Source organism: Trifolium pratense, linkage group LG1 (assembly GCF_020283565.1).
Source record: "Trifolium pratense cultivar HEN17-A07 linkage group LG1, ARS_RC_1.1, whole genome shotgun sequence".
NCBI classification, from domain to species: domain Eukaryota; kingdom Viridiplantae; phylum Streptophyta; class Magnoliopsida; order Fabales; family Fabaceae; genus Trifolium; species Trifolium pratense.
In genome coordinates, this window is record NC_060059.1 from 18,520,018 (window position 1) to 18,581,606 (window position 61,589).

At 33.4% G+C, this 61,589-nt stretch overlaps 6 protein-coding genes across 7 annotated transcripts in view; 4 read left to right on the forward strand and 2 right to left on the reverse strand.

Moving 5' to 3' along the window:
- LOC123902467 (TNF receptor-associated factor homolog 1a-like) overlaps nucleotides 1-8,394 on the forward strand; it is an 11,679-nt gene extending 3,285 nt beyond the window's left edge. Inside the window, exons 4-13 of the mRNA XM_045952194.1 lie at nucleotides 163-251; nucleotides 370-438; nucleotides 526-658; nucleotides 779-937; nucleotides 1,440-1,785; nucleotides 2,013-2,125; nucleotides 3,357-3,507; nucleotides 5,108-5,577; nucleotides 5,679-5,880; nucleotides 6,674-8,394. Coding sequence (XP_045808150.1) covers nucleotides 163-251; nucleotides 370-438; nucleotides 526-658; nucleotides 779-937; nucleotides 1,440-1,785; nucleotides 2,013-2,125; nucleotides 3,357-3,507; nucleotides 5,108-5,577; nucleotides 5,679-5,880; nucleotides 6,674-8,062 — 3,121 coding nt within the window. The 3' untranslated portion in view covers nucleotides 8,063-8,394. The remainder of the gene's footprint in view (nucleotides 1-162; nucleotides 252-369; nucleotides 439-525; nucleotides 659-778; nucleotides 938-1,439; nucleotides 1,786-2,012; nucleotides 2,126-3,356; nucleotides 3,508-5,107; nucleotides 5,578-5,678; nucleotides 5,881-6,673) is intronic.
- A 9,226-nt stretch (nucleotides 8,395-17,620) lies between these two features.
- LOC123902468 (protein unc-13 homolog) lies at nucleotides 17,621-21,720 on the reverse strand. The gene is made up of 4 exons (XM_045952195.1): nucleotides 21,150-21,720; nucleotides 19,319-20,656; nucleotides 19,030-19,216; nucleotides 17,621-18,906 (listed from the first exon to the last, which is right to left on the reverse strand). Exons 1-4 carry the CDS (start codon nucleotides 21,696-21,698, stop codon nucleotides 17,924-17,926), a joined length of 3,057 nt encoding a protein of 1,018 aa, XP_045808151.1. The 5' UTR covers nucleotides 21,699-21,720; the 3' UTR covers nucleotides 17,621-17,923.
- A 1,931-nt stretch (nucleotides 21,721-23,651) lies between these two features.
- On the forward strand, nucleotides 23,652-28,514 carry LOC123902469 (cellulose synthase-like protein G2). Its single transcript, XM_045952196.1, has 8 exons — nucleotides 23,652-24,672; nucleotides 24,744-24,851; nucleotides 25,128-25,250; nucleotides 25,561-25,773; nucleotides 25,887-25,986; nucleotides 26,123-26,292; nucleotides 26,621-26,968; nucleotides 27,744-28,514. Exons 1-8 carry the CDS (start codon nucleotides 24,055-24,057, stop codon nucleotides 28,293-28,295), a joined length of 2,232 nt encoding a protein of 743 aa, XP_045808152.1. The 5' UTR covers nucleotides 23,652-24,054; the 3' UTR covers nucleotides 28,296-28,514.
- A 2,734-nt stretch (nucleotides 28,515-31,248) lies between these two features.
- Nucleotides 31,249-36,128, forward strand: LOC123902470 (cellulose synthase-like protein G2). The gene is made up of 8 exons (XM_045952197.1): nucleotides 31,249-31,948; nucleotides 32,046-32,153; nucleotides 32,544-32,666; nucleotides 32,850-33,062; nucleotides 33,180-33,279; nucleotides 33,426-33,595; nucleotides 33,827-34,174; nucleotides 35,212-36,128. Exons 1-8 carry the CDS (start codon nucleotides 31,331-31,333, stop codon nucleotides 35,761-35,763), a joined length of 2,232 nt encoding a protein of 743 aa, XP_045808153.1. The 5' UTR covers nucleotides 31,249-31,330; the 3' UTR covers nucleotides 35,764-36,128.
- Nucleotides 36,129-41,782: 5,654 nt separating this feature from the next.
- Nucleotides 41,783-50,146, forward strand: LOC123902471. 2 transcript variants are annotated; one of them, XM_045952198.1, is made up of 24 exons: nucleotides 41,783-42,215; nucleotides 44,587-44,804; nucleotides 44,894-44,999; nucleotides 45,295-45,396; nucleotides 45,496-45,555; nucleotides 45,843-45,921; nucleotides 46,028-46,175; nucleotides 46,260-46,383; nucleotides 46,475-46,655; nucleotides 46,776-46,804; nucleotides 46,901-47,049; nucleotides 47,146-47,248; nucleotides 47,577-47,672; nucleotides 47,759-47,814; nucleotides 47,898-48,021; nucleotides 48,137-48,199; nucleotides 48,310-48,369; nucleotides 48,452-48,613; nucleotides 48,719-48,792; nucleotides 48,888-48,981; nucleotides 49,141-49,277; nucleotides 49,414-49,494; nucleotides 49,585-49,690; nucleotides 49,789-50,146. In XM_045952198.1, exons 1-24 carry the CDS (start codon nucleotides 42,042-42,044, stop codon nucleotides 49,849-49,851), a joined length of 2,589 nt encoding a protein of 862 aa, XP_045808154.1. In that variant the 5' UTR covers nucleotides 41,783-42,041; the 3' UTR covers nucleotides 49,852-50,146. The 2 variants fall into 2 exon arrangements, with proteins under 2 accessions (XP_045808154.1, XP_045808155.1); XM_045952199.1 differs by lacking the exons at nucleotides 49,585-49,690; nucleotides 49,789-50,146 and having other exon boundaries at nucleotides 41,865-42,215; nucleotides 49,217-49,277; nucleotides 49,414-49,469.
- Nucleotides 50,147-51,553: 1,407 nt separating this feature from the next.
- Nucleotides 51,554-55,149, reverse strand: LOC123902472 (heterogeneous nuclear ribonucleoprotein 1-like). The gene is made up of 2 exons (XM_045952200.1): nucleotides 54,682-55,149; nucleotides 51,554-53,106 (listed from the first exon to the last, which is right to left on the reverse strand). Exons 1-2 carry the CDS (start codon nucleotides 54,901-54,903, stop codon nucleotides 51,913-51,915), a joined length of 1,416 nt encoding a protein of 471 aa, XP_045808156.1. The 5' UTR covers nucleotides 54,904-55,149; the 3' UTR covers nucleotides 51,554-51,912.
- Nucleotides 55,150-61,589: the final 6,440 nt, after the last annotated feature.

Consider the following 61,589-nt stretch of genomic DNA (forward strand, 5'->3'; position numbering starts at 1 on the left):
TGTCATAGTTAGAAATGGTAGGGTAAGAGCAAGACAGAATGTACATATCACGGGAAAAGAGCTTTATGCGAACTGTGATTCTGTAGTATTAATTCTATCATAGCATCATTGACCAAATCATGCTTTGATTTGTTAACATAATCATTCTTTGGTTATTGACAGGTATATTTTAATTTATCCACAAGGTTGTGATGTTTGCAATCATCTCTCGCTGTTTCTGTGTGTAGCTAATCATGACAAACTTCTTCCAGGTAAAATCAATGATTTTTTTTTTCTTTCGGTTTTACGTTAATAATTGTTAATTTTACTTTCTAAATTTTGTTCCATAGTATTTGGCTTATTTTCCCATTTGTTATTGGGGTGATACAGGGTGGAGTCATTTTGCACAATTTACTATAGCCGTGGTCAATAAAGACCCAAAGAAATCAAAATATTCTGGTATGTTAGCTAATAATTGGCTTAATTATTGTAGATTTCAATATTTTCTATCATCATTGCTCATTTATTTGTTCTTGAGTTTGTCAGACACATTGCACCGATTTTGGAAGAAGGAGCATGACTGGGGATGGAAAAAGTTTATGGAGCTGTCAAAGGTGTATGACGGATTTGTTGACACTTCTGACAATTTAATAATAAAAGCTCAAGTTCAAGTCATCAGGTATTATATACTTAAATTTATGTTATTTAAGACTACCAAAGATTGACATGCCATCCATTGTATGGCCGTTTGATCAGATGGGATAGATTTGTTTGCATTTTAACTTGGTTGCTGATGCAGGGAAAAATCAGACAGGCCTTTCCGTTGCCTTGATTGTCATTATAGGAGAGAACTTGTTAGGGTATATTTGACAAATGTAGAACAAATATGTCGGCGTTTTGTGGAGGAAAGACGAAGCAAGCTTGGGAAGTTGATAGAGGATAAAGCTAGGTGGTCGAGGTATTTTGTGCTCTCCTTTAATTGCTATTATGCTCTGAAGTGTCACCTAATCAAAGGATCCTTAAGTTTTCTTTTTGATACTACCGTATTAATAATAGCACTCAATACATCTACCTGAAAATCTATTTCTGGGTTGACTAAATTCCTCTTCAATCCAGAGAGGTGAAAAGGTTGGGCAATTTGGGAAGAAAAGTTACAGAAGTGGGGGAGTGCCGTTGTTAAATCCAATTGTTCACCATGGTTTGATGTATTGTAACTACCGGCAGTTTATGCTTGGTTTTGTGCATATGTTTTCTAAAATTACACCCTTTTAGAAATTAAATGTGATTTGTTGTCATTTCTAAAATTATTGCAATGACACTGGTTCCCAATTTAATTATTAATATAGTATGTCAATTTCACATAAGCAAAACGAGTTTGCTTAAACTCTTGATTTTGACATCCTTGGTTGTTTTTGTCTGTTTCTATAAACTCATCAAACAGTAATTTGCAACATGTGCAGTTTCTTTGCTTTCTGGAGGGAAATTGACCAAACCTCTAGGCGCCGCATGTCTCGGGAGAAGACAGATGTAATTTTAAAAGTAGTTGTGAAACACTTTTTTATTGAGAAAGAAGTCACTTCTACTTTGGTAATGGATTCCTTGTTTAGTGGATTGAAGGCTCTTGAGGGCCATACTAGCAAGAAAGGTTGTGTAAAATTGTTGGATTCTGAAGAAATGCCAGCACCTATTGTTCGTGTTGAGAAAGATATGTTTGTGCTGGTTGATGATGTTTTACCGCTTCTTGAAAGGGCTTCTATAGAACCACTCCCTCCAAAAGATGACAAGGGTCCTCAAAATCGTACAAAGGTAAGATGAAGAGTAATGATTGTTAAAGAGTAGAACAAAGTCATTCCTATTTATCAAAATATGTGAAAAAATAATACCGAAAACTTGGCTACTGTATTCTGAATTGAGTATATTTAGATTGAGTGTTTTTTCAATGGCTTCATCAGCTGTCCATATATGCGACCTTTTGGGTTTATAGTTTTGAAATCCTTTTGAGTGCTAAGAACTTGTTTCTCGTGTTTTTGTAGGATGGAAACTCTGGGGAGGATTTCACTAAAGATTCTGTTGAGCGTGATGAAAGGCGTCTCACAGAATTAGGGCGCAGGACTTTGGAAATATTTGTCCTTGCACATATATTCAGGTAACATACACAATATTTTTGCAATTAGGTTCATTCTGCGTTTCTCAACTCAATTGCTTGTTTATACACACTCCCGAATTTTGTTTGGCTGAGTGCTGTTTGTTTGCTAAAATAACTTGGGATTAGACGCCACTAATTTAATCCATTGGTTTTTTTGTGGTTTTGACGGTTTCTAATTTGTAAGAGATTGTCAGTACATGGATAACTCCTATGCGATTTCAGGTGTTATTTGAAGAAATTGCATTGGCCATCCTTTTCAAATTGTTTGGCTGTTTCTTTTGGATTCCCATGCACTTTTGGAATCGTAAAAGTTTATCTGTTCGTATCTTTGAGTGCATGATCTTTCGTAGTCAATAACATCTTGTTTGCAGAAAATGACACGACACTCTAAAGTTTCAATACAAATCCTCGCTTACTTGCTTTAGCAGTAGCTTGAGGCCAATTGTTTCAGATGGTGTTGTAATTATAAATTTGGCTTCCCTGGTTGATTTATTCTCAAGAAAATGTAGTGCGTATAAGTATTTTATTATGAAAAAATATAGTTAATAGCATCTTGTTTGCAGAGGATGACACATCACTCTAAAGCTTCAGTATGAATCCTTGCTTAATTGCTATAGCAGTAGCTTGAGGCCAATTGTTTCAGATGTTGTAATTATGAATTTCAGCTCCCTGATGATTTATTCTCTAGAAAATGTAGTGCATATAAGTCTTTTATTATGAAAAACTAAATCTAGTATTCTAGTTTCGGAAATTCTCTACTGACATGCCCTCCTTTCTATGAGTTGTTGACTAAATAACATATAATGAGTGCCTAACTTGGTATCCTGACTTGGAGAGGGGATGCTTGTAGACAGTTGAGATACAGATCCTAGTTTGTCAAAATTAGGTGCTACCCAAGTGTTTAATATGGGGAGACTCTAAGGATCAACCCGGGATCATTCTAATCGCATTCCATGTAAAATAATATCTGGGTTTATGCTTACATACATTTTCAATGTATGATATACTTGCTGGAGGACTGATTTCCCCCACTGTGTGTCACATCTTCAATGGTTATGCATGAATATGAAGTAATCTTGTTACAAAGCATGTGGAATTTCATTTTTACAAGTGAAGGCGTACTTATTGTTCCACTACAACTGTACCACACATTCTTTTTATTTGTGCTTTTACATGTGTATTAAATACACAATGTAGTTAGAAATCGTAATTCATAATTTCATGGGTGCAGCAACAAAATTGAGGTTGCTTATCAGGAAGCTGTTGCTCTAAAGAGACAAGAAGAACTCATTCGTGAAGAAGAGGCATCATGGCAAGCTGAAAGTGATCAGAAAACAAAACGTGGAATCAATGAGAGGGAAAAGAAGTCAAAGAAAAAACAGGTCACTGATTCAAATTGCATTGCTCAGGAATCTTTATATATCTAAATATTGATTTCACATATGCTAATGCATTATCTTGTCACTAATTTTTTTTTATTAACTATTTGCACCCATGAATCTGAGATACTTGACATGATATGATATGATATGGGAAAATTTGAAAATTCAAGATATGATATTGCCAAAATACTTAAATTGAAGATTAAATTTAAAATAAAGTTTATAAATTCACAATATATAAACATAACTAAAAATGATAGCCCCTAATATGGACCCGAAAAATAAGTGTCCATGGGTGGACTGTGGACCTCAACAAATGACTTACTACAGTCAGTCATCCTGGCTTTTGAAAAAACAAAATCTGGTTTTTTGGAGTTTTCCGTATCTGTGTCATTCATACGTATCATGTGCCGTATCTGTGCCATTCAGCCGTATCCCAAACGTATCGCCCATATTTTTTAAACAAAATTAAAATTTAATTGTCGGATACTTCACTGATACTTTGGCAATTTTGGTGTATCGGGGCTTCTTAGCTTATCACAGACTGAAATGCAATTGTCTTCCATTGTTAATATTATGATTTTATAAATCAAAAGAGGCAATATTAAATCATTATCATAATTCTGATACAGAAGATTATGAAAGAAAAAAGTGTTATGAGATTTATTAAGATCCCACACCGGTTAGATTTATGGCCAAATTATCTTTATAAGGCTGGAACATCTTCACCTCTTAAACTAGCTTTTGGAGTTGAGTCAGACCTAAGTCTAATTCCAAAATGGTATCAGATCCTATTCTAGTTTGGGTGGGATGGGTAGCTCAACTGGTTAAGCTAGTTGAGCTAAGGGTTAAGGAGTTGGAGGTTCAGGGCTCAAGTCCTGGCAAGGAGAAAAACTAACATAACATTGTAGTATACTAACAATTTGCCATTGAAAAAAGAAAAGAAAAAAAATCCTATTCTAGTTTTGCTATTGGGCCGCGCTTGAGATATCCAGTCTTGGCCTTGAGTTGTGTTCAGATATCTGCTGTGCCACCAAATTTGTTCTTGCTTTAGATGTCCAATTTCGGGCATTTTTGGGTGTGTTAAAGATCTATGCTATTGGACCAACCATGTTAATCCATGCTTCAGATATCCTATTGTGATTGTGAGGAGTTTTGTTGAGATGCCACATCGACTAGATATATGGCCAAGCTAGTTGTTATACGGCTTGGCAAATCATCGCCTCTTGAGCTTACCTTTGAAGGTCGAGTCATGCCTTTCCCAAATTCTAAAGACCATAGAGAAATTATTGAGTAAATAGACTTGGTAAATGCAGCCAATTTATAACTCTTTCTTGACATGGTATGGAAGTAGTCAGCTAATTTACTATGGTTAGGGAGTTTGCATAATAATTCTGAACTTTTGGACAAATATATAATTATGGCTCAATTACTGAAATTCAAAGTTAATCAATAACCACGTTTCAATCCAATTGTTACTCCCAAGATTTTTTTGTTGACATCTCATTTTCCTATGGCATGTCATGTACACGAGGAAAAGAGAGTTGTCGGTTGATTCTCATTTTAATTGCTGACATATATTCCTTTCTTTTCACTACAGGCCAAACAAAAGCGGAACAATAAGAAAGTAAAGGATAAAAGGGAGGAGAGGACTATTATGGCTGTGCACGAGACAACCCAAGAAGACAATGCTGTTGATGAGAAAATGGATTCTAACGAGGAAGCTCAAACTCTGTCTGAAAAGCCTGATGCCATGGAAGATATTTCTGATGTGTCTGATTCTGTGGATGGAGTTGGTGAAATGCTTCAACCAGATTCAGAAGACAGAGATAGTAGTCCTGTTAATTGGGATACCGATGCATCAGAAGTTCATCCTCCAACTGAGGCTAGTAACAATGGCATAGGGGTTGTTTCATCCATACAAAATGGAATGTCTGATAAAAGGTGCAGCTCGGCAATAGACGATAGTTCTTCAACATGTTCTTCTGATTCATTGCCATCAGTAGTCATGATTGACCCCTACAAAGGAAACTCGTTTTCAAATTGTAAAGTCCAGAAGTCACCTTGCAGGCAAGTATTTAGCTTAATGCTCTCTTTTTCTGTTGTTGGTGTAAACTGGTATTAATGATTTGTCAGAAGTGTTAATTTGATTTGCCACTTTTTATCTGTAGAGGTAAGAGCAGAGGCAAAGCATCATGTGACACTGGTGGTTGGACGAATGAAATAGACAGTCAGCCCTCTGGTGCTGCAGCAGTTGCTGGGGCTATTAACAAAGAGTCTGGAAGTCGTAAGGTTGGAAAAAATGAGTCTGAGGGTGCTGTCGTCACCTTGAAGGATCGGTTAAAGTGGGCTGAGAAGCATGTTGTCAGAAAGGTTGTCTCATTTCTACTCTTGTTGGAAATACTTGTCAAATTGTTTAAAAATTGTTCTTCTCCAGAGCTTATCTGTTCATTTCTTACTGTGATTATTAGACGTCTTCTGTTTCTGTCTTTTTTATTTGTCCTTTTGTTTAATGTTGTATGGCCTTCTCATCGTTTAGAGGAGAGCTAGAGTCCCTAATAATTTTTTCAAGTTTCTTGCTGACCATTTATGAGGTGCGGAGTAGTTTGCTCTTTGACCAATTTTTCAAAAGATACTCAAATAAGGTCTTAAAAATGGAGGGATGACTGAAGAGCTTGTTTTCCCTTTTCACTAATCACCACTACTACTACTACTAGTATTCATCTTCAAGAAAGATGTGTTTTCCATCTTGGGACAAATCAACAATGATTTTTGTTTTTGATTTATTCCAGTCTTGTTATTCCAAGTGCCTAGACAGAAGTACAATGTTTTGCATGTCTCTCACTTTCAAACCATTCTTCTATACTGTGATGTTTAGATTCCCCTGCCACCCCAAAAGAAATCTTTTTAGCTGTTATGATGTCCGAATTCTTTGTTTTCTGATCATTGATTTTCTATTTGTAATAAGCTTGAGGGGAATCTTGAATCTTAAGTTTTTGACCTTATTTTTAGGTGAAGGCTCACAATTGTTTTTTTTTTGTAAAAAATAAAAATCAACAATCTTATTTATGAAGCTAAGTGGTTTTCAAATGTGTGTTTTATGTACAACTAAAACATTTATATACTTAATCTTATATTAAACCCCTGTATCTTTTCTAATTGATAGGACGAAGAGGTTCTTTCACTTCAAACCAAACCCAGCATCAAAGACAAAGTTGAGATAGAGAGACTAACTGACAACGGATGTCTGCAGAAAGCTGTGCCTTCTTCACCTATCAGTCCTCCTAGAAACATGTCTGTTCAAATGAAGTTAGAAAACAAGACAAGTGCTACATTAGATCCTTTCCATGTCACCAAAAAATCTTCAAATGGCTCCCAACAAACTGATAAAGATCCATCTTCCCCTTTTGCCTCTGCATCACAAGTTACAACTGCGTCCAAAACTGAGATCCAGAAGACTTCTCCTGCAAGATTAACTGAAAGATATGTAGCACGAGTGCCTACTATCACAAGACCTTCAAGTACTCCATTGGTTTCTGGTCCCAGGCCAACTGCTCCTGTGGTCTCAATGGTTCAAACAGCTCCCCCACTTGCACGTTCAGTAAGTGCAGCTGGCCGGTTGGGTCCTGATCCCTCACTTACCACTCATAGTTATGTTCCTCAATCCTACAGAAATGCTATCATGGGGAACATTGCGACCTCAACTACTGCCAGTCTGACCCATCCTAGCACCTCAAGTTCAGGAGTAAACCCATCTCCTAGCTATTCTCAACCATCTTCCTTGGTGTCATCATCAATGTTTTTATCCCAGAACTCTGATAGAATGGAAACTAATGGAGTCCAGTCTGGCGTTCCCTTTGGCAGGAGAACAAATGATGTTTTACAGAATGGTCCCCAGTGGATTGAAAGTTCTCAAAGAGAATCATTCAGAAGCATGCAGTATGATCAGCCCTCTGGTCTTAATGGTGATCAAAGCCACGACATTTACAGGCCACTACACAGTAGATCTATGGGCAACATGTTAACTGAGTTCCCAGCCTGCACATCCGGGCGTCAGAATCAAGCGTTGGTGGATGAGTTCCCCCACCTTGATATCATAAATGACCTGCTTGATGATGAACACAGCATTGGGAAGACGTCCAGGACAAGTTTGGGATTTGAGTCTTTGGGTAATGGGTTCCATTCTCTAAATCGACAATTCAGCTTTCCTGGAGACTTGGATGCAAATGATGATCTTGGATCCTCAACCAGTTCTTGCAGGCTCGAACGATCACAAAGTTACCATCATGATCATGGATTCCGAGGAGGCTATACCTCATCTCATGGACATTTTGAGTCACCGAGGGATTACATCCCACAAGTCAGTAGCGTGCCTTATGTCAATGGACAGGTTGACGGATTGATTCCAAACCAATGGCAGGTGGCTGGTTCTGATCTATTATATGCAGGCATGAGAAATACAGAGAATAATGGCTACCCATACTATACAGATTACTCAAATATGGCATGTGGTGTCAATGGTTATACTGTATCCAGGCCTTCGAATGGTCCTTAGAGGCAAGGCGTGGTCACAAATTAATGGTCGCCAAAAATGTAATGTATGTAATCTCTTCATTAAGCAAAAATATTTTGTAAAGATTGTTTTGAGTTATTTGCTGCCAGCTATTCTTTTTATACATATTTGGCATTTTAGGATTATGGTTGAATCGTGATGAGGTTTGAAGCCTTTTGTCACCACAACTCAAGTTTTTCCATGCATCCTCTCATTTCAGATGCTTTAGAATTTGTACTCAAGGTTGCAACCCTTGTCAGCTATGGATATTAATAAGACATTTGCAAATGCCCAGTGGTGGCTTTACATCAAATTATAGAAAGAATGGTTCAATATATTAAGTGGCTCTTTTAAGCACCAGTTAATTTATTTATTGTTATTTCGGGGAGGGAAAGGAACTATGACATGCACTCTTATGTAGAGGATTCCAATTCGGCTTCTTTAGATTACAAAGTTAAGCAGAAAAATGACTTTTCCGTTATTAGTATTTAAAAGTGTTATGAAAGAGAAAAATGAATTTGTAATAGCTCAAATTTTGAATAGATTTTAATTTGAAAAAAATTACAATATTAAATTTAATTATGGAATCCGGTGAGGAATCAAGATATTCTGTGTGCGCTATTATTAGAGGTAATCAAGATCTATTTAAGAGGTGATGACTTTCAACATGTAATTTTGTATGGCGGACAAAGCCTCCTAGTTAAACAATTCACCTCTTAAGGTGAATTAGTTAGTAGAGAGAAAAAATGTGGTTTGGTGACTGTCGGTTCATTTTGGGCGGGTCTCAGGCAGTAGCGGAGCCAGGGGTGGCCTGGCTGGGCCATGGCCCACCCCAAAAAATAGGAAATTACTATAGTGCCCATAGTGTTTTAATAAATTACAAGTTTATTATAAGAGAATTTTCACTTTTTAAGTTCATTGGAAAACCAATGTATTTGGACTATATTATAGTTCAGATGCATTAGCATTCCAATGTACCTAAAAAATAGAAATTCTCTTATAATTAGGACTAGAGGGAGTAGTTTTTGAGTGGCCCACCCGAATATATTTTTCTGGCTCCGCCACTGGTCTCAGGTAGATGCCCAACCTTATAGATCAACTTAGGTAGGCATGTTAGTTGTCATAAGCATACTCTTAGGCTTAAGGCCGAGGAGAAGGTGAGAGGAAGGTTCAAACACCAGGCTACACAACCCTAAACTCAAGACTCTATATTTTTAAAAGTTTGGTAAAAATCAATTTCATATTATATCTTTAAATAAGTAATTAAACATATCTTTAAATAAACTAACTCGATTTAATCGGTCTAACTAAACCATATCAACCCACGAAAACCAATTTAGGCCGCGTGAGTGAGTAGTATTAGTTTTAAAAATGATGGAACCCGTGAGTATATTTGAGTACCTATTTATCCTGAATTTTGGTAAGCAAGCGGTAGTTTAGGTTTAATTACTTAAAAGATTAACTAGTAAATCTTGGAACATTTTTGTGTGTTGATTTTTTAGCAAAGTATGAATGTTCTTCATTTTCTATAAGTTTGGTTTGTTAAGTAGTTTGATTAAAAGAGTGCTTCGACGCAATCAAAGTTGTATTTAAAAGGATTGAATTTATAAAGAAACTTTCAAAGTAAAATTGTAGAAAGCTGGTAAATGGAATTAAAGCAATGTTTAAAGGTTCAAAAACGAACTCCAACAACTTCATATGTAATGCGATGTCTCTATTATCAAACTGAGCTAGACTCACATGAATAATTATATACAGTATCTATTATCTATTTATTTGTTGCACATTTTATTCTTATATTAATAGATATTTCTCTCACATAGTATATTTATTTTTAAGATATTATATTGTATTTATTTTTTTGACGCATATTATTTATATTGTATTTATAAGTTAAAAAAATTTGACCTAATGATGTGCTTACGCAAAATTTTATTTAATGCATATCGTTGAATGATAACTACGAGTATATGTCTTAAAAAAAAAAAAAAACACTACGAGTATATGAGAGTATGATATATACAACACTTTGACAATAGCCAATTCTGTACAAACAACATTATAGATCATTATGGGAATTTTAATTGGACACTTTTTTTGCTTTTGTTGAAGATATGTATTTGGTAACACCGTCTTTCCATATTTGCAAGTTGTAGATAATAATCATGTAGTACTAGCTTCTTTATCCATTTTTAGGAATCCCAGTGTCTTTCAAAGTGAGTTACACATTTAATTTATCCATTTTTAGCAATTTTGGTTCACAATTATAATAATAATCCAAGGACAATTACGTAGATGATTCAGATTCTAATTATCATTCTAGATTAATTTAAGTACATGGACAGATTGTTTCAATAAAAAAAAAAAGTACATGGACAGATATGGATTGTGAACATATATGTATGGCTTGAGAAAAATATACAATCATACAACAAATAAAAACTTAAATATAGGAATAAACATAAAAACTGTTAACCATTAATGAGCTTTTCATTAACTTCATCAAATTGTTTTATTTTTTTTAACAACTAAAAAAATTATATTATTAAAGGACTTCATTCTAGCACAAAGAGAGATAAGAAAGAGAGGCTAAGGCTATGTTTGGATTGGTGGTAAAGGATGAAATGGAATGGAATGAAGTGGTAACTAACTAAGTTCCATTGTTTGGATTTGCAAAAAATGAATGGAGTGGAATGGAACACAATGGAACCCATTCCATCCCATACCATCCAATCTTCTAATTTTCTTTCCCCTCCAAATTGGGGTGTATGCAATGGAATGAATATTTATATAATATATCCAAACAATGGAATGATATCTTTACTCCATTCCGCTCCGTTCCACTCCATTCCATTATGTTCCATTCCGCTCCATTTCATTTTGTACCACCAATCCAAACATAGCCTAAGAGTTCACAAGGCAAAAACTCCCAAGCTACGACAACAAAGCGGCAAAAACAACAAATTTACTAACCCGTCTCCACCATAAAGATAAAGGATAATCAAAATTTAGATTTAACTTTAAACTACTACTACACTTGAATTTTAATTCGATCAACTAGTGACTTAATACTGTATTCTTTTGTGTTAAGAAATCCCACATCGCATCCTCATCTTACAAGCCGATTTTGTAAGGTTGAGTTAGACCTAAACTCAAATCTAAGACTTTGAATTAAGATAAGATTGTTTCGCGCCTTCCAAATAATTCAAACCGTAGCCAACCAAATAACCTTATTTATTTTGTTAATATTTTTTTTTTGGTTTAATTTTTATTTTCAATATATAATAATTACATATGAATAAAAGGTAGACGAACAACAAGCTGTGCTACTAAACCTTTCTATATAGCAAAACTCAATCTTCGGAAAACCACATTCATAGGCCTAGACTAGACGACACAACATTACTATGCATGACCTTTTCAACTTTTTTCAAAAGATTTACAGCCTCTGGTGCTAGAAAGCCAACAATATCCAATCCAAACAGTATACAAATATGTTGATTGTGGCCATTTTGCTTGAAGCAACGAGCTGCTCGTCCCACAGTAAAATCCCCGACGACCAGTCCCACAAGTGGGAAATTTTAGTCAAATCTACACAAACATGTTTCCCACCTACCTATCCATACACCGTAACATCCGCTGGACGAAGTGTCGATCTCCCTTCTTGTGGATCAATCAAAAAGTTCATTGGTACCTCTCATACCTAAAATTGTAAAAACTTGAGAATATAGTTAATTGATAACACATTCTGTACTGTACACCTAATCAACATAAAACAACACCCCACACTTGTTGGAAGAGATCACATTCAAAATAAATGTACCAAACTTTCATCAACATCACACCTATTAGAGCATGCAGAAACCTATTATATCATCAAATTGCTAAGCAAATTAACACTTATTCATATGATTTTGATTGAGTGGAAATATTTTTGTTGTTCTTCCTTTCCCATGTATGCACGTACATTGTTACATCTAATATACAACTACACAATCTAATGGTCTTGAGTCTTGACTAACAACAATCTAATGGTCTTGACTAACAAATATGATTCATCATTAGTGTCATGTTATCATCTTCGTTCATGCATGCCAATCTAATGCCACATCATTATTTTTGTAACAATTGATGACATTAGGGATGATTTCTTGTTTTTTTTTACAAAGCTATATAAGCAAAAGAAAAAAGCAAAAACAAAAAGAAAAAGGATGATTTCTTGTTTTGCAATGATTAAAACCCGTACAAGAAATCATTGCGAAACAAATATATATACGTAAACCATTTTATTTCATTAAATACAAGTGGAAAGCAAACCAAAGTGCATATCGTTTAATCCATTCCTAATTTGAACTTTTAACATCTTTATACTAATTACGCTTATTTCTTTTTAACTTAAATGATGAATTCGTCCACGTAAGTTCGTAAGTTCCTTCCTGTATTTTTTTTTTGTTTTAAAATAGTTCATGAATATGTAAATCTTTTTGTTTTAGTCTCTCCTAACGTTAAGTGTCGTTTCAAAAATGATGACATGACAAACAAAGCTGACGTGACAACGTGTGATGTGACAAACGAGGATGCCCAGTCATCCACTTAGAGGGACCAAATCCAAAAATAAAATTGCAGAGAGGGACAAAAACAAAAAAAACGAAATTAAACCCGAAAACATATTTTTCTTCTTTTTTCTCTAAACTCAGAAATTGATTCATATTTCTCTGAACTCATAAATTGCAAAACATGTTTTAATGGATGCGATTTGAGAGATTCAAAAGAAAAAAAGAATAAAAACAAGTCATTTTATTTTAAAGTTTGTGAATTTTTTGGTGACATATGCGGATATAATGAAACTCAAATTTTACAATATATAAAGTTGTTTGATTAAAAATTCATGTCAAATTTTGAAGACGGTGATTAGTAAATTAATATGGTCTTTTGATTAAATCAAAATAAATGGTGTATCAGGAAACTCAATTTTTTTTTTGGTAATAGGAAACTCAATTTTTTGTTAGTTATGGAATTTTAGGTTGGGGAGAAGAAAGAAGAAAAAAAATATCGTTTTAGTACATTCAACACAAATTTTTGGATTAAGAGAAATATGAGTCTATTTTTTGGTTTAGAGAAAAACGAAGAAAATTTTTTTTTTGGGTTTAATTTCGTTTTTTTGGTTTTGATTCTTCTCTGCAATTTTATTTTTGGATTTGGTCCCATTTTTTTTTTTTGATAATCGGATTTGGTCCTTTAAGTGGATGACTGAACATCATTATTGACACATCATCCTTGTTTGTCAGGTCACACATTGTCATGTCAGCCTCTGTTTGCCATGTAATCATTTTTGTAACGACACTTAACGTTATGGACTAAAACCAAATGAATTTGCACATTCAGAGACTATTTTAAAACAAAAAAATACCGAGATGAAAACGAAAAACTCGCGAGCGAACTTACAGGAGCGAATTGATCATTTAAACTTTTCTTTTTAGTCTAATTTTTTTAGTCTATTTTTTTCTTTGATTTTTTTTGTAAGTCTATTAAATAGATTAATTTTTATTGACTCATATTATATAATAATGAGGTATTAAAGCCCATTTACACATAGTCTAATTAAGATTCGTCAAAACTCCTCCATGCACTTTAATCGGCACTATATAGTAGCATAACTTATAGATTAAGATGATATAATATTGGAGATGATTCAGATTCTTAATTAATTTACATGCCACCTACCCCAGTTAAGTCTTATCCAATTGCTGCTTACAGCTATGCACCAAATGCAAAAATTGGTTACTTGGACAAATTAATTATGGTGAATTCTATCGTACATAAATTAAGGGTACATGCTCTATGCTGATATGACACCAATCAAATTTAACTATATATGTGTTCAAGTCAAATATAAATAATTTTTTACCAAAAAGTAATTTTGACTACTTTAATTTTCAAATAATTATATTTTAGGTTACTACTTTTCATTAATTATATTTTAGGTTACACATATTCTTATGATTTACTAAAATCACTTTTCACAAATCCTATTCATCTTTTCTTACAGATTCATTTTTTCTAATTTCCGTAAGATCAAATTTTTTCACTGGCGCTTCACATGTCGCCACCGCTTCACTTGTCGCCGTCGTTGCTTCACTTGTGATCCTTGAAGATCACCGCTTCCTTAGGTTCCGGAATTACTTCTCCATCATCAGCCTCTTCACAATTGTCCTTCAGAATTTTATTTCGGTTACGTTTATTCCAGAATCGGTTAATCTAAATAACATTGATTTTATTTTTTATTCTCGCGTATGTTTTAATCACTCTCTGTTGATAGGGCACCTACACATAATTTATGTGAGATTAGTTTATGATAAACTCATTTAATAAAATCGCATTTGCATGCTTGCGTGTGCTATTTAGTTTACGTTACAAATTAAGGCCATGCGCCCTTAAAAATTAAAATAGAACTTTTTCAGATCATTATAGGTAAATTTGATTTTTTTTTATACATTAAAAAAATGATATATATGAAGACCATATTATAAAATCAAATAGATCACTTTTTCAATATATCAAAATTTTAAATTCGTTTAAAATAGTAACAAGAAGGAGTATAGTTTTAGTCAAAAAAAAAAAGGAGTATAGTTAATGACTCCACTGACGGATTAGATTGTGCACAGTTTTATTTTTTTTTTAATACTAGAAGTTAATTAGTAAAATAAACTATAAGCTTTTTATGAAAATACCGTTATCAAACCGATCTTTTAACTTATAAATCTATGAAATATAAGTTATAAATTAATTTTTTTGTCTTGCCAAAGTTGCAGTAGGACCAATAAATTTAGCACATTCGACCATCTGATTCAATTTTCCAGCCAAAACGTAGACTTAATCAAAGAAGAACAAAGTAGTAAACTTTGTTCTTTGAGTTTAATTAATTTATAATTATCATTGATCCAAATTCTTTTCAAAAGTTCTATTCAATTAGGCTGCGTGATTAGAAGGAAGTGCTGAAAAAGAAAGTTAAAAACCATGCATTCAAGTCAAAAACTCATAGCTAGCATGAATTATATCATGTGACCAAATCAACATAAATTTGATACTTTTTCTTTCTTCCAAATATAGTAATAATTAATAATTAATTACTTAATTAATGATCACAAGTCAAAATTACATCGTTAATTATCAACCGTTAGTTGATTCAGTGATGATTGACGCTAGACTTAGTAGGGAGGACCATAGTTCGATCCCCACAACTACGATCGGGAGAGAATTGACACTACTTGATGACAGATCTGACCCCCCGAACCAAATTAGACAATCCCGTAAGCCATGAATTTGAGAAACTAATAATAAATAAATTACATCAATAAATAAAATACGGGCTCATAAGACAATGTTATTTTGTTGACTCGAGAGTCGAGACAAAATGTTAGGCATACCAATTTAATATATAAATAGCAGCAGCACCACCCCCCATATATTTTCAAAGACACATATTACACCATGAAAGTTCTCAATGTTATTTTGGCCTTAATTTTGCTTCTTACTATAGCTCATGTTGAACCAAACATAGCTACTAGGGTATTGAATACAAAAAACAAATATTTACAACTGAGGCTACAATCTCTTGACAAGGGTCCTGTTCCTCCTTCAGGGCCTTCCGGCTGCACCTTTATCCCCGGTAGTGGCGGTACAAACTGCCCCCCTGTGAATGAAATGAATGTTGCCGGAAACGTTCATCCGCGTCGAGCTTATTCCCGTCTTTTTGTTCCATTTGGTGTTGATATCAATCAATGAAGCTCTGTTTCAAGGTAAGACTGATCAGTTTGATGAACGGTTGTGTAGCAAAAGGATTAATTCATTTATATATATTTTTTCTTTTGGATATAGACAATATTTATGAATATAAGGAAATTGTAAGTATATACTTGTCATATTTTGATATATACATTTTGTTGTTTCAAAAAATAAATTGTAAATTTGGTTTTAAAAATTAAATTAATGATTCGTTATTTATATATAGTGTTGATTGAGTTCAATTAAACTAAGTTTAACTTTCTATTAAAAAGTTAGTTAGCAGGTTCTTGTTATTCTAGGGTCCGTTTGATCCGTAAAATATAAATACGAACAATATATGACAGTAGAAGAAAGAACAACACAAGATAAACGTTTAAGGTATTGAACAAATTTTGGTACGATGTTTGATGGACAAAAAATTATTTTGATATTTTAGACAACTTATGCGGAGGACAAAAAGTTGTCCCTCGGTTCAGTGGGGACCAGAATCTCTGTTTTTGTTCAGTCCATTGACCCTCATTTTGTCTAGTCCAGGAATAGTTTTAAAATCAAACGTAGTATATTTTAAATTGTCTTATTCAGTCCCTTATTTTTTAGCAGATCAATTCTCTAATTCATAGAAATTTGCTCCAATAAAATGGATGAATTATGAAATTAGTTAGTAATTATAGGACCCCATATTTCTTATGCTTTTTATTTTTTATTTAGAAGCAAATATCATATAATATAATAAGGCCTCAAATTTGTGAGTATTTGTTAAAATAGACATTGAATTATTTTATTATAAAAAAGATAAAAATAAAATAGACATTGAATTTTAGAAATTGACAAACTCATCCTTAAAAAATACTGTAAAGGTTAAATAGTACATTTTATTTAGAAAAGTGAAAGTTGAACAATTTATAAGTGAAATGACCCATAAACCTAATATCTTAAAATTTTGGGTAAAAGTACAATGTCAATTCACTTATAAAATTGTTCTTAAACTCAATATAATAATATAAATAATCCCCGGTTGCACCATCGTAACCCAACACGTGCACGCTAATGTAACACAATGAATAAACATGTGGTCCTCAGGTGCATCCAATATAAAGCCATGCACATAACTAGAAACTTCTGTGGCACGTTAATTGATACATTTTATATTTACCTATATCATCTTAGGAAGGTCTATTGAAATATGCAAAAGAGATTATGTTATGTATAATAGGTCGATCAATGGCAGATCAAATACATAAAACGTTTTACAATATTACAATTTTTTCCGCTTTAACATGACAACTTTAATTATATTATATTTGATTTTAAAACTGTTCTTAAGGCTGAACAAATTAGTATGGAAAATAATAATTAATAAATTTCCCCACCATGGTCAAGTTGATTTTTGACCCTTAGATCAAATAGAAAACACAATTCCACTTTTATTATAGCCTCTCACTTTTATTAATATGGAATTGATTTATATTTGAATACATTTTCTAAAATTGAGTTCAACAATAAATTTGAGTTCATTTCGTCAAAAAAATAAATAAATAAATTTGAGTTCATAAATTACACTTGAAGAGAAACAATTCTACTTGTGATTTGTGAATATCCCAAAATATGACGTGACTGAATCAATTCATCCCTGCACCTGATCATTTGATGTCCCAAAATATAAGTAAATATGAGTCAAAAAAACTTAATGTATTTGGTTAAAGATTTGGACCAAATACATTCATTTTTGTTGACTAATTTTTGCTTATATTTTGGGACGAAGGGAATACCTTTTTTTACTTGAATAAATACAATTCATCACTTTTCTGCATTCTCTACAAATCAAATGATAAAAACAAAACATTTTCTTTCTTTTTTCTCCATTCCCATGCCATAAAAAAAATGAACTTATGTCCTTTTTTCAAATACACATGTGCCCCCTCTCTCTCTCCCATGCCCATAAAAAATGAATCAATACAAAACAACCCTTTCCCACCCTCAAAGATGCACAACTTTTCCACTTCTTTCACTTGAAGTTCATAAGAATCACAACAAAATTGCATGCATTTTCCTTCTTTTTTAGTTACATTATTATTATTATTACCTCCTCTTAGGTAACTCATATGTTCTCTTCAAGAACTGATTTGCAGCATTATCATCTCTATAACACAATACTCTCAATATTGTATTAGGATCTGCCCTATTCCATTTGCATGTTGTAGGAGGCATTGGTAACTTTTGTCCATTTCCCATCACACCTATTCCACTTGATTCACATGTCACTATGCTGAAATCTTCTATCAATTGTTCTGTACTTTGTCCCATCAATGCAATCACTCCTTCCACCACTGCAGCTTCTCCATCTACGATATTTTCGGGTATGACCAAACCTTCTAAATTGTTGCTGTAAACTCTCTTCAATTGCTCAAACTCATCTTGTAGTGTATCATGATCATGTCTGTGAAACACCCTTGAAGTTCCACCAGCAAGTAAAACCATAAGGAATGCGTCGAATGAAGCCTTCATTACTTCTTTCATTGCCAATGGTTGAGCTTTATCTGTTAGAATTGTTGACATTTGTATTAGATTTTGTTTCATGATTTTCAACAGAGGCCTAATTTGACCTCTTGTTACGCCGCCAACATAGAGCTTGTCATAGAAGGCAGGACTCGAGTCGTGGAATACAAGACGGTATGCAGCGATTTCTGAGACGTGTTGACATGCTGCTAGAATAGAAAAGTTAACGTTTTCGAAATAAGAATTGTTGTTGGTTTGAGCCTTGCGGCTGTTTCTGAATCGAAGGCGGTTAGAAGGTACTATGCCGGGGTTCTTTGAGATAGTTTTCTCAAGAGAGTGCATGCTGGTGAAAAGATATTGTAAAGTGTTGAGACGAATGTAGAGGCGTTGTGTTCCGCGGCTAGTTAAAGGACGGGCGTTGTGACCTTCTTGTGTTCCGTTAACTTGATTCGTATCTTCATAACCAGTATTGCATTGAGCAGCTTTCTTCCACCATTTCATGAGTTTGGAGTCCCGGTTGCATCTTGTCAATGGTGGAAGTAAAGGAATGTAACTTTGTTTTGAACCTGAAAAGGAAAACGCCAATGTCAAAAGAAAAGATACGCACATTGCACACTTAACTTGTGTATTAAGGTAACGAGCCAATTTGTAATATATTATTAGTCCAACAAATGTTTTTTTTTTCTTACCGCATGCTGCAACAAATTTTATGTAGTCGAGGAAGAGGTTCTCCAATCCATCAACAAGGTCTTGAACTAAATCTTCTGTAATTGTAATTGGAACTTGGAAAAAGTCGTCCACAGTGGTCGCAGCCAATTTCATTAGCTCAGAAGCCGATTGTGCATACATTTCTGTTTTCGACTTTGCATTCCATGTCTACAATATAAATGAAAAAAAATAAATTGTAAACACAACTATAGTAATAAAAAAATATCAATTACTTTAACACATAAACAATATCATATATCCAAAACTTACTTCAGTCTCTTTTGCCCTTTGCAAACTCTCTTTTCCTTTATTGAGTGATTCATCTATCCATTTTCCAAGAAGACTTAATATGACAGAATCTATATCAAAAGGAGCCATCTCTCTCACAACAGTTTTTCCACCGTCATCGCAATCATCAGAGTCTTCAACCACTATTTGAACAATCAGCTTTTCTAGCTTAGCAGCCCTTTGCAATACTTGAACTGATTCAGGTGTTAATGTGGTCACTTCACTTACATACTGTCTCAGAACTTGGCCATAGCACGCGTGCAGCGTCATTGCAGCAATTGCACCTGCTGTTGAATGCCATTTCCTTAGTATTGGACTGAAATGTTGCCTTTCCTTCATCACCAAAACTTCAGTCTCTTGAGCTAATTGAATCAAAACTTCACTCAATGCTTTCTTTCTTTCTAATTCACTAGATTTTTCATTCATTGCCTCCAATACCTTTTCAAATGAATTTTTCATCGATGAACGAATATAGTTATCAACCCGATCACCAGATGAATCGACTATGGTAATGTCTCCTCTCTCGCCCTTTTCTCCATCAGTGATTGTAAGATCTTCTCCTGAAATCTTTGAGACCAACAACACGAGAGGAACAAGGTTTTCGATCTGAGAAACATTCCCTCTTTGGAAATATTCATGATAATTAAGCAACCTCTTCTCAATCCAACTTTGTATCGAACACAAAACCGAAGAAAGAATCTTAACATACAAAGATTCCTTCTCTCTCTTAGCATCATTTGCAACCTCATTTAACATAACAGATGTTGCAGAAAGAAGATCAGGTTCAATCTGTCCAGTAGCTATATACTGTTGAAACAAAACCCAAGTGAAACATATGTTATGAATAGGCAATGTAATCCCTAATGTTGACCATGTTTTCTTGATGAGTTCAAGAATCTCATCAACTTCATCAAGGACTAATGTTTCATCCCGGATATCGAAAATTGAATGAAGAAGAGCAGTATAGATGTGAAGATTGAAAGGGAATCCATCCGCCCAATGACAAACATCGGTTGGAGTACCATTGTCGCTCCTCCATGATAAGGAAACAACAGAGTTACAAAGAGTTCTCATTGTGTCTGAGTTTTTGCCAATGTCTATAGGTTTGGATTCGCCGCTGTTTATGATTTCCTTGAGGCGTAAGGCAAATGTGTTGTTTTTATCTAATGGGAGTGAAGGGTTTAGGAGAAGTCCTGCTTCAAGAACTTTGAGTTGTCTCTTTTGCCACATATGATATTCATTGGAATCACTGAATTCTGATGGCTTTAGATGTCTTATCAGTTCCAATGGTAAAATTATAGTTTCTGCTCTCCTTCCCACCTGCAAATAATTCATCAACTAGTCATTAGACAGAAAGACATGTAATTAAACCATCACTTAATGTTGGAAATGGATTACATGCGTTCGCAAATCTGGTGCAGTCATGTAGTCAAGAGCTTCTAGCCGTCCGATTAAGATTGGACGCTTTAGAAAATGCAAATTTAATTTTTATTGAATAATGTAAAAAATACTGTAATTAAATCAGAACTGTCCGATACTCCGATCTTAATCAGACGGTCTTTCACACATGACAGTATGACTCTATGGTCATTTTGACTATACGTTATCCGGGTCCCATTATGTTAGGGTCATTTTCTTTTTTGGTGATAATGTTAGGGTCATTTTCTTTCATCACATAATCTTTCATTTTTTATCACATCAAGAATTTATGATGAATTCATGTCTTGATTATCTTATGTTCCGATAACTAAAAATATAAAATTATATGACATGAACATATAAAGCATGAAAAATAGAAAGAAAAGAAACATACTTGACCAACAAGGGTTCTCATGAGAGTCTTGCGCAACTTATTATCATCATGTTCCGTCACCTTCATCTGCTGTCTCATTATCTCCGCGGCAGTCATAGGCCTCCGCGGCCTAGAAGGAGGAGGCACCGTATGCGATATAGGACTTGCACTTCCACCCACTGGAGACGAAGGCATTGAAGAAACAACACCACCACCAACTATTCTTCTCGACGTTGATCTCTTAATAAGCCTCAACCCAAGCGCTCTCTTCACCCTACTCGTCGGTTTCGTCACCACCTGATTCACCTTTCCACCATCTCCACTTCCACCATTGTTCTCGTGATTCGAATAAAACGTCAGCGCATGACGTCCACCAAACCCCGGCGATGATCGGCAGGACGTGAAGAATATCTCATAGGCTGTTTCCCTGATTTCATCAGCATTTAATCCTGCCAAATTTCCAAACGGCCATTCGAGGTTATCAGAAACCGTCCCATCAAGACGGTTTTTGAAGTCGAGACGTAACAATGACGCAGTAGGGTAAGTCCCGCGACGGCTATGCTGACCCATGCGCCGGTGGGTCAGATAACCGTTGATTCGTGGTGGTGGTGGTGACAATGTTTGATATTATTGGAATGATGCAAAAAATATGTCAGGGGGAAGAGAGTGAGGGAAAGAGAAATGCATAATGTTTGGTTTTAAAATGAATGGAGAGAATTGCATTTTTGTTTGTTAGTTAAGATTTGACAGCATTTTTCATGTGTGATTATGAGTTTGCCAACGTTGTTATTAGCTAAGAATACGAGAGATTAATGCTGTGCTTTACATCTAATGTTGTGGTTTACATCTAATGTTGTACTCTATGTCCTCCTTTGCTAAAACTTATGCTAGCGTTTTTTTGTATTCATGCATTGGTACATATTTAATAGTCTGATTAAAATTGAATGGTTAAAATTTTAAGAGTAGGGATCTGTATCGATTTCAGGAGCAAGTCTCAATTGACTTACTCCGCTTAATAGCTCGATATAGACATTATATTTCTTCAATCCAACCGTTGAATTCAAAGATCTCATTGAGTAGACAAACTTCATAAATTTTTATAAAAATTCAAAACCGTTTGATACTTTTTCAAATAACTTCAATTGAAAGTACGACAAACTTTTAAAAAAATCATTAAATTTCAATAGTCTGAATACATAACTACATTTTTTGCATTTTTTGGAAAGATTTGCATTATTTTGTATTCTGAATGAATTGTTTAGACAAGAACAAATCTTTATCTTGTTAATCGTAAGAATGTGACCTTTTTATACTAATACTTGTATTAGTATTAATTTGGTTAAGAGTGATCAAAGTATCACTAGTTCCTTCAAATTAAGAATGGTCTTAGCACCACTATCTCTTTGATTTGAGAATGGTCTTAGTACCATATTGGAATGACCTCAGTGTCATTATATTGACTGATATTGTAGTATCATCAATACATTAGTACCACATGTGGTATCGTAGTACCGTTGATTCATAGATTGATGTCGTAGCATCAATTTGAGTGGTATTGTAGTACCACTGAATCACCGATGAATCATAGATTGATGTCATAATCAATTCGAGTGGTATTGTAGTACCATTCAAGAATGTGTATTCTTTAACCGATTTCTACCGTGCAGTAGCATATCGGTAGACAGTTGTTACTGGCTGTTTTATCCTGGGGACGGCGTGATTGATAGTCTGCTTGCACAATTTTGGACAGTGCCACAAAACGTCTTAAAGAAAGCGACCTAGTCCACGACTCAACCCAGTAATCTCTTCGGTGACTGTAAAAATTATTTTTTAAAAGTTTTTTAAATCCGAAAACAACAATTTTAAGACGCTTCGTTCTGCCATGACTACCGAAAAAATTATTGATTCAGATTATAATGTCGCTGACTATGACAAACGATTTCGATTTGAAGGGAATCACTTCAAACATTAGCAACATAACAAATTATATATGAACTTGGACATATCTATCCCGTGCATGGCACGGTTTACCACAACACAATTATGAGGCCAAAACTGAATCCATATCAAACGTTACATCAAACATATATTCTACAAAATTGCATGCCAAGTATAATATTGTTAAGAGGCATGCTATTTTGACACGATTGTGTCTTAAACGACTTTTCAAACATGTTACATTGGTACACCTTAGACCATACATTTGTCTTTTCTGTGTCACGGAATATTTACATGAAATATCTAAAACCTTATCATCATCCTAATAATTGAGGTGAGACTAAACAACTAATAACTATATAAAGTCTTTCTAATTAATTCAAATTGAATATATAAAATAAAGTGGACTCATAAAAATAATATTTTAATAAAAAATAAGATGAGTCTAAGAGGAGAGAGAGATAATTCTTATTTTAGAAGTAATACCTAATAGGTACTCAAGTGGATGGTACTCTAATGATAGTACCTAATAAGTATTATAAGTACCTAATAAGTACTACACCATTGAAAATGGTCTCAGTACTTGCATGCCACTAGTTAAGAAAACAAAAAAAAAGTAAATTTTATATTGGAAGGTGGATTCTTTATACTTTTAAAAAGTAGAAGCACCATTAAATGTTACTTGGTTCAGTGGTGATTGACGTTGGACTTGGTAGGAAGGACCACGGTTCGATCCCCCGCAACTGCATTTAGAAGGGGATTGGAACCACTTGATGTCAGAACTCGCCCCGAACTCTGAACTACTAGGACCCCTTCCCCTAAGAACTAGAGAGTGAAAACAAAAAAAAAGAAAGTAGAAGCACCAAAAATCTTTTACTTTATTTAATTCCTTTAATTAGTGTTCCTGAAAGGCTGTGATACTAGTCTCCTTATATAAATAGTAAGAGTGAATAAACATTCCATAAACCTTTAAACCAATTATTCCACTATGAGTTCAATGGAGGAGGAGACACTTCCTTTGAGTATCATCCATGTCAACAAATCTATAGTTTTCACCAATAGGTTCCACATTCTCATCCATTCCATTGCTATATGTTTCCTATTTTACTATAGACTATGTTTCTTCTTTCAAGACTCAAAAACTAGAGAAACACCATTGTTACCTTACCTTCTAGTGTTTTCATCTGAAATATTTCTCTCCTTCCTTTGGATTCTTGATCAAGCATATTTTTGGAACCCGATTAAAAGAACGGTTTTTCCGGAACGGTTACCGGAAAATGACAAACTTCCACACATTGATGTGTTTATATGTACTACTGATCCAACTATGGAACCTACTTTAGATGTTATGAACACTGTTTTATCAGCTATGGCAATGGATTATCCACCTGAGAAACTTCATGTTTATGTTTCTGATGATGGTGGTTCATCTATTACATTGAATGGTATGAAGGAGGCTTGGAAATTTGCAAAGTGGTGGATTCCTTTTTGCACAAGATATAGAATTTTGTGTAGGTGTCCTGAGGCTTACTTTTCGGATTCGGAGAATGATAGTGATGATTTGACTGAGAATGTTGAGTTTGTTGCAGATAAGAGAATTATCAAGGTAGATTTTAAATGATACAGCTTCACAATTTTTGGATTTTATATATGATAGATGTTTTTCTTAATTTGCAGGAAAAATATGAGGCTTTCAAAGAAGGTATAATAAGAGTAAAAGAAGATCAGGACCACTTTGGAGATACTGCTAGTATAACAAGTCAAAATCATCCATCTATTGTAGAGGTATAATGTTTACATATACAGAATTTTCAAACTGAAAATAGACTGATTTTGAATCTCAATTAGTTTCTTCAAAATTCAATTAGATTTATTTCCCCGTGTAAAATGTGTATCCTCTGCGTGCAACTGAAAAGACGAATTCCTTGAGTCGGATAGGATCACAATGAGCCGAAAATCTCTCTTGGTCAAAAGTTTTAACGCTGCCACAATTTATCTCATACTATTTTCTCCGTCGTGTCATTGTTACATATATTTGAGCAATTGATCTCATGATGACAGGTGATTCAAGAAAATAGCAGCGGTGAAATAGAGCAAGTGAAATTGCCATTACTTGTATATGTTTCCAGGGAGAAAAGGCCTTCTCATCCACATCATTTTAAAGCTGGAGCCCTCAATGCCCTTGTAAGATCCTCTGTATCTACTGTGATCAGTGATAACTTAACTTAGTCCACAACTATGAAGCATGCCGAAACTAGTAACAATTTGAGTAAAAAGAATAATTTAATGTAACCACATTTGTTTGCATCATGTCTCGGACACCAGACACGACTTCAATGTGAAGTGTCGGTGCTACATAGGTACAAAAACATGAACAAAAAACCTTGAATTTTTCAATGATATGACACATTGGAATACAAGACCATTCTCAAGCCTCTTTAAAGATTTACAATCAACTATATGATTACTTATAAAATATATATCATTCTTGCAGTATCGTGTCTCGGCAGTGATTAGCAATTCTCCATATACTCTAGTGCTAGATTGTGACATGTTCTGCAGTGAGCCAGCTTCAGCAAGACAAGCAATGTGTTTCCACCTTGATCCGAAGATATCAACTTCACTTGCTTTTGTTCAATTCCCTCAGAAATTTCACAATATAAGCAAGAATGACATATATGACAGTCAGCACAGATCAGCTTACAAAGTAAAGATTACCAAACAAGAATTCAAATTTTAATATTATTGCATATAGTCTATAAATATCTTCAAAACTATGTTAGGGAATTTTTAACTTTCTTTTTTTGTCCACAACTTCAGGTTTTATGGCAAGGTATGGATGGACTTGACGGACCCTTATTATCTGGAACTGGATTTTATATGAAAAGAGAATCATTATATAGGAATTACAAAATTAAAGGTATATATAACATGATGATTTATTCAATTTCCTTAGTTGAAATGTTGTAACTTTGGACCAACATACACATTCATAGGCACATTACATACTACTGGTACTAGTACAATACTCATTCATTCTATGTTTTGAATTTCAGACACTGATTTTGAACTCCAAGAATATGTTGGCACATCCAATGAGTTCATCAAATCATTAAAGCAAAATTCTACTCCAAATATAGTCAATGTAGGAAGTGCATTGCCTATAGAAGAGACTTTGATTTTGGCTTCTTGTAATTATGAAAATGGAACCAAATGGGGTATAGAGGTATGCCAGGTTTTATGATTTAAAAAAAACTGTTTAATATATTAATCTACATAATGCATTTCAATTTAATTATTATTTAATATTATATATGCATGGGCAGAGCCAACGCCCAGCAAGCCTGTACAGTTGCCCAGGCTCTGGCCAAAAAAATTGGTATTTTTAGGGGTTAGTTTAGGGCAAAACTGAGATTTTTAGAGGTAAATTTAGGGCAAAACTGAGATTTTTTGTTGAACTATTTATATATTATGTCACATGTGAAATTTTGTCCGGGCTCTATAATTTTTTTGGCTCTGCCACTTATATGGTATGGCTTCTTGCATGCTTGCAGGTTGGCTTTTTGTATGGTACTGTATGTGAAGATGTTCACACTGGAATCATGCTGAATTGCAATGGTTGGAATTCAGTTTACTGTGATCCACCTAAGCCACAATTCCTTGGAAATAGTACCACTAATTTGAATGATTTACTAATTCAAGGCACTAGATGGAGCACTGGATTGCTTGAAAGTGGTTTAATCAAAATTTGTCCTCTTTTAAAGTGCCCTTTAAGGATGTCTTTGCTGTATAGATTTTGTCTTACATACATGACAATTTTCCCTCTATATTGCTTGCCTCTTTGGTGTTTGGCTATTGTCCCTCAGATTTGTCTACTAGCTGGAGTTCCTCTGTACCCTAAGGTAACTATAAAAGTAATTCATTTACTTTGCCTTATAATTATTATTTTTCTGGCAAATGGGGTTAGATGATAAGACATATGCAGCACCCTAAATAGATAAACTAAAATAAAATGAGGCTACAAAATGCGGGGGCATATACCTGATCCAGTCAAACTACGCACAAGTGTATGATTCAACTCGAACGGATAAAACAAACAGACAAATTACACATAAGTGATCTATAACCAACTCAACAGGTAAAAAGGAACGAGAGCACAGCTGCACAAGTACAACCCACCACAAGCACAACCCAGCGAATTCGTGCACAAACTAAGCTGCAAAGAAAAATGTGGTGTGTACACAATTGCAAGTACAAATCCAGAGACGAGCCTATTTCCAGAACGTCAACATGATAATGGATCCACAAACCAACAACTTATAACGACGATCAATATCAACAGTAAGTAAATACGGCCATTTCTAGCTAGCCACACAGTCAGACAAACGTGGAGTATTGACTCGGATAAACGGAACCAAACAGTTCCAAACCCGAACTAGTTGAAACAGCCCCAAATCCTCTGGTGACAGTGGAAAATCTGAAAACGACTTGAACCTGCAGAGAACATATAGTTATACACACGTCATAACTTATTTCTAGAAACTCTTCTAAGTAGTCTTACAAGTGCTTAAGTCAGGAGATAATAAACTCAAATAATTCAATCAAAATTCGAAACAGTTGTATTTGTTTCGAATATTGTACTAACATGTCTATTTTTTTTTATAATTTCCATTTCAGGTCTCGGAACCATTTTTCTACATTTTTGCATTCATCTATGTATCAGCTCAAACCAAACATTTATTTGAAGTCCTCTCAACAGGAGGAACATTAAGAACATGGATAATAGAGCAAAGAATGTGGATGATAAGATCAATAGCATGTCATCTATATGGATTTTTAGAATTTTTAATGAAGCAATTTGGTTTAAGAGAGGCTAGTTTCATGCCAACAAATAAAGTCAAAGATGAGGAACAAACAATGCTTTATCAAATGGACAAATTTGATTTCAGAACATCAAACATGTTTCTTGTACCAATGGTTTCACTTCTCACAATCAACATATTTTGTTTCATAATTGGCATCTATAGAGTGTTGTTTGTAGGAGAGTTGGATAAGATGTTCATACAACTTTTCCTGATGGCTTATATCATTGTTGTCAACTATCCAATTATTGAAGGGCTTGTTATAAGGAAAGATAAAGGACGAATTTCTCCTTCAGTGATTGTAACATCTAATGTCTTGGCCACAATCATCACATGTGTATTCTATCCTTTACTGAGGAAGGTGTAAATGGTCATTTCTTTATGGCTAAAAAGACTGTTCATTTTTGCTTTTAATGTAGAGTAGCAATGTTGTGTAGAAAGGAAATATAACCAGATTATAACAGCATAAATCGATGGTTATTAGATGGAATAAAGTGATATAGAGTTCAGACTTCAGAACTAGTGTAAAAAGTTAAGAGCCTTTTATAGTTTGATTTTGAAAAAATGAAATAGGCCTCTTTGGCAATTTTGATTCCTACTTGAAATTACCCATTGTAGTCATATATACTCTTTTAATTTGCTTAATTTTTGGCCATCAATTAAGTAAACTTTTAATATTTAACGAAACATTGATATAACTTATTTACTTATGCAGTTATGTGTGATTCTAACATGACTTCTGTGGTGGTTTGATATTTTGGTTGTTGGTGACTTGGTGTGGCTCACTAAAATGGATACTATTGAGTTTAAGTGTGAGTGATTAGTCTCTTATCGGTTATGAATGGATTGTGATCCTCTTCGAACCTGATATTTGGATAATAAGATTGTTGGTAAGTTGTTGTGTATGGACTGTTGGTGGTTGATGGTAGTTGTACCACGTTGTGAATGGGGTGGTACCTGCACACACTCAGACAATCAAGTCAGTAAGCGTCGAATGTGAGAGGCATATTTAGGGTTAGATTTGTGTACCTGAAGTAGCCCTTGGCAAGCTTTATATAAGGAAAGAATTAGAATCTCAAATGATGATTTTCTGGCTGACTTCCAGTTTTGATGACGTTTCATTGATGTTATGTGACTTTTTGGATTTCTCTTTGACATGTGTGACCTATTTCCTGTTTTAAGGCGACAAAAACAATGAATACTTGCTCTTTTCCAAGGAAAGGTGTTTCACTGTTGTTGAGATGGCGCCGTTATTGGCTTGGTTCCAGACCTTGGGGTTGTCTCTTGTAACCATTGGGCTAAGAGCAGGGGCGTCTCCGAGTTTTAGGAGGCTCTGTGCAAAATATAAAAGTGGCCCCTTAATAAAAAAAATTAAAAAAATTATCGATTTAAATTGCATATCATATAAAAAAAACATTCTTGTAAACATATAAATTATCAATATTAAATCTTACATTAAATTAAATGGAACAAGAAATACAAAATAATTATCTTTGAATATAACGTCAAAAAGGAACATCATAATCTAAGATTAAATTTTATGCAAAGATTAAAATGGACTAGAACTATATTTACGAGTATAGATAACTAATATATTGATACTCATGATATTTATGAACATTAACAATATATAACTATTATTTTAGGGCCTAAAAATTAATCTATTAATATACATCTGATATTTTATAGGTATAAATAATATATAAGTAATATTATAGGACCTCAAAATTTTGAGTTGATGCCCTCAAAATTTTGAGGCCCTATGCCGTCGCACACCTCACACATGTATGCGAGCCTCCTCTGGCTAAGAGTCTATTAGTGTTTCTTTGTTTATTTCATCTATATGCCTCAAGCTCTTTGTGCTTCCCAATTGTACATTATGCGGCCGTGCTTCACATTTTCTATTATCTTCGGGAAACTTAGTTCCAAAGTTTTTTGTTTCCATCATCTTCTTCCTTAGAGTTACGTGTTTACTCTTGTGCTGATTGGGATGGTGATCCTATTGATCGTAAATCTATCACATGGTTTTGTATCTTTCTTCGAGATTCTTTCATCTCTTGAAAGAGTAAAAAACATATATTGTATCTGTCTCTCTCTTACTGAAATTGAATATTGTGTTATGGCATCCATAACTACTGAAATTGTTTGATTGCGTTGGTTACTTTCACATACGAGTGTTCTTCTTTCTCAACCATTCATTTTAGATCGGATAGTCCTGATCAATTACCGCGTTAACGCAGTTACTGCGTGAAATCCTTTTCCATTACTTTGCCCGTTCATTTCATTCTCTTGCAGATTGCTAATTTATTCATGAAGATGCATTCTTTCAAACGTTTTCATTTTTTGATTGACAAACTCTCAATGCTCCCTACTAATGTATTGTGAGTTTGAGAGACAATTATATTATTAAGTAAGGGTAATTTGGTCTTTTTCGATCTTTAATTTAGCTCATTATTTTATTAAAATTCTAGCATGAGAAAGGATATTCTCTCTTTTAGTCTACTTTATTCTCTATTTTGTATATGTACCCTACAATGGGTAGTACCCATTGTAAAAGTTCCTCTATTTAGTGAGTATGGATATAATTTCAATTTCAAGTGTTTAAAAATCAAAGGCGGCTACAAGATTGATTTTTCCTGCTGTGCGAGCCTGCGACAGTTATTGTGACAGACAAATACAAAACTGCAGTCAAAATACAACTACTTTATCAAATCTCATGCGATAAAATTCCAAGATTTATTAGTCAGACATCAATGTTTCAAGATTTATTGTCACGTGTTCTACAAAAGTTGCATGACAATTGACATGTAATATCGTTAAATGTCAAACATGCTATACACCTTAGACAAAGAATAATCACTTTCTCTTCTAATAAAATTGGTCAAGTAGTAATTGGCTGGATTTGATAGGAAAGATTACGGTTTGATCCGTACAACTGCATTTGAGAGAGGACTGAAATCACTTAATGTCAGAATTAACCCCAAACCAGATTAGGCGGTTCAGTGAGTCGAATACTGATGGTAAAAAAAAATAAAAATACTATACATTTGATACCAATTGATACAGGTGGCAAGAATTTTGGACACTTAAACAGGTGGTCAAGGATTTTGATCCTTAACTTTTTTAAATGAAAAAAGTTTAGTTGAAATGGAATAATTCATCTTTTGTATCACACAGATTTCTTGACGAAAATTAGTCACAGCTAAATATAACATCATAAACAAACAAAAAAAATCTATACATTTGATAATGTTTTGTCTCTTAATTCTGTGAGAGATTGACATAAAGTATACTATAAAACCTTATCATCATCCTATGACATAAACCAACATTTCATAAATAAACATATAAAGATTAAGAGTGAATATACATTCCATAAACCTTTAAAACATTAATTCTACTATGAGCTCAATGATGGAGGAAACTCTTCCTCTGAGTATCATCCATGTAAACAAATCTTTAGTTTTCACCAATAGGTTGCACATCCTTCTCCATTCCATTGCTCTATGTTTCCTATTTTACTATAGACTATGTTTCTTCTTTCAAGACTCAAAAACTAGAGAAACACCATTGTTACCTTACCTTTTAGTGTTTTCATCTGAAATATTTCTCTCCTTCGTTTGGATTCTCGACCAATCATTTCGATGGAATCCGATAAAAAGAACGGTGTTTCCAGAAAGATTACCAGAAAATGACAAACTTCCTAACATTGATGTGTTTATATGTACTGCTGATCCAACTAAGGAACCTACAATTGATGTTATGAACACTGTTTTATCAGCTATGGCAATGGATTATCCACCTGAGAAACTTCATGTTTATGTTTCTGATGATGGTGGTTCATCTATTACATTGAATGGTATGAAAGAGGCTTGGAAATTTGCAAAGTGGTGGATTCCTTTCTGCACAAGATATAGAGTTTTGTGTAGGTGTCCTGAGGCGTACTTTTCGGATTCAGAGAATGATAGCGATGATTTGACTAAGAATGTTGAGTTTATTGCAGATAAGAGAATGATTAAGGTAGATTTTAAATGAGATTGATTTTTAATTTTTGGATTTTAATTAGGAGGAATTATCTCTTGTTTTATTTTATATATTTGATGTTAATTTTTTGCAGGAAAAATATGAAAATTTCAAAGAAGATATAATGAGACTAAAAGACGATCAGGACCACTTTGGAGATACTTCTGGTATAACAAGTCAAAATCATCCATCTATTGTAGAGGTATAATGTTACCTGTACACAATATTAATTCAAACTGAAAATATAATCTTTGCAAAAAATTGTCGGCTAATTTTTAATAATTGCATATGTGGCAAGACATGCTAATGTGGCATGTAAGTCACTATCCATGTGTGTGTGGACTTTGTCAAAATCAGTGGGGGTCAGCCTTTTGCAAAAGGCCTGATGCCTGAAGTTACGGGCCAAAAGTGCTATTCTGAAAGTTTGAGGGTCAAAATCGCAAAGTTTGTGAAAGTTAGGGTGACCAAAAGTGCAATTTAGCCTATTTTTACCTTTCTCTTAATTCTATTTTTTTTTATTCCTCATGTCATTGTTACACATATTTGAGCAATTTTTATCATACTAAGATCTATAAATATTGATTGGTGGTAGGTGATACAAGAAAATAGCAGTGGTCAAATAGAGCAAGTTAAATTGCCATTACTTGTATATGTTTCCCGTGAGAAAAGGCCTTCTCATCCACATCATTTCAAAGCTGGAGCCCTCAATGCCCTTGTAAGATTATCTTTGAAGCACCGACACAGATACGGACATGTTGAAACTAATAATAATTTGAGAAAATAGAATAATTGAATGTAACCAGATATATGACGTGTCTGACACCGGACTCACCTTCAATTTGAAGTATCGGTGCTACAATCAACTATTTGATTACTTAAATATATATCATTCTTGCAGTATCGTGTCTCGGCAGTGATTAGCAATTCTCCATATACTCTAGTGCTAGATTGTGACATGTTCTGCAGTGAGCCAGCTTCAGCAAGACAAGCAATGTGTTTCCACCTTGATCCAAAGATATCAACTTCACTTGCTTTTGTTCAATTCCCTCAGAAATTTCACAATATAAGCAAAAATGACATATATGACAGTCAGCACAGATCAACTTATAAAGTAACGAATACCATACAACTAGACTTCAAATTCTAATAATATTGCATATAATCTACAAATATCTTCAAATTATCATAGGGAAGGTTTATACTTTATATATTTTTTCCACAATTTCAGGTTTTATGGCAAGGTATGGATGGACTTGATGGACCCTTATTGTCTGGAACAGGATTCTATATAAAAAGGGAATCATTATATAGGAATTACAAAATTAAAGGTATATAGAGCATAGTTACTTATTCAATTTCTTTCTCTAATTGAGATGTTGTAACTTTGGAACAACATGAACATACATATAGGTAGATACTAGTAGTACTAGTACAATCCTTAATTCTTATTCATATTCTTTGTTTTGAATTTCAGACACTGGTTTTGAACTGCAAAAATATATTGGCTCATCCAATGAATTCATCAAATCCTTAAAAAAAAACTGCACTCCAAATTTAGTCAATGTAGGAAATGCATTGCCTATAGAAGAGACTTTGATTTTGGCTTCTTGTAATTATGAAAATGGAACTAAATGGGGTACAGAGGTATACAGATTTTATGATTAAAAAAGTGAACACTCCAGTACGCATCTTATTTGGATATGTACCAGTATACCACCGTTGAGGTGGATAATTCTGATAGGTCGAAAACTTAATAAATACTTTTTGTGAACCTATTCACCTCAGCAGTATACTGGTAGATATCCAAATAAGATATGTAACGAAGAATCCACCTTAAAATATTAACATACAGAATGAACTTCAATTTGTTTGCAGGTTGGTTTTTTGTATGGTACTGTATGTGAAGATGTTCATACTGGAATCATGCTGAACTGCAATGGTTGGAATTCAGTTTATTGTGATCCACCTAAGCCACAGTTCCTTGGAAATAGTGCAACTAATTTGAATGATTTACTAATTCAAGGCACTAGATGGAGTTCTGGATTGCTTGAAAATGGTTTGAGAAAAGTTTGTCCCCTTTTAAATTGTCCTTTAAAAGTGTCTCTACTACAAAGATTAAGTTTTACATATATTACATGTTTCCCTCTATTTTGCTTGCCTCTTTGGTGTTTGGCTATTGTTCCTCAGATTTGTCTACTATCTGGAGTTTCTCTGTACCCTAAGGTAACAACCAAAATTATCCATCTCCTATGCCTTATGAATTTTTTCTTTATTTTGGTCCTACATAAACAACTTAGTTAAACATATAGCATAAGTGTTTATCATATAACTGTTATGTATAAGCTATTTTTATAAAGTATAAAGTATTATTGTTTTTAGGAAAATGCTAAATAGTGCTTCCGGGGCAATCTTTAAGCATCTTAAATAGTAAGTTTTTGTTAAAATTTTATGGAAATGAGTGAAGTCAACGTATGTTCATGTTCATGTAAGACAAAGGTCTTGCTAAACAGTGCCCGCGGGGCACTCTTTAAGCATTCTATTTAAATAGTAAGAAATAAAAACTTACTAGATAAATTATTTCTTTAAGTTTTTGTTAAATTAATTGAAATGTTTAATATTTTAGATAAATTATTTCTTTAAATAGAATGCTTAAAGAGTGCCCCGCGGGCACTGTTTAGCAAGACCTTTGTTTTTATAGTAGTTGTTAATCGTTTTCATCACCTATCATGTAGAGTTCATTATGGAAATAAGCTAAAAACAACTTATGACATGTCGTAAGTTGTTTCCATAATTTTTCTGAAAAAACTCAGTGTTTAAGGTATAGTAGATATGATCAAATAAGTCAATTCAAATTGTTGAAAGTTTTGTTCCCCTTTTGGAGAAGGCAAAATTTATTCAAGATATGTAACCCACTTTTATATGAATGTATCCAAACATAAAATCATTTTATATTCAACTCAATGACAGAACCAATTTTATAGTGTATGTTTGGTACCAATTAACATAGTATATGTTTGGCATCACGGTGAGTATGTCAGAATCACGGTGACCCACTGTGATTTTGCAGAAGCTACAGAGTGTAATTTCTGCAAAATTACGGTATTTCATCATAATTCTAAAATGCCTACCATATACCAAACATAGGCATGCTCAATTAATTCAAAATCAATTTTTATAACGCCAGAACCAATCCAATCACACAAATTTTTGCTTCAAATATTGTACTAACATGTCTATTTTTTTTATAATTTCCATTTCAGGTCTCGGAACCATTTTTCTACATGTTTGCATTCATCTATGTATCAGCTCAAACCAAACATTTATTTGAAGTCCTCTCAACAGGAGGAACATTAAGAACATGGATAATAGAGCAAAGAATGTGGATGATAAGATCAATAGCATGTCATCTATATGGATTTTTAGACTTTTTAATGAAAGAAATTGGTTTAAGAGAGGCTAGTTTCATGCCAACAAATAAAGTCAAAGATGAGGAACAAACTATGCTTTATCAAATGGACAAATATGATTTCAGAACATCAAACATGTTTCTTGTACCAATGGTTTCACTCATCACTATCAACATATTTTGTTTCATAATTGGCATCTATAGAGTGTTGTTTGTAGGAGAATTGGACAAGATGTTCATACAACTTTTCCTTATGGCTTATATCATTGTTGTCAACTATCCAATTATTGAAGGGCTTGTTATAAGGAAAGATAAAGGAAGAATTTCTCCTTCAGTAGTTGTGACATCTAATGTATTGGCCACAATTATCACATGTGTACTTTATCCTTTTATAAGGAAGGTATAATGGTTTTTTTTTTTTTTTGTGGCTAGAATTTCACTTTTTAAAGTGAATAAGTAGGAGTACCAGGATTCGAACATTGGTCCTTTATATTACATGTAATATCCTTTCAACTGAACTAGAGTCATAGGACAGTATAAATATAATGGTCATTTAATTATGGCGAAAAATATTTATTAATATTTTGTTTTTATGTAGAGCAGCAATGTTGTCTAGTAAAGAAATATAACAGCATAAATTGAATATAGCTATAGGACGGAATGAAATGATATAGAGCTGAGAACTATACTATTGTGTAAAAGTTAATGAGCCATATAGTTTGAATGTACTTTTAAAAAATTAAAAATGAAATAAATAAGCGTATGAGGCAATTTCGATTCTCACTATTAATTCCCCATCTTTTATATTATAAGCTTGTATACACAAGCAAACTCTAAACCCTAATTTGTTTTCTCTGTTTTCCCTCTATTTTATCTTGCAATTTTTATTAAAAAATAATACAATTTTATCTTGAATAGGATTCGAACCCGCAACCCTTCAGTGCAAGGCAATATTTCCAACCACTGTGGCAAGTATATCAATTGTGATTAAAATTATGTGCAATAATTGATAAGCATCATCAATTTTAAAAGTATATCATATCAAAATTATTGTTGACTATATTATTCATCACGAAATATTTTTATGTCTTTCGTGATCAATGATTTTTTTCTACCGGATCATAAATTTAGAGAATAATTATCATGTGAGATTTGGAAAGTTATTATCACGTGTAATTTGAAAATTTATTATCAAACTCAATTATGCTAAATCAATTTTTTTTGCAATACAACAAAACACAACCATAGTCATGTCACTAATTACATTCATTATTTTGATTTTAACATTGCAGATTTAATATTAATCGATGATCAATTGATACAATATGCACTAGCAGACCAATTGTGATTTAAATTATGTCCACAATGTGTTAAACTCCATCAACTTTCATAGGAAAGATTTCATACGACAATTAAGCACCATCAATTTTCATTGCACAATTTAAACAATTAAAAATCTATAATATCTTATATTATAAGCTTGCTAACATAAGCTAACCCTAAACCAAATTTTTTCCCCTCTCATTTTCTCTTTCTTTTTATTGCAGCTTTATATTAAAAAAATACAAATTTGTCATTGAACATGCATCCCTTACTTACAATAAAACCTTTCAACCGCTAAAACATGTGCTTCAATTATGAAAGAATTTAGGAATCCTAATATGTTAACCCTGTTTTCATTAAATTGGAACGGCGGAATTAACCACAATTTTTATTTATTTATGGATGTCTAATTAAGTTTATGTTCTTGATTATGTCTTTAATTTTTTTTAACCTTTAATTATCATCAATTTTTTAACCTTTAGTTATCAGTAATTTTTTTTAATAAGTAAACAAAACGATGGAGTTCCAAAATTATTTAAAAAATATATAAAATATAAAATAAGCACATAAACAAATATAGAATAATTAGTCCATGAAATTCCCTATACTACTCTTATTGAAAATGCTCTTAGAATTTTTGTATTTTATTTTTTATTGTTACATATTACACCTAATTAGACCCATGCACCGCATGGGTCAAAGTTCTAGTTTTAATTATAATATACCTTTTCATTTGCTTGATTTTTGGTCGACTTTTAATATTAACAAAACATTAATATAACTGTCAAAAAAAAACATTAATATAACTTTTTACTTGGATGTGATGCTAAAATGATTTACAAGGTGGCTTGATAGATCGTTGGTGTGGCTCGCAAAGATGGTCAATATTGAGTTCAAGTGTGATTGGTTAGTCATCTCGCATTTAATATAAGATGGTTAATATTTTGTCATCTTTATAAGAAGTTAAAAAATTTAGATGGTTGTTTTTTTAGCCCGCTGATATATTCAAAATCGGCAAAATGTATTATCGAAAGATAGCTTTCAATAGTATTTTCTCAGATAAAATGCTATATTAAAAAAAAAAAATTGGATCAAATTTGAGGGGTTCTTATTAGTTACATATTTTCTTAACTTATTTTTTGTTTATCACTTTTTATCTTGTTTTTATGAATATTTTAATTTTCTTTTAAAAAATTGAGACAATCCTCCATCCCGTCGTAAAACAAAAAATTTAACTTTAACTTCTGGTCACTAGTCATGCATCCTACTCCTTTCTACCTGTCAAAAAAAAAAAGTACTCCTTTCTAGATAAATTATTGACGTGGTAGGCCATTTGAGCTTCCTGGCTACCAATAAGGGGTGGACAACGGGCCGAGCCAGACGGGTTCGGGCCCAAAAACACCACCGGTCCAATCTACGGGTGAAGATATACAGTCCACACCGAACCGTTTTTTGCTTCGGTTTAAACGGGTTCGGTTTGAACGGGGCACGGGCCAAACGGGTGGATTAAAACAGGTTGGCTCAGTAGTAAAAAAAAAATCTAATATATCTTCTTCCAATCATTTTTCTGCAACAAAGAAGAAAATATCCAGGATGGGTTTGCACTTTCCATCATTTTTGAAGCAAAGATTAACCTTGGTTGAAGTCATTAGCTATAATGGGTTTGTACTTTATATTAGCAGAGTGATGAATGGCGTGAAACAAAGGTCAAGTTTGGTTTAAATCTATTGAATGGGTTTGCAACTTTGAAGTGAGATGAATGAAATAAGAATATAATGTACAAACTGAGGGTGAAGAAGAAGAGAGAAATTGAAGGGACTAACACAAACTCACTTTGACAATTTTTTTATTTGATTTTAATTTGTGGTGTAAAAGTGAGGTGAGATCTATAATGCATAGTATGTGTAACAATAAATGTATGCTGATTTTCTAAGTATATATATATATATATATATATATATATATATATATATATATATATATATAGAGAGAGAGAGAGAGAGAGAGAGAGAGAGAGAGAGAGAGAGAGAGAAAGAGAATGTATATTATGAGAATGATATATTTATATGAGAATGATTTAGAGCCATTAGATTAAGATGTGTGGCTGAGAATAAAAGACAACCCATGTGCCTTGATGTAGTGTATCAACCAGAGACTGAGTTTTCATTTGTCCTTCATGCGAGTTTGCATGACAACCACCACAACCCTTCTTCTCACCCTTTGTTTTCCATACTCATCATCACAACCCGTTTGTCTTCTTCTCTATCCTGAAGTGAGAATAGTGAGAATGTTTATTAACCGCTCTTTAGGTTTTTGTCCATTTCTAATAAAGTTGCAGTAAATACTATTTATTAGTATTCCGCATGTAAGATACTATTGTCCACTCACGGGTTGGTTTGAGTACCCGTGGTTGGGAAAATATAAACCGAACTCTTGTGCAAAAACGAACTCTAAAGACGAAAGAAAAAGCGTTGATGATTGGTACCTAAGATCCAGAGAAGATTATGTGACCTAAGTCGCGGACAGGGGTAGTAGTGGTGTGGTGTGATCCACGAGATAATCATTATTATACTTTCTACTAGCCTTCTGTGTGTAAGATACTACTCACCACTCGCATGTCGATTTGGGTACCTGTGGTTGGCAAAATATAAACCGAACCCACCCACCAATGTTCGCAAAAACCATTTTTATGCTTTTCAACCTATTTTACCAATTGAACCCAGCCCGTTTTCGGTTTTACATTTCGATTTATGCGGATTTGAACGTTTTTTTGGTTTTTGTTCATCCCTAATAAAGTTGTTGTAAATAGGAGTGGTGTGTGTGGTGTGATTCACGAGATAGTCATTATTATACTTTCTATTGGCCTTATGCGTGTATAATAAACCGAACCCGCCCACCAGTGTCTGCAATCCCCCCCCCCCCCCTTTAACCCGTTTTACCAATAAACCCGACCCATTTCGGGTTTTACATTTCGGTTTTATGCAGATTGGGCCGGTTTTTGGGTTTTTGTCCATCCTCTGGTCCTTGTTATAAAAAAATAAAAATCAGTTTTTAGGTTCAATGAAAAATTAATGTATGTGACTAAATACATCAATTTTCCAATAAATTAAAAAAGTAATTTCTACTTATAATAGTGATTGGAAGGTGTACTACCTAACCTATTTTTTTTGTTACAAGGGAGAAAGTATATTACCTCACAAATACCATGTTTCTAAATTCTACCGGTCCACCTCTGTCAAGTTAATTTGTTTAAAATAATATGATAAAAGTTTGGATTTACTCTATTTATGTATTTTTTTTTATTTATTGTTACTCCCTCGGTACAAAATTAATTAATATATAAGTTGTTATGAGAAAAAAATTTATACTAAATTATAAAGTCGCTTTACAATATCAATAAAGTATTTAATATTATTTTTTCTATTACACCTTTAACCAGGGTTGTTAAAATCACGATTTAAAACGTAAAATCATAGTTTTTTAGTTTCTAGGTAGCAATTTCCGGTTAAATCGATGGTATAATCGTTTTGGGTAAAATTGTGAACTGACACGATTTTGAACGATTTAAATCGTGGTAAAATCGGTGAAATCGTGTAAAATTTAATTACCTTATTAATATAAATTCATAATTTTTAAGAGAAATAGATAAATTAAATTCATAATTTATATTACCTCCGTCTCTAATTATAAGACCTTTTTTGACCACTGCACGTACACAATTTTGATCACTAATATCTTTAATTGTCTATTAGTAAAAATTATAAAAATTTAATATTTTGAAAATACTCATCAAAACAAATTGAACAACATCTTATATGATAATATTTACATTTATATATTATTCAAAAAATACGATCAAAACAAGATAAATGAATATTTTGTCAACCAGGGTTTTATAACTAGGGACCGAGGTAGTAAGAGAAATAGATACAAATAATTACCTTATTAATAGAGTCCACTTAATAAAATTGATCTCACTAATCTACCACAACCATTTAAGATAGATAAATTGAAGAAACTGGATATGACGGATAGGGACAGTTGGAGCAGCAGCTCTTCATAGTTGGTCCCTATACATAAATATTCATGTGCAAACTTAACATCACAACAAACATTTGCCATGCATGATAAACATTGGATACTCGTTTCGAGAACATGCATATCCCCTCCGTGATAATATATAAGCAAAAGTTATATTTTTAGGTTCATTGCATATTTATTGTATCTGGTTTATATTATAAGACAGATACATTAAATATGTAATGAATCTAAAAAGTTATTTTTTGCTTATATATTGTCACGGAGTAGTACATTAAATACTCTCTCTTATTGTGTAGTACATGTTGTTTAATGGGACAAATTAAACAGAAACTGATAAGAAATGAATGACGAGCGAGTACCCACTTAGAGCTGTAAAAAGGGCCTTAAGGGGCCGGCCCTTTAAGGGGCGGACCCACTTATTTCTGATTATTAATTTTATTTAAATTTTAAACACAGTTTTTTTAGGGTGCCGATCGTGGACAGTGCTGATTGAAGAAAAAGAGAATAAGTTCACGACACTAGAAAAATTGTTTAAAATCTAAATAAAATTAATAATCAGGAATAAGTGGGTCCGCCCCTTAAAGGGCCGACCCCTTAAGGCCCTTTTTACAGCTCTAACTCGATCACATTCCTCCATCAAAATTTAATTATTATTTATTTTCTAGTCCTGTGATGATTCATCATGATTTTGCAGAAGCTACACTCTGTAGCTTTTAAAAAATTGGTAGATCATCGTAATTCTGACATACACGTCGTAATACTGAGCACTAAAATTAAAATTCAAACACATTAAATACAGAAAAGTTAAGATTAAAAGTTTGAAGTTGAAGTTTCGTGAACTTAGCTTAGTTTGGTAGAGACGTCACATATATTATATAAAAGTCAGAGTTCGAAACCCGGACACTCCACTTAATCACACTTAAGGTGGAATTTCTAGCCGCCATCTTAAAACTAAAATTTATGAGTTGAAATTTATGAGTTGAAATTTTTGAAGTTGAAATTTCTACCGGACAAAAATAAAATATAAAAAAAAGTTTGAAGTTGAAATTTATGAGTAACGTCCTCCAAATAGTATTTTAATATCTTTAACAAATTGTTTTGTTTAATATGGGATGAATAGTCTTGCAGTTTAGGTACTTGTCACGGTCTCATCTTTTGTTCACTCACTTGTTTGTGGAGGATTAAGTTCCACGAATGAAGGGTCCATTATTTTTATAAACACTTTTTTTTTAAGATTCTTTTTGTTTCAAATTGCTACTTAAAAAGAAAAGTTGTTATTTAGTTCTCATTGAGAAGAAGATAAGGCAGAGAGAGAAAGAGATGAGAGTTGCAGTTGTTGGTGGTGGAATTAGTGGATTGGTTTCAGCTTATGTTTTAGTAAAAGCTGGAATCAATGTGGTTCTCTATGAGAAAGAAGATTATTTGGGAGGACATGCAAAAACTGTTAATGCTGATGGTGTTGATTTGGACCTTGGTTTCATGGTCTTCAATAGGGTAATTTAATTCATTCATTAATCACTTATTTTTTTCTAAATTTGTTGTTGTTAATTGTCCATAATTCATTGAGGATTTTATTTAGGTATGTTATAACTATTGTTGTATAAGTGAAGATTGAACTTAAAAATTTAAGTTTTGTTTCAACATTAGCATCACATTATCCAAAACAGTGAAATGGAAGCTTTTAGGATTTTCTTTTTCTTTTAAAAGAAGTTATTACAATTATCTAGTTTTTATATTTCTTTTCTTTTTAGGTTTGTAACCAAAAAAAAAAAAACTATGTTGTTTATGATGCAATGTGAATTTGTTGTGAATTGAATAGCACCATGGCATGGCCTCTTATTAAGCTCTTTGTAGTGTGTATTACTAGGTCTAGAGAGAAGAACATTAATCACAAGAGTATAATTTTGAATTAAGGAATATTTTATTCATCTTCATAATTTTGAATAGAGTGCGTATTATTTTACTAGTTCTATCCAGTTGTTTAACTGTACTATGTTAACCATTATATTAACTAGTGCCTTAAAACACTGGAATTGAATTGAATGCAGTCAAACCGCATGCAGTCGGTCATTTAGAAACGTCTGATTAAGATTAGACGGTTTAGATCTTAAAATAATTTTTTTTTGTTTAACATAAAATTCTGAAATGATATATTGACCGTCTAATTTTGATCAAACATCCTAAAATCAACTGACTGCAGCGTTTTGCGACTTTATAGAATCCCGGTCCTTAAAACACTGGTGTAGTTAAGAGAAGAAAAAAATTATTAAAAATAATATTTTTAATATATTTTCAAAAATTAATTGCACAAATTTCGAAATAACTTTTATTATATTTAATTTTTGTAACTAATCGCTTGAGCAGTAGTTAATATTTTTCTAATTATTAGTAACATTTATGCAGTACATGGTAATTACTAATTACTAATTAGAGATCATGCGAGTTCCTGATATTTTTATTTATTTATCTTAAAAAATAAATTTCTAACTATACTAGATGTCGAATTTTTTTTTACTACTACTTAGAGAACTTTTGATTCGGCTTTCATTAGTAGCGCATTTGTACTTTCTTCTAGCGTTATGTTAGGAAGCATTTACTGTCAAAAAAAAAAAATGTTAGGAAGCATTTGTACTTTCTGGTGTTGTATTAGGAAGCATGTGTTAAGGTGATTGAGTGATATGTTAATGTGTTGAGCATGAGTTCAACTCTTACATTACATGCACCAGTTTTTGCCCACCAAAAATAATTATTAGGAAGCATGTGAACTTTCTAGTATTATCATAGGAAATTATTTTTTATATTAGGCAGTCGTGCTAGGATTTTACCTTTTAAAGGTAAATAAGTAGAGTATTTACGTTTGAATAATGGTTCCGGTAAATAAAATGTGGTATTCTTATCAACCGAGATAGGTTGACTTGTATTATAAAAAACGTGATTTTAGATTTTTTTTTATTTTTTTATAAAAAAACTACTTTTTGTTTACAATAGTGAAAATTATTTTATTTAAAATAAATTATTCAAAATGATTTATGGAGAAGTTACTCAAAATAGTCTCTTCTTTGAAACAATTTTTAGATTTTTTTAAGATAGTCATTTAAAAAAAAAAAACTGTAACAAATAGAGAAAAACTTTTAAATGTGATATTGTTTAGAAAACCAATTTATTTAGAAAATCACTTGATGACAGAACTGATATTATTCTTAATTAATATGAATACGACACTCTAAGACAATAAATGAAGTCTTCCTTTCAAGGGCTAGAGATATCTTTTATTTAGGGTCTGTTGGGAGGGATTTTTAGGGCTACATTTATATTTTAAAATGTATTTGATATTTAAAATCATGTTCTTCAATACTTCAATGACCATTAATTGATTTAAGAGAAAAGTAAATTTTCCTCTCCCCTCCCCTCCATCCAAACACACCCTTAGAGATATTTTAGGGCTTATAAGAACCATAGAATTTAAATCCACAGCAAAAGTTGGCCTATGGACCCCCACCAAGTGGTCCTGGCGTGACAGTTCCTTCTTAGAAATATAGCATTAATCCTCTTGGATGAAATATATTTTAGTTAAGATAATGCTACTCACAATTCTTAGGACAGTTATATAAATTATACACTCTTCTTAAGCTTAATTTTGAAATGTATCAACAAAATCTTGAAATTTTCTCTATTTAAACTACATTATTGTAAACCAACATGGTGTGACACAAGTGCTAGATACCTGGTCCCTTTAACTATTTGGTTCAGGGTTCGATCAGTGTCGATGCCTATGGAAATATATCAAGTGTATTATGAAGTGATTATAAATTTATAACAATGGTATTGTGAGGAAATTGACAATGTAATATGGACAATTGAACAGGTGACATATCCCAACATGATGGAATTCTTTGAGAGTCTTGGCGTCGAAATGGAATTATCAGACATGTCATTTTCCGTCAGCCTAGACAAAGGTCGCGGCTGCGAATGGGGAAGTAGAAATGGTTTGTCTGGCTTGTTCTCGCAGAAGAGAAATGTATTGAATCCTTACTTTTGGCAAATGATTAGAGAAATCATCAAATTCAAAGATGATGTTATAAGGCAAGTTCATGCTAGTACAAGTTCTTAATTATTCTGTATGTGTTTGATTATTTGCGAACTGAGAAGTAACAAATAATATATTGATGCAGTTATATTGATATGTTTGAGAACAACCAGGATATTGAGCACAATGAGTCTCTGGGGGAATTTCTCAAGTCAAGGGGTTACTCAGATTTATTTGTGAAAGCCTATCTTGTGAGTTCAATTACATATGACCTACTAGGTCAAATGCATTCAGGGTTCTTTAAGTTTTGTGTTTGTAACAGTTAAGTCGTTTAAGTTGGAAGAAGAGTAACGGTGCAACAAGTTAGAAACTTAAAGGACCGATTTGTTACCTAAAAAACTTAAAGGACCTAACTGTTACAAACGTGAAACTTAAAGGACTTCTGGATGCATTTGGCTTATATATATTAAGACGGGTTTTTTTGTTTTCTCTATAAATATTATCTGTTTTTGTTAAGTGTACATTTGTGACATTAAACAACTGTAGATTCCAATTTGTGGTTCTATTTGGTCATGCTCTTCTGAAGGAGTTTTGAGCTTTTCTGCTTACTCAGTTCTCTCATTCTGTCGCAATCACTATCTACTTCAGGTACTAAGACAAACAATTGAATCTCTTCAAGATTTCTGTAGTGATTATTATCCAAATAAGTTCATGATTAGTTATTGATTCACTTGGTCTGCTTTGCAGCTCTTCGGCAGACCACAGTGGCTAACGGTCAAATGGCGCTCGCAAAATTATGTTAAGAAGGTGCTATTTATTGATTATGATGATGCTAAGTTTGAAATTTATTCCTAAGCTATACTATATTACTTAAACTTTAGATTGAAGGTGTGTCTGGTGGTTGACACGTATCAATGTATGTCAGACACCAAAATATGTGATTACATTCGATCACTTCTATTTTCATTAATTATTACCGGTGTTTACGAGTCAGTGCTGGACTGTTAGTGCCGTATCACGGTATCAGTGTCTGCTGTCAGCTTAAGCTATAAATCAAACTTTCCACATTAACTATTTGTTGCATAAAAAATCAGGTTAAAGAAGAGCTTCAGAGTAATGGTAGTCAAATAATAACTAATTCTGAGGTGGAATTGGTTTCAGCAACTGAAAAAGGTGAGTAAGTAAAAGCAACTATTGTTACTCGTTCAATTCCTTCCTCTTTAGAAAAGGAAAGTAAATTCAACGGTGTTCTAGTATCGACTATTGAAATTTTTTGCAGGATGTGTTGTGTCCTGCAAAGATGGTTCTGAAGAAAAGTATGATGGATGCATATTGGCAGTACATGCACCTGATGCTTTGAGATTATTAGGAGTTGAAGCGACATATGACGAGAGAAGAATTATTGGCGCTTTTCAATATGCATATAGGTAAAATCCATATTAATATGAAGAAAGTCTTTTGTTGTTTATATCCAAATGTATAATTATTCGTTCTTTGATCTGTATTGGCAGTGATATTTATCTTCATCGCGATAAAAATTTGATGCCGCAAAACCCAGCAGCATGGAGTGCTTGGAATTTTCTTGGAAGTAACAACGACAAAGTTTGTGTCACATACTGGCTAAACATTCTTCAGGTTGGTAACATTGCCGTAATTAAAAATGCATTCTTCATAGTGATATATCATGTGTATTAAGTAGGTGATTAGTATTGATTATAATTTGCAGAATATTGAAGAAGCAGGTGAACCGTTTTTGGTAACTCTAAATCCAGATCATGTACCAGAAAATACATTGCTTAAGTGGTCAACTGGCCACCCGGTCCCATCAGTTGCCGCATACAAAGCTTCGGTAGAGCTAGACAATATTCAAGGGAAAAGAAGAATCTGGTTTTCGGGGGCATACCAAGGTACATTCCTGCTTATTGTCTTTACATCAAAAGTTTTAATAATTGTTCGATAACTAGAGGAACTAAAACACCAGAGTTTCAATTATACATGTGATCTAAGTTAAAGTTTGTGGTTTTCAGGTTATGGATTTCATGAAGATGGATTAAAGGTAAGTAAAGCAATATTCCTAAAAGAATTTCCTTGCTAAATGTCACAAACCTGTTGAAACAAAGCAAACAACTGAAGTGTAAGATTAAACTTTCAGGCTGGCATGATTGCAGCTCATGGTATTCTTGGAAGATGTTGTACCCTTCAGACCAATCCAAAACACATGGTACCTTCTTGGAAGGAGTTTGGAGCACGCCTCTTTGTCACGAGATTCCTTAGTTGCTTCATAACTACTGGTTCTTTAACGTGAGTTGTATAGATTTTTAATATGAATTTTCCACACAAAAAGATGTCTTGTAATATGTTGAGTATGCTGATGCATTTTACCTTGAGGTGTTACAGCTTATTGGAGGAAGGAGGAACAATGTTTACCTTTGAGGGAACTGGGAAAAAGTGTTCTCCAAAGAGTGTTTTGAGAGTTCACAATCCTCAATTTTATTGGAAGGTATGCACTTCTAAATTTTGCAAGAACAAGGATCATCGATAATCGATTGATTTCCTTCTAGCTGTAGAAGTGACAAGACACTATATAGAAACCGACATTTCACAATGAAAGTGTATATGTTCAGTGTCCAACATGTGTTGGTGTTTGACACCGGTGCATGTGGTTAATTCAATCACTTCCATTTTGTTAAATTATTACCAGTCTCTATTATCAGTATCGTGTCTATGCTGGTGCTTCATATACAGGACATGTTTATCTTTGTCGTGAAACTCTAAAATTAAGTAGTTGGCAACGACATAAAGTTTAATCATCTTTATGTGTTTTTCAGGTCATGACACAGGCAGATTTAGGCCTAGCAGATGCATACATTAATGGAGACTTTTCATTTGTTGATAAAAATGAAGGTCTCTTGAATTTTTTCTTGGTAAGCATTCCTGTCTCAATCATATGCAGTGCTTTACCTTTGTGATTTTTCTCTTTAATTACATGTACCTTGGTATTTTAATGTAGGTTCTCATAGCCAACAGAGATGTAAATGCATCCAACACAAAATTGAAGAAGACTAGGTAAGTTGATATAATCAACTGAAGCCTACACTACTAAGTTATTAATTGGATGTTCATTTCAAATTCTTCTCATGTTTCTTTAGGGGTTGGTGGACACCGATTTTATTTACTGCTGGTTTGACATCTGCAAAGTTCTTCATGGATCATGTTTCAAGGAAAAATACTCTCACACAAGCTAGAAGAAACATTTCTAGGCATTATGATCTGGTATAAATAAAGACCATTATATTTTAACTACAAAGTTTCCTACAAACATTTCTAGGCATTGTGATTTTTTGGAGTTCTGACACTAAATTAAGATATTCTTCTTTTGTCTTTGTAGAGTAATGAACTATTTGCACTTTTCTTGGATGAAACTATGACATACTCATGTGCAGTGTTCAAGGCAAGAAAAAAAAATTATTTGATGCTTGAGCTGAAATTTTATGCAAATACTACTACCTAAATTTCTGCATTAGCTGGTTAACATTTTTTCCTTTTTAAATTATATGATAGAATGAAGATGAAGACTTGAAAGATGCACAAATGAGAAAAATATCTCTTCTAATTGAAAAAGTGAGTGCCTTTGGTCTCTATTTTATTGCTAATTTAGATTTTGTTTTGCAAAGTTGTCTAATTTTTCTTGAAATAAATCAAGGCTAGAATAGAGAAGAAACATGAAATTCTTGAGATTGGATGTGGCTGGGGAAGTTTAGCCATTGAAGTTGTTAAAAGAACTGGTTGCAAATACACCGGCATCACTTTGTCGAAGGAGCAACTCAAGCTTGCAGAAGAAAGGGTTAAAGATGCTGGTCTTCAGGTATCTTTATTCTTTGTTACAGTGTTTATGTTCCGACATATTCACAAGAGTACAGTTCTTTTTTTGAGTACATGCATGTTTAATGTTATCAATTAATGGTTACAGGACAATATCAAACTTCTTCTATGTGACTACCGCCAATTGCCAAAGACGTACAAATACGATAGGATCATATCTTGGTAAGCTATTTTTTCATTCATTTTGATTTTGCAGACTCGAGAACACATACCATGTATCTTCCAACTAGTACATAACTTGTATAAGCATATTTCAGTGAAATGATAGAAGCTGTCGGGCATGAATACATGGAAGAATTCTTCGGTTGTTGTGAATCTGTATTGGCAATTGATGGACTTCTTGTTCTCCAGGTATTGTTTAGACTGTTAAACTTTTGCTTATATCGGTTTGATTTTTATATAAATGCATTTTTTATACTTTCTGAATGAAAAAGTCACTACAAATATACAATCTTATTTGTATTTAAATGTGTGCTAACTATTGAAGATGGTTTGGTCTATGTTCTATAGTTCATATCAATCCCAGATGAGCGTTATGATGAATATCGGCGCAGTTCTGATTTTATAAAGGAATATATTTTTCCAGGAGGTTGCCTACCCTCTCTAAGTAGGATCACATCAGCCATGGCCACAACAACCAGACTATGGTATACTATATATTTATATAACCGCTGAATTCTTCTTTTTTTATTGATAAAACTTAAAAGTTTAAGCGAGTTGAATCTCAAAAATTCACTAGGACTAAGACCGTAACCGTAATTAACTGAATATTCGTAAATGCAGCGTGGAACATGTTGAAAACTTTGGAATTCATTACTATAAAACGCTAAGATTGTGGAGAAAAAACTTCTTGGAGAGACAGCGGTAAAATTTATCGATTTGAATGAAACATAGTACTTCTGTATGTTATATTCAAGTAACTATACTAACACTAACTAATTTTCCTGCTGTCAGTGAAATTTTGGCTCTCGGATTTAATGAACAGTTTATCAGAACATGGGAATACTATTTTGATTACTGCGGCGCGGGTTTCAAGTCACACACACTTGGGACTTATCAGGTACTTGGAATTTATATTCAAAAGTCATACAAAAGTTTGCAGACCAAGTCATTTGTACAAGATTTTGCAGTAATATGACAGGTTTTTGTGGCATGTAGGTGGTTTTCTCGCGCCCCGGTAACGTTACTGCATTCAGTGATCCATACAGAAGCTGGCCCTAAGCACAAGCCTCACATTCCTACAAAATACATTGACATAATGTAGTAGGAGTATCTCATTTCTTGATAATCCCATAATTTCTCTGTTGTAATCATTTATTCCCTTCAACATCAATAAATTAGTTCTTTTCATACAAAAAATTATACATTCTTTAAAACAGAATAAGCTTTATATGCAATAATACTTATCAATAAAAATCATAATTTTAAATTAGTAGCAATTTAAATTATCTTCAATAATGTATGGAAAAAATCAACAACTCTAGAAGGTTGTGTATTCGTTTTGAATACAGTTTGTAGGTTGTGTATTCTCATGATGAAATACTCTGGTACATGTGGTGGCATTGAGCCAAACGCAAGAACAAACACACTTAACTTTTTAATTAAGTTATGCTAAAAAAATAAAGGCTGGAATTCCATTAACAAACATTTTGGCCTTGTGTCATGGATTTACAAATGAAGATATTTTCGTAATTACTACTACATAAAAGCTCATCTTAGCCATAACCTGGCTTACTCGTGGAGAAGTAGTTCGTCTGCATTTTGCAAGACTGGTTATAAAAGGAGCAAAGTGGTTCCTCTTTCACAAGTGCAAAGAAATGGTGAAGAAAAAAATACATAAGCTTTAGAAACATACAACAATGGTGACAGACAGAGTCAAAGTAAAAATATTCTCTTTCCATATCCTCCTTGTCCGCCTTGGTTGTTTCATCTTTACCACCACAACCAGGATAAAAACCACTATCAAAGAAACACAAAATATTACCTTTAATATCAACCCCCTTCCCCTTCCCAACCCACATGCAAAAAACCACCACCAGATCCACTCCCATGGTTAGGGGAGTCATGCACCACCTATTTGATGGTGCATACTAAACACAAGTTAATGGCCAATTAGCTTTTTATAGCTCAATAAGAAACAAACACGGGTAACAGAGTATAATATAAGAAAGCCTGTCACTTGTAAAATAAAAATAAAAGGAAAGAATGACTGCAACAATATATCAAAGAACATAAAACACAAACCATATAGAGCAAAACCAATTGCACACCTTTACAGGTGACCCACAAGCTAAAACTGAAAGAGAAGTGTTAGGAATGAAGACAAATGAGAAAACTCTACTAGTAAAAAATGTTCCTATCACATTAAAATTGATTTAGACAGTTTTCCTAGCATAATTTTAACACATGAAAATCTAAGGTAACCACAACTAGACATCTAAAATTTAGACGAAAATTCTAATGAATCATAGTCAATTGATATATTCAATGTGCTGCAAACCATCCCCACAAATTTGTCAGCCACCACACACCAGGTTGAAGGTTATGACATTAGCCAGGAATCTCCAAGTTTGACGAAGCGTTGGCCCAGAAATACACAACAGTGAATAAGTTCTTTCCTTAGTCATGACATGAGTGGACACTTGGCTCCACTTCAATACTCGTGCACCTCTCCTCCTGTACAACACAAGTGCAAATACAGGGGGAAAATGATTATGCCATCTTCAAAGTTTTTACTATTACTACCATTACCGCTACCCTTACGAAGTGATCAACCAAAGTGTCCACTGCTATCAGTAAATACCTGGACTACAATCACTACATCATCTTATTTCTACTTATACTAACAATTAAAGCATGTGCCTACACAAAAGATTTCTTATCAGAGGAAAGAGAATAAAACACAAATAACAACAAAATCAGCTGCATCAAACCATCATATCAGGTGAAATATAATACTATAGCTCAAATGCTACAATAACTGACAAATTCATATCAACTAAAATCATAAACACGCAATTTAAAACTACACGCAGAAACAAATACTAAAATAGAAAGTATCATCTAGTATCTCATCAACCATACTACTTATTATAAACTAGGAAAGCAAATACTGCAAACTACTGAGATTCAAGCAACCCAACCAGTCCCATTGTGTATGAACGTTGAAAGTGAGTAACTCCTTTGCCGCTGAAAGAAACCATTGTAAGCTCATCATGTTTTAAGATTAACAGGGATCATCAAGTCAGGTTCAAGATCCAGCAAGAGATGTAACTATCAAAATTACTGCTGTTGGGCTTGTCGAGACTGAGCACCACCATAGCCACCACCATAACCAACTTGCCCACCATTTCCCTGAGGAGTCCCATAATTACCAGATGCCTGAGCCTGTTCAGATCTCCATGCTGCATTTCCGTAACCAGAATTTCCATTTGCATCCCCATAGCCGCTGCCCATATAGTTGCCACTGCCACCACTACCTTGCAGTTCACTACCACCCTGACCACTAGCATTACTATTTGGAGCACTCCCAGTACGCCCGCCAACAGCACCATATACACCTGGATTCCCATAAGAATTATCACTTCCACCATACCCGCTGCCATAACCACCATACCCATAACCTTGATTCCCATATCCAGCAGCTGCACTAGGAGATTGACCTGCAGTTGCTGAACCAGATCCAGCACCCCCGCTTGGAGCACCCCAAGGAGCAGTGTTACCATAACCCATAGAGCCATAGCCAGAGGCAGCCTGAGCAGGCCATGAACTCCTTGGGCCACCAGCAGCATAAGCAGCATTAGGGACATTTGGGTTCCCATATGTTGCAGCAGCAGGTCCACCATAACCAGCGGCAGCACCACCATAACTTCCATATGCTGCACCATAACCAAGGCCATTGCTAGCTGAACCATACCCATATCCAGCAGCAGCAGCACTATAAGCAGAGGATCCATACGGTGGGAATCCACCTGCAGCACTTTGAGGCTGCATATACCTACTAGAATCTGAACGACCATCATATGCATTTTGGTTGCCACCAGAAGCCCCGTACCCTGGATAACCACCCATTCCAGCACCACCACCTCCAGCACCACCCATTCGGCTATTTGCACCTGGATTGGCATCCTTTGGAAGTGCACGCTTTACCTCTACTTGTTTACCATTTAAATCATGAAATGTCTTGTGCAAAACCCTATCAACTGCCTCCTCAGTATCAAATGTAATAAACCCAAAACCTCGTGGTCGTCCAGTATTCTGGTCATACATGACTACAACATCAGTTACAAGTCCATAAGCCTCAAAGTACTGACGAAATTTTTCTTCAGCCAGAGTGGGAGGTAACCCTCCAACAAATATCTTTTTTGTCCTCATATTCCCACCATTACCCGAATTCATACCAGAATTGGAGTTTCCAGTTCTCGAATTACCAGAAATTTGTTGATCTTCTCTTGAGAACGCCCTCTTGGCATCAACCTGAATAACAAAATTACAAAGTTGCTAGTTAGGTTTATAATCAATAGTGAGAATTAAAGCAAACACAGGGTCTAGGTCACAAATTAATATCAATATTCTACAGCTATCAGCACTATCAAAACTGATCTTTTAAGCTGGAAGTGTCAAGTCCTGTCTGTTTTCAGGAATGTTAGCAAATCCAAAAACATACGAAACTAAGCATGATAAAACTATGTCCCATGAGAATCATTACTAATACTGAATTCACACAAGAGCAAGCTCATCCACACAAAAAAATATAATTCTGATTCCTAATCCACACTCAAGATTAAGCACTTTGTTGAAGGAAATGGATCACATATTCACAACTCCAAAAAAACTCTATTCCTTTACATCTCAAAGTTTCAGTAGAGGTTCAAATGTTAAAACATTAACATAACTATCGCAATATCATCAGTCATAAACATATATAAATATACTAGCCAATGTTTCAGAAAATATCAAATAGATGTAACTCATAAGTGTTAGTACAGATAAAATGTAATCAATGTATTTGACACAACAGCTCCAGCTTCCAGGTTATGACATGTCAGCAGAAATACTCAGTGGAGATAAAATCAATGTTATTGATGTCGGATGGCGGAGAGCCAAAAATCCAACATATGGCACATCCATATTCAAGTATGGAGCTGGTGGCGTGGCACCACCATCCTTCACTAAATGGCCATATTGGTTTCCCAAGTTCCTAATCTATTGAAAGCTTTTTCTTTTTTCAATTAATGTTTTTCAAGGCATTATTATTTTGAAAGAACATTAATGTATCTTCTTAACAACTGCCAAAAGTAAAACATGAAATAAAAAAGTGAAACATTAAACTTGACTTTCATTAGATACATTCTATTTTAAATCGTTTAACTAAGCATCTTAAACATGCTCACTAGAAGCTGCATATTCCGCAATGGAAAATCAATGTACCTACAACCATGGAAGCAGCATTTAATCTTTTCCCCATCTAACACAAAGGAGCTTTTTTAGTTTTTACAGCAAACAAAAAATAAGGAACTATCCATCCATGTCATTCAATTCTATTACACAATAATCACTAACAATAGTTAACTAAAGCCGGTAGCATAACTATCATTAGTTTTCTAAACAACTTTGACCACAAAATCAGCACACAAAACTGTCATCATAGGACCATGTTTTAAACAAACTTATCTCAAGCTAGACAAATAAAATTAAACCAAGAACAAAACAATTAAGTTTCATGCTATAAACCTTAGACAACTAAACATAATTGCATACCAATTAAAACAAACAATCCATAGATCAACATCATATAAAAAATTCAAAAAATGTCACTAAGCCACCCATAAAAATCACTAAACCCACCCACCCAAAATTAAAGCCATAATCAATGAACAAAACAAAAACCCACCTCCAATTCAGAAACAGCAACAACAATAAACAAACTAAAACTAAAAAAACAAATTTTGAAACAAAAACCCTAACTCAAACAAAAAGGGAACAACAACAACATTGAATGAAAACTACATGAAAAAACAAAAAAGAAAATAAAAAAGGAAGAAGCATAACCGTTCTGCCATCAATAACATGCTTGTCTTCAAGAACCCTATCAAGAACAGAAGGATCTGAAAAAACAACGAAACCAAAGCCTCTAGGTTTTCCAGTGTTCTTCTCTCTCATAACTGAAGTGTTCAAAACATCACCATAATTGCTGAAATGCTCCTTCAGCTTCTCCTCATTAGTATCCCATGAAATCCCACCGATGAAAAGCTTTCCCTGATCCGAATCCATTGATATTTATCCCTCTTTCTCTTACTCTCTCACTCTCTGCGAGTATATATCTATATATATAGCTATATATATGATGAATTGGGATTTGAATGGTGTTTGCAGAGAGGAGAAGTTGAGAATTTGGGGATGGAAGAAACGAAAGAGAGAATAAAGAGAAAGAGGGTTTCGTGCGTTGTGGCTGTATGTTAGAGAGAGAAACAAAGAGAGAGAGACTGTATATGTGTGTCAATAAATATAAATATATATGAAGAAAATAAAAGGGCTAAGATTTCTTCATGAAATATTGTATGGTTTAACGGCTGAGATTTCTTTGATTTGATTTAAGTACAATTTTTTAGAATATGCTTCTATTGATTTCTTTTTTTATTTGGTATATGCGGTTAAAAATATATTGTACGATGTCTCGTGAGCTTAGTTTAATTGGCAGGACTTTACATTATATATTATATATGTATTATATATGTAGGGGGTTGGGGTTCGAACTCTGATCATTCTAATTATTCTTCTTAATGGTGTAATTTATTATTATTAAGTTACTTAACAAAAAAAAATGTATGTATGGTGAAATTTTTAAAAAACTTTTAACTATGCTACCTTTCTATTTTTGGATTTAAACTTAAAATCCATTACTAAGTTGAAAGAAACCTGAATTATCTTATTAACGTGTTTTTAAGTTGTTGTACCAAAAAATGTTTTTAAGTTGTGAGTTAAAATTGAAAATACATGTTATTTTGAGATATGATTAGCTAAAGTAATATTATGATATTATTTTGAAAATGTTGTTCCATAAATAGAATTATAATGAAATGTGATCGAATGTGTGTGTAAAATAAAAATATGAGACAAAGTTGGTAGTGTTTTGGATCATCTTCATGAAATAATTCAGAATTTCAACTTGAGCAGTTTTATTATGAATGACACTTTCCGTCAATTGTCAAAAAAATAAAACACTGTCAGTCTTAGACCATCTCCAATGGTGAGTACATATTTCTTAAGAATTAGTACCTAATAGGTACTCCCATTGGAGCAAAACAGAAATGAGTACCTAATAGGTATCGGTTCTACAATAAGCAATAGTACCTATATAATTTTTGTGGGACCCGTTTATAATGATGTAGAGTTATTGGTGTGATGTGTTATTGGTGTGGCCAATTTAGAACTTTTTAAGAGGTATTGAGTTGGAGGGGTTGAGTGCTTATTAAGTACTATGATTAAACAATTATAAATGAGTGATGTATATACGTGGGATCCACTTAAGTACTAAAAAATAAGGAGCTTCATTGTGGATGTTCTTAAAGCCCAACATGTTTTGACGTGTTTTTGTTTGGTAAAATTGCTCAGGACATGGAAGTTGAGTTTAATATGACAACAAGACAGAAAGCAGTTTTTGGATGTTTGGAAGCAACACATGCTCATGATTTTCTTGTTATTCCTATTGATGGATTAGGTCGGCATATGTCACCAGTTGAGTATCGTACTATCCTTAAATATCGCCTCATGATTCCTTTATTTCCTATTGATGAGGTTTGCTCTCTTTACCGTAAGACATGTCTGGATAACTTTGGGGAGCACGCAGTACATTGTAGAGAGCTCCCAGACTTTAAATGCAGGCACGACTTTGTCTGAGATGTCGCTTTTGATATTTTTAGGCGCACATGAATATTTGTGAAAAAAGAGGCGCATGTGAACATTTTGACTGACCCACAGGAAGGACAGTCGACTCTCATGTCGATGTGTGGATTTGACTATAGTTTCGCCACTTGTTGGATTTGGGGTTATGACTTTTACTGTGGGACAGACAACCCTCAAAGTTGTTTCAAGTAAAGTGGACAAACATGAGAAAACATGTTTTGACAATCAACATGATTTCATACCATTTGCATTTGACATTTTTGGCTTCATATCACCAGAGATTGTGATTCTTTTGCAAAGAGTTCAAAAGGTTATGAATAACAATGTTTTGTCCCCTAGAGCTATGAATGTTGTTTTTAAGAGAATTGGTTTTGCCGTTAAAAAAGGATTAGCGGCGCGGCTTGTTGTCCGCTTGTTTTTCATTCATATGTAATTATCCTATATTTATTAAGAAATTGATGATAGCTTCATGTATTAAATAAATAATTAAAGTATTTTTAAGTCAAACTAGTAATAGACCCGTGCTATCGGACGGGTCGTAACGTTACACGTATTTTTTTTTTAAGTTACACTTTGCTAAGTCCACATTTTTAAGTTACACTTTGTTAAGTCCACATTTCAAAAGCCATCAAATTCTGTATTCATTAATATATTAAGTAGTATGATTATTTCAAAAATGATTAACATTAATAGTAATAAAACATTGAATACCAATTAAAACATAGGCACAAATCATGGTTAATACAAAGATTTTAGTACAAATAAGTTAATGTATGGATACATATCAAGTTCAAATTTCAAACATACATTTTGCTACATAACCTAAAGTAGGCATCAAAACAAAGTAACATGCGCACATCGTGGATAAAAATGTCATTGTCAACCACTCGATTAGAACTTATACATCACTAAATTAACAGACAAAAACTTGAACTGAATTACAACTTGTTGTTGTCAAAGTACTAAACAATGTAAAAGCAAAATTGAAACTGATAATGAAACATTTAGGTAGCACATATCAGAAATATGTTTCAAATTAAGTTGTCCCATATATGATTTATTTAGTATATATATGATTGTTATTTTGAGATTGTTATGAGTTCTATGAATCAGTAGCATAATTTGTCTCATGTATGATTTATTTAGTATATATGATAGTTATTTTGAGATTGTCATGAGTTTCATGAATCAGTGACATAATTTGTCTCATGTATGATTTATTTAGTATATATGATTATTATTTTGATATTGTCATGAGTTCTATGAATCAGTAGCATAATTTGTCACATGTATGATTTATTTAGTATATATATATATGATTGTTATTTTAAGATTGTTATGAGTTCTATAAAATTAGCATAATTTGTCTCATGTATATATGATTTATTTAGTATATATGATAGTTATTTTGATATTGTCATGAGTTCCATGAATCAGTAGCAGAATTTGTCACATGAATGATTTATTTAGTGTGTATATATATGATTGTTATTTTAAGATTGTTATGAGTTCTATAAGAGTAGCATAATTTGTCTCATGTATGATTTATTTAATATAAATGATAGTTACTTTGAGTAGCATAATTTGTCTTATGTATTATTTATTTAGTATATATGATTATTATTTTGAGATTGTTATGAGTTCTATGAACCAGTAGCATAATTTGTCTCATTTATGATTTATTTAGTATATATGATAGTTATTTCGAGATTGTCATGAGTTCCATGAATCAGTGACATAATTTGTCCCATGTATGATTTATTTAGTATATATGATTATTATTTTGATATTGTCATGTGTTCTATGAATCAATAGCATAATTTGTCACATGTATGATTTATTTAGTATATATATGATTGTTATTTTGAGATTGTTATGAGTTATATGAATCAGTAGCATAATTTGTCAATGTATGATGTAACACCCAAACCCGTTATTTAATTAACTCTGCCTTTATAAAATCTTTTTCGAAAATACGCAGCGGAAAAATTGAAAATCTGATTTATAAAGCGCTGGTTTGAATATCACAAACTTCATTCAAAGATAATACTAATACATTTATCTAGTAAAATATTCGAATGAACTAAAAACAAAACCTCGCATCGAACGATGCGTTATTAGTTATACAAAACGGATACTTTTCAAATGAAAGCTTAAGACCAACAGAGTATACTAAGAGGACTACATGCGTATACATATAAAAACCCCTTTTTCCCGTGTCTCAATCAGAGCAGAGCTTCACCATTGCACTCGGACGAGGCTAACACATTACCTGTCAACCTGGACCCCCAAAGGTCCAGCAATTAACACAAAGCAGAGAGTTAGAAAACATAAACATAAATATAAATGTGAGTAGTATACTACACACTTCACACGCTATCATACATTTCTAACTCACGCACATACATCGTCAAATACGACTACCAATTAATCATTCATTTACAAACACACCAATCATATAGTTTCACGTCTTCTCGGACACTACCAAAGTGTACATTTTATAGTCATGACGGACTCTACACTTGTTCATTTTATAGTCATGACGGACTCTACATTTGTTCATTTTATAGTCATGACGGACTCTACTCATATACCAAGACATGGCAACAATCACAGTATTAAACAATTAGTAAATACCAAAGCTTAACACATACGGAAAACACATTACAATCCGATCAGATAATGTCACATAACAATTATCAAATACATGTGCATTTACCCTAATGCATCTAATGCCAATTATCCAATGTCATGTCATCCCTAGACACGACTAATGCATGTGGTACCATTTCCACGTTGTTCAGATTTCAGTCATGACGGACTGTTCAGATTATAGTCATGCACGGACTGTTCAGATTATAGTCATGCACGGACTGTTCAGATTATAGTCATGCACGGACTCTACATCAGTTTTACATCGTTGCTGGATGGTGTCAGTTTTAGATCATGCAGGATCATCATCAATACAGTTTTAAATCATGTCGGATCTCGGTTATCATCAACCATCTCACTCATAAAGAGGAGTCTCACAGTTTTATATCATGTTTGGATATGGGCTCCAGATCTCGGATAACATAATCCCATCTTCGGCCACTTTTCATAAACATAATCTATTTTCATCAATTATTGGAATTCACATGATTCCCATAACACAATTATTCATGAATGCATGATTACTTTTAAACACATCAAATACATGACGCTATCTAGCTCGAAGCTATTCATTCACTGATGCGGAAACACAATTCCAACATCTAACACATTAGGATAACACAATATCCTATCACTCAAATCATAATTATTCACATGATAATTATCTGCATAACCATTTTTATACACATAAGTTTCATTTACACTTATGTCATAAAACACACATCATTTCCTTAACATTGCAAATTAATGCTAAAACATAAACATAGTCACTTGAACTACAAGTCATTGCATACGCGTGTGAATCATATAACGATTAACAATAAGCATTAACAACATCAACATGTATCAACAAACATGTAAGGATACCCTTAAACCATGTTACAAGTGCCTAATTGTACTTAAAACAATTATCAAAAAGTTGCTGTCACAGTGCTGTTCGCTGAGCGAATCCGTAGCGAACCCGTAGCGAACACGTAGCGAACACGTAGCGAACACGTAGCGAACTACATCAGAGGGTTGCAGGTACATGGCGAACAGATAGCGAACCCGTAGCGAACTTATTCGCTAAGCGAATCCGTAGCGAATCCGTAGCGAACTTATTCGCTAAGCGAATCCGTAGCGAATCCGTAGCGAACTACACCAGAAATATATGTTCTTGAGTTTTCTAAGGCGGTTTAACATTGAATCAACTCAAAAATTCATCCAAACATGTTATAAATTCATATAAACAGCCATTCCAAACATATATGGTATCAAGGAACATTAATCATCCCTTCCAAACATCCAAATACCTCAAATAATCAAAATCATGCCAATTTCTTGCAAAATAAGCAAAGTTGCATAAACATGCAAATCATTGATCAAACATCTACATATTCCCATTTTCAACTCCCCAAAGTTGTTTACCTCATCTACCATGAGTTCACTACACATGTTAGGATCAAAAGAATCCATTTTCCATTAAGAAAATCACCCACAAAACCCACAAGAAAATAGAGTGGAAAGAGTTTGGGAATGGAGGAATCGACATCCTCCCCTCTTCCGAATCATTCACGAATATGTAATCTAACTCTCGTACCTTAGCTCGACGAATCCACAAGCTTGCTCTTCTCTTTCTCTCCCACGAGCTCTCCCTCTCCCTCATGAGCTCCTTGCCCTAGCTAAGCTCTTCAACTTCTCAAGAATTGCAACTTATGAGACTATTCATGGTTGACTTGGCTACTTATAGCTCTCTCTCTATTCTCATGGATCAAAGCCCACTTGGCTTAGGCCCAATGCCTATTCTACGCCCAAAGGCCCAAACAACATAACTTCTCGCTCATTAACTTACGTTCTCGCTAAATGATTATTCACCGCTTAATAATTTAATTATAAATCACGCCCTCGCGTAATAAAATAATTAAATAACGAATACTAAATTTTGGGTCGTTACATATGATTTATTTAGTATATATATATATATATATATATATATATATATATATATATATATATATATATATATATATATATATATATATATATATATATAATTGTTATTTTAAGATTGTAATGAGTTCTTTAAAAGTAGCATAATTTGTCTCATGTATGATTTATTTAGTATATATGATACTTACTTTGAGATTGTCATGAGTTCAATGAATCAGTAGCATAATTTGTCTCATATATGATTTATTTAGTATATATGATAGTTATTTTGAGATTGGCATGAGTTTCATGAATCAGTGACATAATTTGTCTCATATATGATTTATTTAGTATATATAATGATTATTTTGATATTGTCATGAGTTCTATTAATCAGTAGCATAATTTGTCACATGTATGATTTATTTAGTATATATATATGATTGTTATTTATAGATTGTTATTAGTTATATGAATCAGTAGCATAATTTGTC

What these genes read in the sequence shown, in the direction of transcription:
- LOC123902468 (XM_045952195.1), bottom strand. Translation starts at nt 21,698, where the DNA reads ATGGGTCAGCATAGCCGTCGCGGGACTTACCCTACTGCGTCATTGTTA. An exon ending in TGAGAACCCTTGTTGGTCAA is followed by an intron (nt 20,657 to 21,149) that starts GTATGTTTCTTT and finishes AATTATTTGCAG; the next exon opens with GTGGGAAGGAGAGCAGAAAC. An exon ending in AAAATTTGTTGCAGCATGCG is followed by an intron (nt 18,907 to 19,029) that starts GTAAGAAAAAAA and finishes TTTCCTTTTCAG; the next exon opens with GTTCAAAACAAAGTTACATT.
- LOC123902469 (XM_045952196.1), top strand. Translation starts at nt 24,055, where the DNA reads ATGAGTTCAATGGAGGAGGAGACACTTCCTTTGAGTATCATCCATGTC. An exon ending in CTGGAGCCCTCAATGCCCTT is followed by an intron (nt 25,251 to 25,560) that starts GTAAGATCCTCT and finishes TCATTCTTGCAG; the next exon opens with TATCGTGTCTCGGCAGTGAT. An exon ending in AGCACAGATCAGCTTACAAA is followed by an intron (nt 25,774 to 25,886) that starts GTAAAGATTACC and finishes CCACAACTTCAG; the next exon opens with GTTTTATGGCAAGGTATGGA.
- LOC123902470 (XM_045952197.1), top strand. Translation starts at nt 31,331, where the DNA reads ATGAGCTCAATGATGGAGGAAACTCTTCCTCTGAGTATCATCCATGTA. An exon ending in CAGATAAGAGAATGATTAAG is followed by an intron (nt 31,949 to 32,045) that starts GTAGATTTTAAA and finishes AATTTTTTGCAG; the next exon opens with GAAAAATATGAAAATTTCAA. An exon ending in CTGGAGCCCTCAATGCCCTT is followed by an intron (nt 32,667 to 32,849) that starts GTAAGATTATCT and finishes TCATTCTTGCAG; the next exon opens with TATCGTGTCTCGGCAGTGAT.
- LOC123902471 (XM_045952198.1), top strand. Translation starts at nt 42,042, where the DNA reads ATGAGAGTTGCAGTTGTTGGTGGTGGAATTAGTGGATTGGTTTCAGCT. An exon ending in GTTTCATGGTCTTCAATAGG is followed by an intron (nt 42,216 to 44,586) that starts GTAATTTAATTC and finishes ACAATTGAACAG; the next exon opens with GTGACATATCCCAACATGAT. An exon ending in GCTTTTCAATATGCATATAG is followed by an intron (nt 46,176 to 46,259) that starts GTAAAATCCATA and finishes CTGTATTGGCAG; the next exon opens with TGATATTTATCTTCATCGCG.
- LOC123902472 (XM_045952200.1), bottom strand. Translation starts at nt 54,903, where the DNA reads ATGGATTCGGATCAGGGAAAGCTTTTCATCGGTGGGATTTCATGGGAT. An exon ending in ATGTTATTGATGGCAGAACG is followed by an intron (nt 53,107 to 54,681) that starts GTTATGCTTCTT and finishes TTTGTTATTCAG; the next exon opens with GTTGATGCCAAGAGGGCGTT.